The following is a 72089-nucleotide window of genomic DNA, read 5'->3' on the forward strand; positions in this document are numbered from 1 at the left end:
CGAGGTGGCGAAAGTGCAGAGGACCAATCCCGCTACGTATCTCCTCAAGGATTCCAGGGGTACGGAACTGTTGGGTGGATTTTACGAATACGAGCTTTCGAAAACCATCAATCCCGATGTGTATCTGGTGGAGAGAGTATTGCGTAGAAAGGGCGATAAAGTGTTCGTTAAGTGGCTGGGATTCGACAGGACGCGCAATTCCTGGATAAATAAGAGCAATGTTTTATAATAACTTTTATTAAGATGTATCAAAATATAGAATAAATAAATAAATAAATAAATAAATAAACAAATTATTTTAGACTATAATGTCCCCAGGGTAGAGTCGCCGCGGTGCCGGGTGTAACGAAACGCTTGTCGTCGTACGGACTGAGGGCGACCTTTCTCTGACTGATCGAGAAAACCTGGTGCAGCCTCGATCGAATCAAATTTTGACTGCGAGACTGTACGGTGAAATTATCCAAGCAATCCTTGTAGTCGTCAAATGTTATATTTCTATCGATAACGTAACCTTTGACACCTTTGGCTTTTTTGGTAATTCTCGCACAGTCCTGCACCTTGAAAGTATACATTTTTGCCCTCAGTCCTACGAACTCGGTCATGACACGACCATTGTTCTCGTCCTTCATCAGACCGGGTATCTTTTTGTTGACGCGTGGCAAGTCATACCGATTATCGTCAGGATAATCGCTGGTGTCGAATCGCGCGAGATCGCGTTTCATGACCGAGTAAACGTCGTCGCACTCGACACTGTATATCAGACTGTCCGTGTCGGTATACATCGCTCTACATTTACCGCCGAATGTAGGAAGCATATAGTCATAGTGGAATTCATACAAGCAAATTTTTGAAATATCTAAAATACTCATTCCCACGTAAATGGGTTTATCAAATTTCGCGGACAATTTCGACAATTGAATCGCGACCAAATTCTCGTTGAAAATCGCGAGACTGTGAAAATTCGGTTTGGAAATCAGGCTTTCCGCCCCGTATCTTCCCTCCCACTTGGTTGCGAGCCTCACGTCAACTCTATTCCTCACGTTCTCCATTGTTTTACCGAAAACCGCTTTGTTCATCAACTTGAAGAGATTCCTCTCAAATTCGTTGGTGGACGCGGTGCGCAAACGCGTGTTCAGCTCGATGTAATCGCGTAGCCAGGTGGACTGCTGAAACTTTAAACCGCGATGTATACGCTTCAGTACGAGTCCATTACGCATACATTGTTGCAGAGCGCGATAATGTATTACGTAACGGGTCTTATCGTTTAAAGTGGCCAGCAGCTTCTCCTGGCTCGCGCCCGGCGGCTTCTCGCGCACCATGCAGAACGGTAGGTCCGCGTGTTTGTCGTGAAGCTCGCGCGGATACTCCAAATCGACCTCCAAAATATAACCCTCGGGATGATCCGTGGGTATAGCGGAGACATCGAGATTGGCAGCGTCCTCGATCCATTGGAATCCATGGGTGGGCAGCGGCTGACACATTGCCCACCCATACAGATTGTTTACGTCGTAATACATGAGATATTTCGACGGTTCCGCCGGATCGTAGTCCCGCATATACCGATTGTTGGCCCTCTCGTAACGATGGGAGCACTGACTCAAACCACCGCGTATACCGCGCTCCACGAACAGCAACATATCCACGTCCGTGAAAAGCTCCAGCCTGATTCCCGTATGCTTCAACATCGCGTCCCAGGTGAAGCCCGGTAGCGTATAATAATGGGCTGGATCCAACTCATAATTTAGCATGCAACTATCGCGAAAACTTTCGAAAACATCGGTCAACAATAGGACATCGGTCTTCAGGTACAGGTCACTGTACTCCCCAAGTGTGCGCATGTGGAATTTGGTCCATACCTCTACGGCATGATTGTATGCTTCCTCGCTGATATCGCTGTCGGTCAGTCTGTTGCGAAACGACTGTCGCGGTGGTAAAGCCGTCTCTTCCAATCTAGCCGCGCTATCTATATAGTCGTAAGGAAAAATACCTTTCCTCGTAAGCAAATTCAACTGTTCGACGCTCAATTCCGAAAATTGTGACCTCAAATTTGTCAGCTGAGATTCCGCCAAGTACGAGCTCAATTTGTCCAAACTGGAGGCCATGAATTTGAACGAATCGATAAATCTCAGCCGTATATTATAATTTCGCAGATATTTGGTGAATGAAATGTATTTTTCCTTATGCACAGGCAGCAGATATACCGATCCCTCGTACAAATTAGCGATCGTCTCGAAAATGAAATGTGAATCATAGCCGGAAAAATTGTGGAAAATGACTGGAATGACATGCGAATCTTTGAAATTTAAATTACAATTATTGTGAGCCGGTCCTCTGTATCTGCCGGTCAGATGATCGTGATCGCGAATTCGTAGTTGATTCGGAAGAAACGGCTTTTTGCATATATGACAATTGGGATCATTATAGTGACGCGATCGTTCGCTAATACTAAGATTATGCATGGGCACGACAGTCCCCAGTTTCTCGCTCGCGATGCGCGCAATGACCTCGAGCTCGCGTACGAACCATTCGATGCAGTCGGCACCCCGATGAGCATCGTATTTCGAGAGTGACGCATCGCGAGCACTTTTTAAATAATAGCCTACACTCATAGGTTCATGCTTCTGATAAATATCACTACTGTTCGATTGTCCAACTTTTGATAATATGCACTCCAGATCCGCGTATACGACGAATGGCACTCGTTCCCCATTTTTGATGTTCTTGAAGGAAACCCAGCGATCCTCGGACTCTCTCGGTAACATCAATCGGAGATTATCGTTGAGCTGCGAGCAATCCTGCTCATGCGACTCCAGCCTCTCCACTGTGCGAAAGTAGTGGAGACATCTAAAAAAAAAAAATAAATAAATAAATAAAACATATGCAGTTATATTTGTATCATTATTAATACATACCGATCGCATATATAATGCGCATTTTTGCTCTTGGTGAATTGACTTCGCACCAATCTCGACAGATTCCTTATGCACATGAAATGTCCTGCCCCCTGTTCATCGTTGACGAGAAGAAGATTAGCATGTCTCGATCTCTTCTTCTTCGTCACCTGAAGAGGTACGATTTTTGCGTCGATATTTGGCTCTTCATTCTCCAAGGTAAAGATGTTAACCGACACGTCATTATCCGTTTCGATTTTCGGGATCTGTTTCAGCGTAGTCGGAAAGGTTATGCTACCGACGTCTAAAACCGTCCGAAAATGTGGATAAGAGGACGTACGATTTGGATGATCCGTAGGTTATGCCGGATAGAGTGCCGCCGTCACAGACCACGCAAAACATGCATTATCACTAGTTTCTAAATTTATCAGAGCTTTCCTACTTGTGATAGCGGATGGCAGATTAATTCTACAACCCGCGTGCAACGGGTTAAAACGATTAATGTTAACTAGTAAATAATGAATTTTTGGTAAAGCCCATCCACTATCACTCTCTTGAAATTCACTTAATTTTTGTATAATAACATCTAAAATGTTTTTCTTATACCAATCACTAAAATTATCAGTCTTATACAATGTAGGATTAGTCGTACTAATGTTTTTTTCATCACTATTGTCCTTAGAGATGAATTGTCTGTTAAATACACAGTTAACCTTAACACTATTTGCACTAACAAATACCTTATCTATACGCGTACGCACTAATACTTCCGCGTCTACTAAAAAATCCTTCGGCTCTATATAATTACTATTAACTACCATACCGCTGCATATTCGACTTCGAAACGCCGAATCAAGCTCCTCCCACATAAGTCCTTGTACGTCATTGCTACAACCAGCACCTGATTTAATATAATTCAATTCTCTCTGCGCTCGTGGCAATAGACACTTTATACACGCGATTTCGGCGAAATTCTTTTGACGCGTTCCAACGGGCTAAGCTCGATCCGCGTTGCTCAATCGTCGAATATGCTCGCGACATTCCAGTACCCACGCATCGTATTCATTCACACTATTAATTGTAAAAAATTTTCTTCGCAATTCAGTAGACGTTTTGTGTTTCTTAAAGAAATGACCCTGTCATACGATGAACAACAACAACAATAAATTAATAATTGCGAATGCGTCTCTCGCGAAGAGTAACGCTTATATATATCGAATAGAGAATGGAAGTAGGGGTATCTACACATCCCATTGTTTCGTCCGAGATGCATACTGACATTGATATACATTGTTTTTTAAGTCTTTTATTTCTTTATATATTGATCATATACAGATTTCATAAAGTAGACATTTTGCAATGAACATATACCATAATGATTCATACACTTGGGTAACGGTGGTTCGAAATTTTTACTCCATCCAAGACTAAATTTACCCCACTCACACTCCTTCACATTGTATATATTTTCTAAGTTGCAAATTTCTCTCAACCAATCATATTTCTCCCGTCCTTTCACGAAAATCCAATCTTCCTCGTATGACGTTACATACTTTCTTATTACATCTTTATACTTGTAATAACGTGAATGACCGTCGGTCCAATTGAATCCATGTCGATTAAAAAAAAGCCAACTTTAAACAAAAAAATACTTACTCATTCTGTTCTCTCTCGAGATCGCTCAACCAAGCTTCTTGAAATGGTGGTGAAAATACATTGTGATACACTTCATTATCACGCAACACCGCAAATTCTTTAACTATAAAACTTTTGTCGGTCAATACAAAACCTTGAAAATCAACGAATGTCGGTGTCATTGTCGTCAGTCGCTCGATGCAATACTGAACGATCTTTTTTTTTAATCGCATTTAAGAAATTTCTTTTCCCCCTCCATCACGGGGACAGATATGCTAAACGATTAAAAATTCAATGTTTTTTCCCCATTGTGATTGTTATCTATAGTTTAATCACAGTATACTACAATAGGAAAAAAAAATATCTTACGGAGATTATGCAGAGGGTATATCTTTCTTTGATTAGGAAAGAATGGACTCCTTATCAAATGTAACTTTATATTTTAAAGAAACGATTGTAACGTCCAGAGTTGTATGATTGCTAAATTTAATACTAAGCTCAACTACAATTTATATTGTCGCTAAGCTCTTAGGTAGCGTTATTAATTTCTTTTAAATAAGGCGTCGTAGGTAAGGAAAAGAAACTCTGGTGCACAAAATGAGAAGAAAAGATGAAATTCAGGATTAGAAATAAATATAATTCAAATATTACCTGGTGATGAAACAACAATAAAAATAATGAAAGAAGAAGGTAGAACGGAAACTCTCCTGTTAACTGCTGCTTGGTCTACGGTCGTCGTCGCCGTAGGGAACCAGGGTTAATTGTGAGTGTTCGGTGAAAAGAAAATATGTGCACTGAATCGATTATAGAGTGAATCGACTTCTAATCAATTTGCTCGTTTATAAAAAAAACAACTAATGTTCTTGTATTTTGACAATATTATAAACGCGAACTTTGTCTCACTTTCTAGGTTCAAACTTTATGCAAATTCTAAAATTTAATGAATTGACTTAAGCAAGACGTGCGAGATGTGTGAAAGTAATTTAGGAAAAAATACGAATGAGTCTAACTTGAACGAAAGAAATGAACGAACGAAACTAAACTTGAAAAAAAAAGAACGAAAGAATGAATGAGCTGCGGCGTCCATCCGCTCCGCTCTTAAATAATTAGCTGGGGGGGGGGGGGACGTCGCATCGCCTTCAGCCAATCAGAAGGCGCTACTGCCTAAGCTTGGGTACGCTAGAGAACGAGACAAAGGGTGCTGAGCTTGCACCTTTTTGCATACAATCGTTTACTTATGGCTAAAACGCAATTATAAAAGAATATTAACAAAATTTAATTATTAATACGGCATTAGCCGTCGCATGAGCAAAAGGTGTCCTAACCTAGGCACGAGAGAAAAGTAATAATAATAAAAAAAAAATGAAAAACTGCGAGAGGAAAACGATCACCGTTTTAGGGTTAAAGATCCCACAACAATGATTGTTAAACGGTTGACCGCTTCCAAGGGCAAGTTATAAAAAAAAAATAGTATGCACGTGGCTGCTAGTGATTCGATATCCTGTTACTCATGGGACCGGATATCTAATGACCTAATGTTTCTTATTTCTATAGTTGGAATTATATAGACGGTGGCCCGAATGGTTACGGAGAAGAGGAGAGAAAAAAAAACGGTTAAAATAGTTAAGTGTGAAGAAAAAATGCCCGAATGGTTACGGAGGAAAAACGCTTAATATTTGATCGCAATTATATTCCCCATGGTTTATTGGGGTTAGGAAAATCGAAATTCCAATATCTATCTTCGTAGATAATGGAATTTACAAAGGTTCGATTATTTTCCTTTCGCTGAAGGGTTTCACTATGCAAATAAAAAGCATGTTTGCAGCAAAGGCACGTGTTAAGTGGGGCGATAAAAAACAGTGATCTATGACAGATGTTACAAAAGATGTGGTTAAGGGGATGCATTAAACGACTCAAACATTCATTCAAGTTTATCTTCCAAATTATTAGGAATATGAACTGTTTTGTAGAGATTAAATTTACTCTTTTGACTGTACTGAAGCGCGCTACAACCTCGGTTTCTCAAAATTATAAAAAATAATTTTCATAAAAATTATGAATACTTGTAATTTTGTTGGTCATAATAATATTGAAAATTTGGCCTTGTAGTGCGCTAAAGAAAAGTTCTATGACTAATTTGAGACCAAGAAGAAACAAATATACCTAAAAATGTGGAAGATTTTTTTGAAAAACTAAATTAGCTATTGAAAGACAAGTTTTACACTGTTTTACCGACGGAGAAGTTTCACAGTGTGCGTTAGACAAGGACAGTCCTGTTAGCTCTCCTCGCTTTAGAAGGGGTACCCACTCTCTCCCCACCATTCCCCGCTAAACAAACAAACTCTCCTACACACAGCAAGGTGGCTGGCTAACGCTGCCTGTCGGTGTAAATCCGTAGCGGAACGGAAGAACAAATAATGATTTGTAGATTTCAGGGTTAGATTTTCGCATATCCGGCGTTGTACCGCTCTTCCATATCATTTCGGGAGGCTACAGTAAAATTTTCAAAATATTTTGTCATCTACAAGTTTCAAAAAACTGGAATTAGTTGACGAAAGCGTGACTCGTATCAGTCGACGCTGATCGCTAAGTTGTGTAGCGCATCAGCGTCGACTGATACGAGTCACGCTTTCGTCAACTAATTCCAGTTTTTTGAAACTTGTAGATGACAAAATATTTTGAAAATTTTACTGTAGCCTCCCGAAATGATATGGAAGAGCGGTACAACGCCGGATATGCGAAAATCTAACCCTGAAATCTACAAATCATTATTTGTTCTTCCGTTCCGCTACGGATTCACACCGACAGGCAGCGTTAGCCAGCCACCTTGCTGTGTGAAGGAGAGTTGGTTTGTTTAGCGGGGAATGGTGGGGAGAGGGTGGGTACCCCTTCTAAAGCGAGGAGGGCTAATAGGACTGTCCTTGTCTAACGCAACCGTGAAACTTCTCCGTCGGTAAAACAGTGTAAAACTTGGCTTTCAATAGCTAATTTAGTTTTTCAAAAAAATCTTCCACATTTTTAGGTATATTTGTTTCTTCTTGGTCTCAAATTAGTCATAGAACTTTTCTTTAGCGCGCTACAAGGCCTAATTTTCAATATTATTATGACCAACAAAATTACAAGTATTCATAATTTTTATGAAAATTATTTTTTATAATTTTAAGAAACCGAGTTTGTAGCGCGCTTCAGTACAGTCAAAAGAGTAAATTTAATCTCTACAAAAAAGTTCATATTCCTAATAATTTGGAGGATAAACTTGAATGGGTCTTTGAGTCGCTCAATGCATCCCCTTAATGTCCTTTGCAGCTCTAAGACGGTGTTGACGTATTGTCGCTAAGATATTTCGTTTGTTGTCCGGAAGGGCTGCCTCGCAATAGGCACAGATCCTTTGGGCTGGATTGGTCCTAACATATTTGTATAATAACCGCTCGCAAACGAAAAGTTCCTTTGGGGCCATGCTGGTGACAGAATGGATTTGATGGTTAAAATGTGGACACAGGATGTATTAAAGATGGAATAGAATGGCATAGGGCAGTAAGCGTGAGATCCGCTGACTAGCGTCTGAGAGAAACGTTATCGCGAGTAACGTGACTAACGGTGGGTTTCTGAGGAAGCAAACAAAGAGGGAGAGAAAGAGAAAATAAGGAAGATTACAAAATTAGTATTTGTTAAATAAATTAGGGGAAAAAATATGGAGAATTGTAAGATGAGGAGGATTTTGGGCATTGAAGAAAGTTTGGATTTAATGTGCTGCCTGCAATCTTTTATTCCCGACTAAGGGAAAGTGCTAGCATTTTAAATGACCAAAAAGGCAAAATAGATTACCCAACAAGAAAGAGAATGATTAATAAAAGAAAGATTATATTTAACAATCGAGTTAATTAATTCCTTTCTAAGAAAGGGGGAAGAAACAGGAGCTGGGTCCGCGCGGCGCGGAGATAAGGCAGTCGCTGGCGCGTGTATTGGAAATATGAGAACATTTTTAAATATAAATAAGACATTTACTCTTAAACGCAAATCTATTTAAAAGAAATAATAAAAGAAAACTAAAGTTATTAGAACGCCTAATAATTAAGAGTAAACGGCTTGGACGTTACACGATAAAAATTCTTCCTCTCTAAAGGGATTGCTTCGGAGCTTCATTTCAGTTTTTTGTCTTCGTCGAGAATAGCGCGAGCGCAACAATGCATAGAATAACTCACATAATGGATATAGAAGGTTTCTTAGTTTATAAAAAAGAACTTAAATATAAAGATATAGCTATAATTGATTTAAAAAGTAACGAAATTTCTTACGCATCTTTTCGTTTGCGTGACACTATTAACAACTTTAGTGAGAAAGACAAAAAAACTGTGTGGTATTTGCTCAATATGGTGCATGGTATAAAATACAGTGATACGGGATTCGAGAAATACGAGCAGGAGGATGTTGAAGATTTTATTATAGGGACTGCTTAACCTGCGAGAATCCCGTAGTAGCCTACAAGGGAGGGAATATTGAAAAAAAATATATTGAATAGGATGAATGTGGAAAATATCAATTTAGAAGTGTATGGTTGTCCTAAGTTTAAGGATTTAATTAAATTATACGATTTTGAAAAAACACCGTGTAATTTACACGTTCGAGAGACAAACTTGGACAATGAACGTATCCACTGTCCGTACGAGGAGGTGTCAGTTTTTGCCAAGTGGATTAAAGCAAATATGTGATTCTTTCAAACTCATAGGGGGAAAAAACTATTTAGAGAAATAAAGAGGAGAACACAAGTCCTTAAATCTTCATTCAATCTTATACCGTCGTCGGTACTGCACACAGGATAAAAATGAGCTGCGAAAAGTGTAAATTAATCATGATTCAAGAGGATATTGTTCCTCTTTCACCCACTCTTCCAAGAGATTTGACAGAGGAATACGTCAATCGAATTAACGATTTTTTCAATCGTTACTTCGAAGAGTATGAACGGAAACTGCATCATTATTTGCATAAAAACTGTAAGTATTTATTTTTTACATTTTTTCATAATTATTGTTTGTTTGTTTATTTGTTTTTTTTTAAATAAAGTGACGAAAGACGAAGAGAAACAGATTGAGGAAAAAGATATTGAGTCAAAGGAGACGAAAAAGGAAGAAGAAGAGAAAGAGGATCAAAAAATAGAGGAGAAGGAAGAGGAGGAAAAAGATATTGAGTCAAAGCAGACGAAGAAGGAAGAGGAGAAAAAAGTAGAGGAAGAAGAATGTATTTATTTTATCTTTTTTTTTTACCTTTTCATAATTATTACCTGTTTGTATTTTTAAAATAAAGTGAAGAAAGACGAAGAGAAACAGACTGGGGAAGATATTGAGTCAAAGCAGATGAAGAAGGAAGAAGAAGAAGAGGAGAAAAAAATAGAGGAGGAGGAAGATATTGAGTCAAAGCAAACGAAGAAGGAAGAGGAGAAAAAAGTAGTGGAGAAGGAGGAGGAGGAGGAAAAAGATATTGCGTCAAAGCAGACTAAGAGAGAAGAAGAGGAACCACCACATTTCTTTTTCTTTTACTATTAAATTATTTTATCAAACAAATGGAAAAAATATCATTGTAAATTAACCTTTACTATTTCTTTTATCTAATAAATTGAAAAATATTATTGTGAATATACCTTTTACTAATTCATCTGGAGTTAACGGAAAGAAACCTAATACGTATTGAGAAATGGATATAAATTTCTCTCCGCATTGATAATGAGATGTAAACTTCATCTGAAGTGGAGAGAGAGAGAGAGAGAGAGAAAGCTAATATGTATTGATAAATATATGTAAACTTCATCTGGAGTAAAGAGAGGAGAGCATGCTTCACTTTAGTCTTCAGTAAAACACCATGAGCTCCGGACGTAAAATTGTGCTACCACAAAAAAAATTCACTATGTCGGACGTGGAGAAGTCCTCTGTGCCAGTGGCAGTAGTGAGGCCATTTGTGCAGAATGAAGAGCAGCAGCAGCAGCAACAGCAAGCAGTGCGAAGAGGCAGTGCTGTAGTGGGATTCTGTAACTCTTAGCGACAACTTTCGGTATCGTTAAGTCCAGTTACCGACAGAAATCGCTAAGTGCGATTCTGTAACTCAGAGTCAGCGATGATTGTCGCTTGTAATGTCGGTCCTGTCGGTAACCTACCGAATCCTACCGAATAAACGTACCTTTCCTTTTTAAGAAAACTCTCAGTTCAATCTTAGTTAATCGACGGAGTTACGAACAATTGAAGTTAATATAAATTGTACTAAACCGAATCATTTAGCTGAGAATTGATATTTCACTGAGTCTTTTATTGAAAGGAAAACTAATAATATCGTTATAACTTAACAACGACCGAGATAGATGTCGCTAGAGGTTCAACGGTACTAATATAAAATTTATCCGACGAATAATTTTAATAAACCTTTGCTTTTCCTTGCACGCATTCCACCAAAAACTCACAATGCTCGTAATAAATAATATATACCACATCAACTATTATATTGTGAGTGTTTTTGGCCTCATGTGGGTCAAACCCCTTAACGACAACTGTCGGTATCGCTAACTACCGACAGTTATCGCTTGCGCTAACGAATGAGCGATTCTGTAACTTTAGTTTTACGACAATAGTCGGTGCAACTCATATTTGTACGATAACGATAAAATTCGTTAAAGTTCTAGGGAAGTTGGTAATATTGGTGTATTTAATACCAACCGAAATAGGAATTTTTATGTTACTTGACTATATCAATTTTGACTATAGCAATTCTTACTATAGCAAAATTATCATATTTTATTTAAAAGAAGTATTAAAACGTAAGTATATTTTAATTAAAATAAGTATTAAAAATTAATGTTTTAACATTTTTTTGAGTTAGACAATGTACAGTTAGTGCTTGTGTGCTATAGTTAAATAATACAATTATTCTATATTTTAGAGAAAACCTCTGCATATATATATATATATATAGTTATTTTTAAATATAAAAATTGGAAAAATATTAAATTTTATTTCCTACGATTCTTACTGTAAGCCTTAATTTATAAAGAAAATTTATTGTAAGTACTTTTTTGTGATTTCTGAATATTAATTTAAGAAATATTTGTGACATTTATTATATTTACTTTCTCGGTAAACTTCTACCGACGCCTATCACGGTCGTCGTTAAGTTAACGATAGAATTCAGTAGCGACCGCCCTTTTTAACGACAATTATCGAAAACTTTGTGTTACAGAATCGCTCTTAGCGATATCTCTCGGTAACTCGATTCAATTACCGAAAGTTGTCGATAACTAGTTACTGAATCCATATAGACGGAAGTTACAGAATCGCTCTTTTCGTTACTGCAAGCGACAACTATCGGTAGTTAGCGATACCGACAATCATCGCTGGGAAGTTACAGAATCCCAGCACTGGTTACTCGTAGGAAATCCCTCTCCTCACCACGTCAACCAAGCTGGCACGCACACATGCATCCGTCATGCGTGAGAGATCTTTGCACCCCTAGCGGAGAAAACCGAACTATTAGGTGCCCACTTGCACTCCTAGCGGAGAAAAGCGAACTATTAGGTGCCTACTTGCACTCCTAGCGGAGAAAAGCGAACTACTGGCTACCCACACTGCCATTTGGCATATCTGTGTTTCGGCTACCTTCGCTGGACGTCGATTCACTTCGGGTGCAAGCGAGAGCGGTATAGTTTCATCGCTCCTCTCTTTCTAATTCTTATTTCATACTTCTCGGCTACTCGGATTCTCTTTCGACTGACCGTAAGGTTATCGGCTTCTTTCGACAAGTTTCAGTAGGATTCGGGAGCGAAAAGGAGCGCGGCGTTGATTCTAGGATCTCTCAGTCTATATAAAATGCTGCGTTTACCCAACAATTCGAAGAAAATGGAAATCCTTTTCCTAAATAACTTCTTAATTGTTATAAAATGTTTATATGTAGCCATTAAATTATTAGATTTGGTAATAAATACAAAAATGCGTTCTTCTAATAACAATTAATGAGTTGAGGTAAAATAAACTCAATGTTTTTGTATTAATCTGGTAATAAATGCATTTTTATTTATTATTGAGTCTAATAAGTTAATGGTTATTAAAAAAAAATTCGTTGTAAGGAAAAAAAAATGAAAAAATATTAACCTCTGCTAAGAATCGAACCAGCGTTACCAACTTCGCCATTTTGATTATACTACGGTGAACAGTGCTGTCAGTGATTCCAGAATCAAGTTTTTAGCAACAAAAATAAAGTTAACCGCTAGCCAGCAGCAGTATAGAAAATTTGAAGGGAAGGGATATATACCTCTTCCCTTCGAATTTTCTATACTGCTGCTGGCTAGCGGTTAACTTTATTTTTGTTGCTAAAAACTTGATTCTGGCATCACTGACAGCACTGTACACCGTAGTATAATCAAAATGGCGGAGTTGGCAACGCTGAATCGAACCCGAGCCCGCCGCATGACAAACGGCAACCTTACCGTCTGCGCTACAGCAATCATTTGGTGGACCAAAGGCAAATAGGCCTTTTACTGGCTGACTACAATTCTTTCATTAACTCGTCATAAACAATCAAGAATTAGCTGCGTTAATAATACATTTATTTACACACCATTATTGCACTAAATTTATTATATTTTTAATTTGAAGCATACATTTTGCATGAAGATACGATAGTTTAAAGGTATCCAAGCAGTACTTTAAATACAAAACTATTCATATGCCCCATTACCATAAATTAATTAAGTAATATAATATAATATGTTTCGTGTAATCGAATAATATATGACAGTGGAGCATACGAATAGAGGTTTCTATTTAAAGTACTGCATGGATTCCCTTAAGCTATCGTATTTCCATGCAGAATGTATGCTTCAAATTAAAAACATAATAAATTTAGTGCAATAATGGTGTGTAAATATATGCATTTATTATTGCAGCTAATTCTTGATTGTTTATGGCGAGTTAATGAAAGAATTGTAGTCAGTCTTTAAAAGGCCGATTTGCTTTTGTTCCAACAAATGAGCTTTGTAGCGCAGACGGTAAGGTTGCCGTTTGTCACGCGGCGGGCTCGGGTTCGATTCTTGGCAGGGGTAAATATTTTTGCATTTTTTTTCTTTACAACGAATTTTTTTTTTAATAACCATTAACTTATTAGACTCAATAATAAATATAAAAATGCATTTGTTACCAGATTAATACAAAAACATTGAGTTTATTTTACCTCAACTCTTTATTTGTTATTAGAAGAACGTATTTTTGTCTTTATTACCAAATCTAATAATTTAATGGCTACATATAAACATTTTATAACAATTAAGAAGTTATTTAGGAAAAGGATTTCCATTTGCTTCGAATTGTTGGGTATAAACGCAGCATTTTTTTTATAGACTGAGAGGTCCGAGAATCGACGTCGCGCTCCTTTTCGCTCCCGAAGTGAGCCAAATGTCAATGTCTCTCTCGACACTCGTTTAAAATCCATTTCACTCATCTATTCCGCTAGACAAGGATAGGGAGTATTAGTCTCGCTCTCTTTCTCTCTCTCTCTCATATTTCTCCCAAGTCCCAATGCGTTGCGTATCTGTCAGCGGATTAAAATTTGGTCAATATAAACATACGGTTTTAATAACATTGTACTACATTTATTATTATGACAGTATGCAAGACATATGTTCCTCTCGAAAGGAGAAGGAGTGTTTGTCGAGAAATCAATATTGTAATTTACTTGCAGTAAAAAGCAAGTGAATATCTTTCACAAATTTTTATGAAAATTAATGTATGCTTTGCAATAACCTAATTATCGTTTTAGCAATATGTATTATAGTATTTCTCATAAATTATGTATAATTTAAGATTTCATAAGACTTCGAGCAAAATAAACATCTTGCTATCATTTACAACACATTTATATTATTTCAATTTGTAATTAATTTCTCTTTTTAATACTAAACAGCTATACATTGTTGAAATGATCGATTATTACAACAAAATTTCAAGCACTCTGAAACATGTAAGACACTTTGTAATTCCAAATTACCATTTACATGCTTAATTTAAATACATATGTTTTTCAGCATTATCCATGTTTCACGTATCAATAATCCTTGTGTCCTTCTGTCAATATATCCTTCATTTGCGTTCACCTATTTGAAAATAATTTAATCTTATATTACTAACACTGGCATTAGATGATTTATTTGTTTTACCTATTGATTTTAAGGCGAAATGACTTTAAGGCAAAGATAAAGATAGATTATTATTAATTTCTACGGAAATTGCATGGTACACATCTACTCAAATTTAGTGCAATCTTATTGCATTTGAATATACTATATTTAACTATTCTGAATGACTACAAAATGATTACTTATCACAATATCCTGAAATAGGTATAAGGATTTAGAAATGAAATGTACAATTAAAGTGAAGTATTTTATTTGTCCTTTACTTGTAATTTTATAAAAGTATTTATTCCTTCTATGGTTACAAGATAATGCATACCACGTAACTTACAGAAATTATGGTAGTGCTTGAGAAGTATCCTGATCTAATCGTAATATAAGTACGAATAATACGATCTATTTCTATAGTTTCTAACTGTTTACTAAATTAAATAAATATAAATTTACATTGTACAATAATATAATTGGACGAGAATTAAAATATTCTAGTGGAAACGTTAAAAAATATTTGTCAAATTAAGCAGTACAGTAATAATTAATATCTGGTCGATTAATTTGAGTTACAAGGATATCGCTAAATTGTAAATGCTACTTTTCGTATTGGATTAAATAGCATAAAAAATTTGTGATATCGTTATGTATGTCGTTAGATATGAAAATGAGACATACTTTAGACCTGTATATGTCTAATGTTGAACTATAAATAAATTTATAACAATGAATTGATCGTCTAATATCGGCATTTACATATGTGCTGTACAAAATCAATGTAGTACACAAGACACGTATGATCCGCACGAAAACAGAAATGTTAACAGTGCGTAAAATTTCTTATGTACAAATGATTTAGTAATTTTTTTTTTTTTTTTTTTTGAAAAAATGCATCATAGCACACTTAGCGAAAAGAAAAAAAATATATATATATTCTTCCACTTCTTTCTAAGTAGTGTGGGACTCACTATCTCTTTGTTCGACTCAATACATTGACAGCAATTTGTATACAGATAACTATTGCTAGTTTCTGTTTCATAATATTGCCATTAAGGAATTGAGCTGAACATGGATTTATCAGATAGCGCCTACCCTCTAAAAAACCCTCAATTACAAAGTGTCGCAAGAGGCAGACATTGTTTATAATTATTTTTAAATGTGTCGCAAGAGGCTGAGATTAGTATAATTTTTTTTAAGGTGTCGCAGTAGGCAGACATTGGTTTAATTTTTATTAACGGGATCCCTCACGCGTGCTTTACCGACAGTACAAGTCAATAAACAATTAGTTTAATAAAATTCAAATGCGGATTGAATTGAACAATCGGGCGTTTGTAAGAGAGTGTGCCAGTCCTAACGAGTCAAACGAACTTAAAAACACTCAAATTAGTTGAAAAATAACGCTGTACCATTGTGCCGCATTCTTGAAGAGAGGTTACTTTTGGTTATTTCCACTTCAAGAACGCGGGACAATGGTACAGCGTTATTCTTCATCCGATTTGAGTTTTTTTAAGCTCGATTGACCCGTTAGAATTGGCACCTTGTCATAAAGAAGCCCGTTTATGCAATTTGCTTCGCATTTGACTTTTATTAAACGAATTGTTTATTGACTTGTACTGTCGGTAAAGAATGCGTGAGGGATCCCGTTAAGGTGTCGTAGTTGGTAGTGGCCCTTTTCTCCGAAAATTCCCTAGGCCTAAATTACCATTGCGCATGGTCTTCTATAAGTTTATACTATATGAGTGACTTTCGAGTTGGCTATTGCTTAAATTTGAACATAACTGTTGGTTTGACATTTAAGTTGAGCTTGTGTGTGTGTTTGAGAAAGGTTATAAAGTGATAAAAATAAATAAACTTTTTCAGATACGTATATAAATTATTTTATAATATTAAAATTATGAGTACTGATATGATAAAGCTATATATCTTTGTGAAAATTTATCTTTATATTGCAGGAAAAAATAAGTAGGCTGTAAAATGCGGTGGTTGCACTAGATATTATTCAGCAGAATGCACTAGAGGTTAACAGTCTTTCAACGATGGATTATTATTATATTGTTTTAGGATTTGATTTACATTTCTTAGCCAGCTTTAATTCGTGTTGTACGTAGCCTGCCTGCTACTTAATCTTAGCTGAATTACAGGTAACTGTATCCATTTATAAAACTAAATTAAATGTAAACACATTGTACTTATTATCAGCTTTAGATTAAACTGGCTTTGGCTATTTTGTTACATTACATAGATTAATTATTGGATTCCTGCAATAGTTGCTTAGGCTTTTTTTGACTAGCAAAGAGTTTTTGGACAATATGATGTTTAAATCTTAATACTGCATCTGTTATAATCACTTATTATTTGTGAGGCATATACTGAACACATTTTTTTCATCTTATGCGAATTACAAATTGCAGCAACCTTACAGTATGGTAACGACACTTTTATATGTATAGATGTATTTTGTATCATGAGGTGATATTAATAGAATTTTAATCGTTATTAGATAGTATTGTAAAATATATTTTGCAGGTAAACCAAGGAAAAGCTGCTTCCACTAAATTTTAAAAAATTAACAGCAAACTTGGCAATTTCCAACGTGGTGATGATATTCTTACATTAGAGTGAATTAGTTTGGAGCAGAGTTTTATACTTATATATGCCTATATGCAAGATATGTTTCATCAATACATTGTTAGAGAACTTTCTGAGAAGGTAAATATGATGTGATCAGAATTTTGTTGTTGGTTAATAATTTCATTATTAAGTTGTGCTAATGTTTCATCCATTTATGCAATAATAGTTCTGTATTATTACATGTATCATTACATATTTAACTGGATTAGTTGGAATGTTAGATGTAGTGCAGATTTGTTTGTTTGTGACATTTAGAAAATCTAGATAATCGTTATCATTTTGTGGAAGACTGGTCATTTTAATAACATAAGTACATGAATTTATTAAATTTTGCTTGCTAGCGTTAAAAGATAATACAATTGATAGTTGTTGTTATAATAGTTTATGGACCTTAGTAACAGCCATGATGAATTTAAGCTCTTTTTTAAATTTGATTTTCCATCCTAAATATGTTAAATGCATAAGCGTTAGGAAGAATTAATTATGTTAAAATGTAAACTATCTTTTTACATGGACAAATGTTCTCCTTTGGGTCTAAATTATATAGTTACTAGCTGTTATAATAATTTTTCATATATATAACTAGCATTATACAAAAATAACAGCTATATAACTATGCATCATGGTAGAGTAAAGTTGTACGTCTAACTAAAAATCATAATTGAAGATGACATTCTTCTTAGTGAAACATTAAATGTGTCATGCGAGAGATTAAGTGATTATTATTTTTGTTAATATGTTGCTGTTATAGATGAAAAATGAAATTAAGTCAATGCAAGGTAATGGAAGTATCTAGGCATGGAATAGATCATTGCTTAAAACAGCTGTCGAAGGGACTTAACTTAAAAATAAAATGATTCAAATGAATGCAATGCAAAAAAATTGTATCCTTTTTACTATCTAATATTGCATGAAATATTCATTTAAATAATTATGTGATATTTTACAGTGTATAACTGCTTCAGAGTGTAACGAACAACATGGTATCTGGAAATATTAACATTATATAATAAAACTCTATTATAGAGACGAGCTGCTAATACTTTGAAGGAAAAAATTAGAATTTTTATATTAACATAAAGTAGAATGTTAAAAGGTGAATGTATAAAGCCCATTTTGAATATATATATATTAGATAAAATCATATTACGTTTTGCATGTGTTTGTAGATGATATCGAAATGTTTTCAAAATATCTGAACGTATTATTTAATCCAAATATTTACGAGTTTAACGTTTTTTAATTTGTTTGTAGATATATGTAGTATTTGATGATGTGATGTGGGCGATTGCTCTCCATTCATTCGCCATTTCACTCGTATACAAAGGAATTCAAATTCAAACATATCATGAAATTTTAAGTTGAATTGTACATGTATAAAATGCACACTGTTTATTAAAATGTTATAGTGCATAAGTAAGAGAAGACTTGTTTTTCAGTAAAGTTCAAGAGATATTAAATTGTTTCATTTAACTGTGTGACACCTCTTTTGAATATTTGCTTTCAGATACGTATATTGTAAAAACTTTGTATATTTAATAATTACGCGCAGATAAACATAAGCGTTTCTTAAATATCGCATTTTGAATTATGAATCCTCAATAGCATTTTCAAAATTTTTTAATATTAGCTAAAACAGAGTATATAATAAAAATATATCCTATTCGATTTATAAAACCAATTGTGACTTTCATATTTTTTTGAATACTCTGTATAAAGTTGAATCACAGAGAACATTTTATTAATCCTTATAAATATTAACCTTTAGACTACCTGCCGCCACTTAAGTTGCGCAAGACATTTGTTACAAGTTTTAACCATATATATATATATATATATATATATATATATATATAATTACTGCTTCTATATTCTAATATTACTTTTTCCCTCCTATAGTTGCTTACACTATTTCCACAATGATGAGAAACTAAAATCGCATGAACGTGATTGTGCGCAACTCAATAAAGACATCCGAATTGTTCTACCTGACAAGGACCGTTGGGTTTCCTTCAATAACATGAAGAACAGTGAGAGGGTGCCATTTGTTATATACGCTGACATTGAATGCTTGCTTGAAAAAGTTGAGCAAACGGATGACGATATTGGTATTTATCAAAAACACATACCTTTTAGTATAGGTTATTATTTTAAAAGCGTTCGTGATTCATCGCTCTCAACTTACAAATCATATCGTGGACTCGAGTGTATAGAATGGTTTATGCGAGAACTCGATAAAATTGCTAGCATAGCGAGCGAAAAACTAAAGACTGTAGTGCCAATGAGAACGCTAAGTATTAGTGAAAATTCAAGGCATTATACTGAGCCTAACTGTCATATATGTAAAAAGCCGTTTCTTCCAGATCAAATACGTGTTCGCGATCATGATCATTTAACTGGTAAATATAGGGGACCTGCTCATAATAATTGTAATTTAAACTTTAACGATTCACATGTAATACCTGTAATTTTTCATAATTTATCAGGTTATGATGCACATTTTATTTTCGGTACAATCGCTAACTTGTATGAAGGTTCAGTACACTTGTTACCTGTACATAAGGAGAAGTATATTTCATTCACTAAATTCATCCGTAAATATAGTATACAACTAAGGTTTATCGATTCTTTCAAATTTATGGCATCTAGTTTAGACAAATTGAGTTCATATTTAACGAGATCACAGTTAAAAAATTTAGAGTCAGAATTCTCATATTTAAACATAGAACAATTTAACCTTCTGACAAGGAAAGGTATTTTTCCTTACGATTACATAGATAATCTGAACCGTCTGGAAGAAACTGCTTTACCTCCACGCGAGATATCTATAATAGATTATCCGATAGTGATATTAGGGAGGGTGCGTATAATCACGCTAAGAGGTATGGACCAAATTTCAAATACGAACACTTGGTGAGTATAGCGATCTCTATTTGAAAACTGATGTACTATTGTTGGCTGACGTTTTCGAAAATTTTCGTGATAGCTGCATGCAAACTTATAATTTGGATCCTGCTCATTATTATACACTCCCAGGCTTCACTTGGGATGCAATGCTCAAACATACAGGAATAAGATTAGAACTTTTCACTGACGTAGAAATGCTGCTTTTCGTAGAACGGGGCATACGTGGTGTTTTAAGCCGATGCTCGCACCGCTATGAAAAGGCTAACACAATCGGTACATGCAAAACTACAATCCCGAGGAACCTTCTAAGTATTTAATGTACTACGATGTAAATAATTTGTATGGGTGGCCAATGTCTCAACCGCTACCTACTCACGGATTTCGCTGGAATGAAAATGTTAATAATTTGGATATCTCTAATATACCGATAGATTCACCCGAGGGTTATATTTTAGAGGTTGACTTAGAGTATCCAAGCATGCTTCACGATAAACATTCCGACCTTCCATTTTGTCCCGTACGTGATGCACCACCGGGTACACGTCAGAAGAAGCTACTTGCAACTTTAGAAAATAAGGAGCGCTATGTTATACACTATCGTGCTTTACAGCAATGTATGCGTAATGGTGTTGTCTTAAAACACATTCATCGCGTTTTAGGATTTCAGCAGTCCACCTGGTTACGTAAATATATCGATCTGAACACTAGTTTGCGTGCAGCATCTAAAAATGAGTTTGAGAAAAATCTTTTCAAATTAATGAACAATGCGGTGTTCGGTAAGACTATGGAGAATGTTAGAAATAGAGTTGATGTGAGACTCGTGAGTAGGTGGGAGGTAAGATATGGTACTGAAGCAATGATTGCTAAGTCTAATTTTCACAGTCGCACTATATTCAGTGAGAATTTGGTCACGATTGAATTAACAAAATTAGCAGCTAAATTCGATAAGCCTATATACGTATGTATGAGCATTCTTGATATTTCGAAAACATGTTTGTATGATTTTCATTATGATTATATGCTTTCTACGTTCGGTAGCAAATGTAAAGCGTTATATACCGATACGGATAGTCTAATATACAGCATTGAGTGTGATGATATTTACACTATTATGCGGGAGAATCTTGCTAGATTCGATAAAAGCGATTATTCTCCCAACAATCAGTACAATTTACCTCTAGTAAATAAAAAAGTCCCTGGGCTGATGAAAGATGAGAATAATGGGCAGATAATGACAGAGTTTATTGGACTGAGATCAAAAATGTACACATTTAAAGTACAAAATAAAATTATCAAAAAAGCTAAAGGTATTAAGACTTAAGTTGTTGCTAGAAACATAACCTTCGAGGACTATAAGGACTGCTTAACAAATTTTACTGTACAAGTCCGCAATCAAAATTTAATTCGCTCAAAATTGCATAATGTTTATTCGATTACGCAACGGAAAGTAGCTCTCAGCCCATACGATGATAAGCGTTATATCGTGCACGGAATTATATCGACTCTACCATGGGGTCATTATAGAATAAATTAATTATATTTATATTGAATAATTTTATTAATAAATACTGTTTTTACAAAATATTATCTTTATTTATCCATGAATTATGTTTATTATCGAATCCTAACCACTTCACAAAGACCTTATCACCCTTCTTACGTAATACCTTCTCCACTAGATATACATTAGGATTAGCAGTTTTTAAAAGTTCATATTCGTAGAATCCTCCGTATATATCAGTACCACTAGAGTCTCTAAGTAAATATGTAACAGGATTTGTTTTCTGCACTTTTATAATTTCAAATATTTCAGTTGTCCAATTTGGTGTGTATCCCTATGCGAATACATTCTTGTATTTACTGATTCGTACAAAATCACCGGTAGAGGGTAAAGTGCCATAAAATTTTATAGTTACTTTCTAGGGATGGAGCTTTCGATGAGTAGACTATATTATAATGTATTTTGTGCGCATGCGTGCGAGTAGAAGAAACTTACGAACACAAGTAATCCAAAAATGTTTTCATGTAAATGTGTGTGCATTGATACTTACAGCTGAAATTAAAAGATTATAATAAGTAATATAGAAAGTTTGAGGCATAAAAGAATTAAAAGTATAATAACCATCTCTGTAAGAAAACCAAAGAGAAATGGCCTGTCATTCACTATACATATTGATGCCATATGGCATATGCACAAAGAATATAACAAAAATACTTTTAGATAAGTATATCTTTTGTATATAATAAGTGCATATTCAAGAATAAATCTTTTGTATGCTTTGTGGATGTATTTTGTTTATTTTACAGATTTAATCATTTATTTATTGTAAGCCATCTTCAATTTTTTATTGATCTAAAGTTTACATAGAATGGAAATCTCCCACAGAATAATTTCCATACCCTTCGACAAAGAGTGAAAGATCAACTTAGTAATTTTTGACATATTGTCTAACAATAGCATGTTATATATTGTGTTTATATGCTTGATTAACACTAATACTTTACATATCGAAAGTACTCTTGACTATTTAATTAGAAAAATTTCATCATACAGTCTTAGGTCTAGTTGAGATAGTGTCTTTAATAGGTCTGTTGATTTGATATTATTTGTAATATTCTAATGTATTTTTCATATTATTATTATATGTCGAGTTTCGAAGCTGCAATTAAGATCCTCATACCGTGTTTAATGATTACAGGAAGTTCAACTTATATATAAAAGAAGAAAATATTTGGAATTGTCATACAAGAATGTGATAAGGAAATGGAGGAATTTTTACCAGCAGCCATAAAGGAAATTTTACAAGTATTTTCTGAACGGTGTGAAAAGATGAGAACAATTCAACAACTCCTATGGTAGCATGTGTGGTATCTATGCTATTATTGTAATATGTATAGTTTGCTACGACTTTATATCTTCAACAATAACACAGACCTGGAAAATTCAATTTTCTCAGTTTCAAGAATGGACGGGAAGGAGGGGGGGGGGGGGGAGGGGCAATTCTTCCATTTTTTTACTGAATATGAATGTGGCTTTGAAATTTCTCTATCACATCAGGTGTTTTGAAATATCAGTTAAATGGCTGAAAAACGGCTGTTTTCCTCAGTTTATGATTTTTATTTTAGAGAACAAATTTTCTTTTTGTAAATTACCACTATTGCATCGCATCCTGCTAGTATAATAAGTTTTGAAAATGGATTTTAAAGCTAACGAATAATACTATATGGTTTAATTGTGGAATTTAAACAAAATTCGTTCTCTGAAGTAAAATAATGGAAATGGCGAAAAAAGCCATTTTGTACTATTTAAGCTAAAAATTAAAAAAAAATCTGATGTACTGGAGTAATTTCAAAATCAGGTTCGTTTACAACACAATAAGATCTACAAGAATCGTCTCCGACCATTTTTAAAAATGAGGAAAATGAGATTTGGCACGTCTGTGTAAATATTTATTAAAATAAAGTGTATTAATTACTTTTCATATTATAAAAAAGAGGAATATAAAAAGCAACTTTAAAATACAATAAGTAACAGCTATAACACTAGTGAGATTAGACTGTTAAAATCTGGGTGTAGATAAGTGATGCTGAAATTATAAGGTTCTCAAAGGCGAGTGTTTAGAAAGGCTATAACTATTATTCTTCATCAAAAATATCTTCAGCTTTAGTGTAGAAAACATTAAAATTGTGTAATATGAAAAGGGGAATTTGTAAACGATTATATGGTATCATGAAAAATAATAGTAAAGCATTACGTAATTTATGAAAAAAAAATTATTTTATTGAAGACGAAGAAACACTAAAAAAGGAATACAAATATTTGTTTAAACATGCATACAAGTTTTACCTATTTATGAGTTCGCTCCTTAGTAAAGGATAATATTAAACACGTCAATGTATCCACTAAATTGTGTAGACATGCATAATGAAAATGTGTTTGTATGTTTTCTGAATAAGTTTTATTTAATTTCAATAAAAAATAAGAATAGTTTGCATTTCAAAACTATTATACAGTCAACATTTTGTAACTGAAAGAAAAAATATATGATTTCATAATCTCCAAATTAACCTCATACAGTACATAAATGTTTAAGGAAGGATGAACATTACTATATCATATTATTTTATAGTTGATGAGACGGTAGAGGGCATGTGCTGCATAATATAAACTACTCACCCAAAGTTCCTTAAATTTGCTATAGGAAAATATTATGGCACTTTACCCTCTACCCAAAATCACCTACTTTGAACTTGGCACAGCCAACAATCTTTATATTATTGTATACTGTAGTCAGGAGCATATTAGCATGATCTAGCGTCACATCAACTGGTCGCATTCCTATTGTACGATGTTTTCTTGCGTTGTAGTCTTCAACTAGTCGCTGCAGTATGCCTCGCCACTTATAATTTCCATTCAACGTAAATCGTTTCCACATTTCAGTCTTCAGCGTGCGATTCCAGCGCTCAACTATCGTAGCTTTCAATACGCTGTATGTGGAGTAATGATTTATTCTACGTTTTTTTATAAGCGATTTGAAATCACTATTATAAAACTCCTTGCCATCATCTGTCTGCAAATTTTTGGGACATCTCCCACTTTTCAGAATCTTCGTAAATGCGTCTGTCACTTCCTTGCCAGTTTTGGTTCTTAGTGCTACTGCCCATCCAAATTTCGACAATGCATCAATAACTGTGAGCATATAGTGGTAACCTCCGTCAGTATAATTCTTCATATCAACCAGATCTGCTTGCCAGAGGTCATCGAAGCCTCGTATTATAACTCTTCTACGTTGAAAATTCCGTCTTGCAGGTACATGCAGTTCTTCGACCAATTTTTTCTTTTCTTCACTATCCATAACTCTTCAGGTATGTGTTGGGTTTACAAGGGTACAACGAGCACTGATGGTAGTAAAAGTTTCTTTTTCCTAATAAAACTCTTTGTCGAATTATTTAAAGAAGAATTCTCCTTAGCATGATTCTCCCCATGAATAATAGCACTTTTTTTTTTTTTTTTTTTTTAATTCCGTATTATCTTTATTATATGTTTCTTTGATTCAGCATCCTCTTTAGTCTGATTCTCCATAAAAATTGATGCATATTTCTTTAAATCTGCATTATCTGCAGCATGTTTCTGCATGAAATTACTCAATTTCACTTGAAAATCATTCAGCCTTATCTCGGTTTCATCCAGTCTTAACGCAATACTTCGTAAAATATCACTGTTTTCTTGCATTTCATTTTTATGGTTCTCACGTACAGCATTCATATTATCCAGCAGAACACGCATATTCACAGCACATTTCTCATCAGTAGCATGAAATCCTAAATTTGAAATAATATTCCCCTTAGCATTAAATGCATTCATACGTTTATCAAATTTTAATGTTTCATCTTCAGTTTTGCGGAAATATTTTCTCACATTACTGGCAGTGGAAATACCTCCAAATTTATTTATCGACATTGTGAAGTAACACAATCAACTGGGAAATTATGGAAAGTGTAATCTCTTTTATAGGATAATACGTTCTTCATGAAGCTTCTCAATTATTGATTGTATCTCATTATGATGATTCGTATGTCCTGCAGCAGATGATGCTATCAAAAGTCTCAAACGTTCAACTAATTAGTTCGGATCATTCCAATGTACATAGTTCACTGGTTTATCATTAACACACATATAACCGCTACCTTTTACAAGATTCTTTGGAGGAAATAATGGACTAATTATTTTCTTCCATTTATGACCCTTATTCCCACGAAGCTTTCCCTCGCTACTGTAATCTGCTCGGTGTACATTAGTTTGAGAAAGAATATTCTTATATGTTTTTAAATCATCTTCAGTATAATCATGTGGCTCTTTCATGAAGATCAATTCAAAAAAACCAATAGTACCCTGATAATACTCATCATCAATAATAATAAAATCTTTTCGATTTACTTTAAAAGAACATTTTCCAAGTCTCATTTTGTTAAGTCTAGCATCTCGTTCAATTCCAAAATTATCATCAATTAAATCCTTATTTTTACGCAGAAACATCTCTATATATTTACGTCGAATTGGTGCATATTCTGACAAAGAACTATTTAAATCTAAGGATCTTTGCAATGGTGATGATGGAGTTTCTGCTTGCATTGATGATGGTATTGCTAAATCATTAACATCCTTTTCCACTTTCACTCCCTCCTCCTCCTCCTCCTCCTCATCCCCATCCTCTTCCAGAGAAAGGTATAATGTTTCATTAGGTCGTGAATTTCCTTGCTCATCATCATCATCATCAGATGAAGGGGTTGGAATTTTAATTCTAGAGTTGTTTGCGAAATATTTACGTTGTGGAGTCGATGAGAAATAAGTTCTTTTACGTTCCGATGGAATTATCAAAGAATTATCGCTTACAGTAGTCTTCTGTAGCGGTTCCTGTTTATACTCATATTTCGGGGACACGAAGGTCATCTCATTATGTTCAGTGAGCTTCTTCAATGGTTCAACAATTGGTTTAAAAGTTTCATTTAAATTGGTTTCCATCATTTCTCTTCCTGATTTGAGTGCACGATATTTTTCACGAATTACTTTACTTTTCGCGGCAATCTTCATTAGCAGCATCTTTTCTTCCATTTTCCTGCTTTCCATGTTTTCCACGTTCAATCCACATTTAATCCACGTTCAATCCAGATTCAGTCAACGTTTTTATTTCCACGTTTATACTAGGTTTATTCCATGCTCATTTGATGTGTGTGTGATTTGATGGACACTTAGCTCTAAACTGAACAATCTTAAGCAAACGGTATACTATTTAATCTTAGCATACTCATCGAAACCTTTCCAATATCTACCATTTTGAATTGTACTATCCTTGTCGATCACTAGAAATCCATAATCATGGTGCCAGCACTTTGAACACAATTCATTGAATTTTTCAAATGACATATCCGTGTTTACATGATCGTTATAAATATGTTTTAAATTAGTACCATCTTGCTTAAAGATTATGAGAATATTTGCATTATCACGAATCATGTGTTTAGGAATTTTAGCATAAGTCTGGCAGAGGTAGAAGCAGTCAATATTTGAATGTCTACCCATGGAGAAGTAGTCTCTGATATTATCCTGCTTATCGTTAGCAACATCATCAAATATGAAAATAGAATTGGGTAACGCCTCAGTTACCTTTACAACGTCGCTATTGTTTGAAAATTTAAAATATCCAATACCTTTTAGTCCTTTTAATAACCGTTCAAGGTATTGATACTTGGGTTGTCGAAGCGACTTTGAGTATACATAAATATTTTCAAATTTCACACCGTTAGGACTTTCTATGAGACTAAGCAGTACGTTTGTTTTACCGCAATTCGAGGGTCCGCAAATTATACTACGAATTGTAGATGGAAGTAGGGATCCATGACGTTTACTCCTTCCTCCACAACCCCCACCGACAATAAAACGATCGGCGTTGGAGACACGAATGTGCAGTGGTTGCTTTACGAAATTCATAACTTTAAAACTCTATGATCATGCAAGCTATTTATAGTCTCGAAGCAGATTATCTCATCAGTTCTCATTATGTCATGTTAATGTTAGATGTGCTACGTTTGGAGGATTTAACTATTGAGCGGCTTGAATACATTCCAACAATTTTACTATCGAAGCGCTTTCCAAACAGTATTCGACTTGTTTGGTGTAAATTACCTGAGCACATTCGTGCAGATCCTGAAGTGCAACAATATCGTGCCTGTACGGAACATTATAATTTACCTAATCAAGATCATTTTGATGGAATACCGCCTTCAATAAAAAATTGCTGGATGTGCCAACGAACCCGTTAGGAAAGCATGACATGATGAGATATGATTGTGGATCTTTTTTCAATAAGCTGCTAAATAAACTACCCTTCGAGCTGCATGTACCTGGCTACAATTATTGCGGACCAGGTACTCGCCTTCATGAACGGTTAGCACGTGGTGATCGAGGAATAAACCCTCTGGATGATGCTTGCCGTGAGCATGATATCGCATATTCAGTATATAAGGACCTGCCCTCGCGTCATCATGCTGATAAAGTACTTGCACGCCGTGCACGACAACGTATCATAGCTAGTGACTCATCCGTAGGTGAACGAGCGACAGCGACTGCTGTCTGGGCATCAATGAATGCAAAACGGAAACTCGGCTTAGGACTGCAAGTGTCTAGAAAAAGTACGAAGAAAAGAAAAATTCGTGTACCGAAAAAACGAGGTGGTTTATTGAGGAAAAAGTTACTTGCTAAAACAAAATGGGGGGGTTTATTACCATTGCTTCCGCTGCTGAGTGCGGTGGGCGCATTAACTGGCGGTGCAGCAGGTATAGCAAAGGCTGTAAGCCACACCAAAGCAGCCAAAAAACAATTGGAAGAAATGCATCGACACAATCGCTTAATGAAAGCGAGACGGGGACAAGGTTTATACCTCGCACCATACAGTCGAATAGGAGAGGGAGTGAAAAGGAAAAGGAAAAGAAAATAAATGGACTTCCTAAATCTGGACCTACTAGTAATATGCAATTATCAAACGTCTGCCGTAAAATACCGCATTTTCGGGGGGTCTTTATGCGTACATCTCTACCTCAAAATGCGCAACGCAATGAGTGCGCAATTTTGAATCTTGATGACGAACAAGGTCCTGGAACACATTGGGTCGCTTACGTTAAACGTAATAAGCACGTTAAGTATTTCGATTCCTTCGGAAATTTAAAACCACCAATTGAACTTGTGGAATATTTTGGACCTTCTGCTATAATCTACTACACCACGACCAATATCAATCGTATGATTCAAGCATATGCGGTCAGTTGTGGGTCAAGTTTCTACGTGAACAATGTCTTTAACAGTTACACTCTCTGGCCGTGACTCGGTATTGGGGTCAGATTTTTTCCCCCGATCGATCTTCGAGATGGACATTATGAACTCGGTCTCGTAGACTTTCAGAGCTTCAATTCAATCTCTAATGTTGATGAGACAAACAATATATTTTACGTTGATGATCAGGAGCTAACTATACCTACAGGTTGTTATGAGCTCAATGCTATAAATGACTTTTTACGTGCTCAGATGTTCGAAGGTGATGAAGAAGAAGTAATTGTTCTACGTGCTAATAATAATACATTAAAAACTGAAATAAAGTGTAAATATCAGATTGATTTTACACAACCTAACAATATAGGCTCTTTGTTGGGTTTTTCATCAGATCGTGTTATTCCACCGAACACACTAGCTGAATCAGACGAGCCCGTAAACATTATAAGAGTAAATATTCTACGAATTGAATGCAACATTACAGCTGGTGCGTATACAAACGTTAGACCTCGACATGTTATACATGAATTTTTTCCGAGTGTTCCGCCAGGTTATAAAATCGCAGAAACACCGAAGAACGTCATTTACTTGCCAGTTATTGCGAAAGTAATTGACCGTCTCACCTTGCGTATTCTCGATCAGGAAGATCGTATAGTAAATTTCGGAGGTGAAGAAATCACAATTCGTTTACATATTAGAAAATGTTGATGTACAAGAATACTTATAAATCACCGATACTCGATGAGCCCATCAGTCCAACTGCTGCAGCAGGACAGAATACATTGAGTGAAGGTAACGCTGGAGGACAAAATACATTGAGCGAAGGTAACGATGGAGCATCATTAACAAGAAGAAATATCACCTTTCTACAATCACTGGGTTTCAACGTTAGAAATAAAAATGGATCCATTAGATGTAACCGCTCAACCGGTGTTCGACAATCGCATCACTAAAATGGAAATGCATGCATACAATCCTTATGCAAATGCCTCATTGGGAAATAGTGATGAAATTCGAATTCCTCTACAACAGCAAGATTTAATTCTTCTACCCTGTGAAAGTTATCTCTACATTGAGGGAAAGATAATCGTTGGAACCCGTGCTCCAGATGCAGCAGCCCAAGATGTCGTAGGACTTGACTGTAATTCCATGGCATTCTTGTTTGATGAAATTCGTTATGAATTGAATGGTATTGAGATTGATCGCTGTAAGAATGTGGGTATTACTAGCTCCATGAAGAATCTCATCTCCTTAACTGCTGAGGAAAGTGCAAGTCTATGTCATTCAGGATGGTTTCTAACAGATCACAGGTCTACGAATCATTTCAACTTTTGTGTACCATTGCAAATGCTGTTGGGTTTTTTGTGAAGACTACAGAAGAGTTATAATAAATGCACGTCATGAACTCTTTCTTATTCGAGCACGCGATGATATAAATTCACTACATTCTTCGAGAAAAATCATCAACTCCAAAATTGATTTGCAAAAAATGCAGTGGAGGATTCCTCATGTATCACTGAATGATTATACAAAACTTAAATTTCTACGTTTGATTGAGCAAAACAAAAGTCTAACCATGGCTTTTCGTTCCTGGGAACTCTACGAATATCTACTTCTACCTGAAACACAGAGGCATACATGGGCCGTAAAAGCTGCAACACAATTGGAGAAACCTCGATATGTTATACTAGCATTTAGACAAAATAAGAAGAGTACGTAGCATATGGAGGTGCTTAGATTCAATGACAGTTCTGTTCGTGCTGTTAAAGTCTATCTGAATTCAGAATTTTATCCATATGACAGAATTGATAGTGATAGCGAAAAAAACCGTTATTCTGTACTATATGATATGTATGTTAAATTTATCCATTCATATTATGCAGGAGAAAAACAGTCGAAACCAATGCTTAATTACAAAAACTTTGTGTAATACGGTCCTCTCTTCGTCATCGATTGTTCGCATCAAAATGAATCTATAAAGTCAGGCACTGTTGATGTTAAAATTGAGATTGATTGTACTAGAAATATTCCAAGTAATACTACTGCGTTTTGTTTAATTATACATGATAAAATCGTTGAATATAACCCGCTTACTAGTATTGTTAGAAATGTAAGTTAATAGACTAGATTTATATGTATCTTACTAATGTAGTGAGGAATAAAGAAAAAATAAATAAATAAGATATAATAAACATTTATTGATGTCATTCCTTAAAAACATTCCTTACAAACATTTCCAAAATTTATCTTATGATTATCATTGGGTAACTTTAAATTCTAAATTTTTGTATCGTCCTCCAACATATAAGATTTTTAATGTATTCGCTGATTCAGCATTTTGAAGTTCTTTGATTAGTTCAGGCGACTCCAGTAATTTCATCATCCTTGAGGGTAGGAAGAACCATTCGTCGGTAGCCAGCTTCGCTATTAATTTCTCTCCATATTTGGTCTTAATTTTCACTAATTCAGTGATTTGATACTCCTTATTCTCCTCAAAAGTATTCAGCTTTACGAAAGTCTTAGGTTCGTAAGTTACACTTGCAAGTGCATTAATCTTGGTTAAATCCATTTTTCTGTGAAAAAACATAGAAATTGAGAAAAGAAAAATATTGAAATAGAATAGCAAGAAAAGAGAATAATAATAAAAGAATAATTCTTACCACCCAAAAGAGTTTCTGTGGTACAGCAAGGAAAATATTTGGAATATAGCTTTGCACTGGATCTTTCACCTCCTTGAAGCTACTAATGAAAACTGACTGACTGAAATTTCCCGATTGCTAACAACAAGGGTTTTAAAAATGGTGGAAGGGATGAGATGCATTCATGGAAGGGAATGAGATGCATTCTTATTGGAAGTTAATATTTGGGTGGTTGAGTATTCTTGCCCGCCTACGAAATTTGCGTCAAACAAGTCGTAACACGTTACAAGCGGTTTCTCCTGAATTCTTTTAATTGCATAATCATGTTGTAGACTTTTCTAAAGTGAACTTGGGAAAATTTGCGTCAAACAGGTCATGACACGTTACCAGTGGTTTCTCCAGAATTCTTTTAATTGCATAAACGTGTTGCAGACTTTTCTTAATTGAAACGGTAAAATTTACGAGCACATTCCTCTCGATAGCTAGGGATATAAAAAATTGAGAGAATATGAAAAAATCGAGGATTTAAAAGGTCATAAATCAAGTAACAAGTCATGACATGACATGATCTCAGGCGTCAGGTACTCGAGCATATCCGTTCTAGAAGATATCAGCACACTCAGCAATCAGTTCTCCAATCGCTAGAATGGTGCCAATACAGCTTCTTAATGTCTAGGTAAAAGTTATGTTTTGCTTTACCCTTCAAAAAAAAAATGAAGTGCACTGACAACTCTTTCCCTTTCTAATACCTAGCCTGCTTGTTAGATGGATCGTATGATATGCTTACCTGAAAAGCTAAAAATGGCTAAAAGATAAGTCAGGGAAGGCTATAAAAATTCTTAAAACTGTTTTTTTATTCAATAACTAAAGTTTTACTATCAGTTACTCATCCAGTCTCCATGTCTCATCCTCCTCCTCCTCCTTTTTCATCCACATCTTCCTCTTGAAGGCTAGCTTCTTTATAGCCGTATCCCGTGGTACCGCGAATGTATCATTTTAGTCAAACATCTTTTTATCACTTTAACTAATTCGCTCGTAGAAAGTTAAATGATTTCTTGAATGAAAGTCTAGAGAGAGGGTCCATAGAAGGAGAGAATAGTGGGAGGGTCTAGGATTGGTTCTGAATTGTCAAATAGTACCCTCTAAGGACATACTATAAGTGAGGAGCTGTAAGGCCTAATAAATTGGTGAACCTGACCTGGGTATAGTAACAGCTAGGACTTAATAAGTTGCCCTATCAAAATATTAATATTCCTGAAATTGATGTTAAATTGTTATTCTCCCCAATAGGGGAGACTATTAAAACTATATCCTTTCATTTAAAGGATATTTTAGTGATTCGTTGCATAGGTTTAGTTAAAACCATGCAAAGTTATAATTCCATGCTCGATGGAAAGTTAATTCCTTGCACGATATCAGCAACTTATCACAATAGCTATCTACAATTTAACTAACGAGAAAAGGGGGGATTGCGGTAGCCACCTAGCGGCAATTACTGGTACTATCAATTAAATTGAACTAGTTCACCCGTGTGTGTAATTACGTAATATTAAAATACCATTGGCGCGAAAGAAGATTAAGGAAGGCAGTCACCTAGCGGTCACTACTGGAACTAGCAATTAACTCAACCTAGTTTATCTGTGTAGCAGAGTCGGAAATAGTTAGGCTACGTAAGGTAACTAACCATCGACTTCGAAGGGTGAAAAAACCTTCCCTCAACTAGGGCCCCGTAGGATAACTTAGGTCCCCGTAGGATAACTAACCAACGGTACCATAGGGTGAAAAATACCCCCTCCCTAACCAAACCCGGTCCCACTATAAGACCTTCCAACTGTGACATAGGGTGAAAAATACCCCCCCCCCCCCTCCCTAACCAAACTCGATCCCACTATAAGACCCTTTCCTTCCTCATCCCCACCACTACCATACTAAGAGAGTCTTATCCCCACCCATCCCCCTTCCACACCACAAAACAGCTTCCCCCACTCCCTGTCATCGGAACCGCATAGCTCCTCTACTCTTGTACGTTATTTTATCATTTCTAACATTCCATGACACCCCCAACAACTTGTGGGTTGATTCTTTATCAAATATGTACTCGGAATCATTTGACCCGTGAGGTGTGTCACCGAATGCATCGATAGAATTGGATGACCATTTTCTAATATGAAAACCGTCACTGTTTAGAAGCATTGTTAATTCGTCTTTAATTGATTTGATTTCATTGTAATCATTCGTCCCTGTCAATAGATCATCAACATATAAATCTTGCTGTACAATCTTAGAAGCTCTAGGAAACCTTAAAGCTTCATCTTGTGCCAACTTATGAAGTGTTCTAATAGTTAAAAACGGTGCGGACGATACACCAAAGGTAACTGTATTTAGCTGATATGTTTTGATTATGTTATCGTCTCGCCATAAAAGGACCCCGCAGAAATCTTATGGAAAATAGCTTTCGGCTAATTTTCTTTAAAATTTCAGATTTTATAGTTTTCAACGTATAGAACAAAAGTGTCCATAGGCCCAAAGTCCGGTCATGGCTAGTTCACGAGATACAACACTTCAAAGCTAGACGTTACATACAATTTCCAGCGAGCGCGGTGGCAGCCAAAAAGTCAATTTGCCTTACGAGTGAAGTGTGTGTGTGCGTCGAGTGTATGTGTGGCTTTTTTATTCATCAACAATTTGAATATCGAGATTATCTGGAAGTCCTCGATCTGCGGCATCTGATGTGGTATTAAGTAATGATATATCAGGGTATTTAATATTTTCTTGATGTCGTGCAAAGCCGAGATACCACAAAACGCTAGCAACGTGTGCACAAGTACCGAGAGTACGTGCTCCAGATTGGCACGTACAATAATATCCATTTATTGGTTTTACATTTTCAGCAGCATTCCCGTCATCTCTATTACTCAACTCATATGAAATGAAGATTTGATGTTTTATTGCATTACGAAATCTGGAGTATAACCGAACTCTCAAAAAGCCTGATTCATTGAAATGTTCATCAATTTCAAATATCTCTTCATTATCCCTTAGTACTTTATCTTGGATATATGAAGGTGCCAGATTTATTTGATAAATGCCCATAGTCAAATGTTTTAGATAATCTAAATCAAGTATAGGGAAATCTAAAACATCATGATAATTAAGACGTCTCCATTGGCCATTTCTTAGTCGCAAGTTATCTACCTGTACTTTCTGTTGTACGACATTGGGAGTTGTTGAGATGTTAAGCATTTCTCTAGCAAGTTGAACATCTGCATCTTGCATTTTGACTGTAGGATGATACCTGTTAAGTATGGCGCCAGCAATTCTATAATATCCGTTAAGATTCTTTGCGTGCTGTAGATTTATTGTTTGTGCTAAGAACTTGAAGATTGACCTTAGGTGGCCATTCCGTGCTTCAACTACCCAGCGATTTTTTGTAATGATACGTGAATCATTTGCATCTTGCGTTGAAAGCTGTCTTTGTCCATGTTTCAATAGTGCAGGCATCTTATGATCAATTCCTAAACGTTGGAGTAAGGGTACTGCGTCACGATAACCTCTATCTACTAAAACAATATCACCAGTTTGAAACCAGCATTTTAATGATTCAGCATCTTTTTCGAACTCTTGACGGAGGATTTCGGCATCATTATTCCGAGCATCAGAGAAATAGGGACCAAAAATAGTTAAGATGTAACCATCTGGAGCTACTATTAATGTTGGTTTTAGAAGATGTCGGTTTTTGTGAGAAGAATAGGATTGACGTAATACCCGAAAATTGCTACTTTTATGTATATAGGCGTAAGTACTGTCAATCACAGCAACTACTTTAGGCTCTCTAGGTTGAGGATTATATATTTCATTTGCAAACTCCGACACGTGTTGCGTAATAAATTCTTGTCTTGTTATTGATTCAGGTCCTATATTAGCTGGAACGAATCTCTGTAATAAAGATGTCCTAACATTAGACACAATATAGCTGACAGTTTGTCTACTAGGGTAATCAAAAATTATTTTGAGAAAATCATCACTCAATCCTTGTCTTATTTTGCACAAGAAGACCAACAAATCCTTTCTACTGATATAATTAAGTTTTCCCTTTTCAAGTACAGGCTCGCAATAAGTAAAAAGCTCTTCAAATTGCTGTTTATTGATAGGTGCTATACACTGAAATTCTTCTTCAGTTAAGAATTTTTCATCTATACCTCTAGATCTGTTTGCACCTACATTTCTCAGCTTATGTAAGAACATCTGCAATTGTGAACTCTTCATAACATAAGGCCTGTTGATGAAACGTAATGCAGGTAATAATATTTTCAACAAAAATCCATTTTCATTTAAATGATGTTCACAACTCCTCACGTTATCCGGTATATAGATATCTGTTTCTATAAATATCTGAACTCTGCATTGTATTGATAATCTTCGTACATTATTTGAAATATTACAAATGATGCAGGTCTGAGATGCCGTTTGAGTCAATACATTTAATCGTAGACAAGAAGGATCCGCTTCAATCATAGCCATTTCGTTTATAATTGACCGATTACAGTTTAAACATAATCTTGAATTACCATCAAGTTGTTTAGGAGGATAATCTAACTCATTACGTCTTACAATAGACATTTGCCGTTTAACTGCGTTGTCATCGCCATTCATACGTGCCAATTGACGAATGTTGAACATTCTATTACATGAATATCATAGTCGTCTAGCTATAGCAGCCATTTTTCACTGGAGAGTGGTGAAGGTGAATTAAAAGTGGACTTTAACTGAACTATTAATAACAGATTTTACTCCAGGAAAAATTATTAAATCTATATATTCGCCAGCTAACGATATTTATCGAAAAAAAAATTATTCTTTTATTCGCAAGAAAAATATTTTCGCTCTGAGCAGCAATTGTTGATAATCTAATAATATATTAATAGAGAAGAGATTTCTACCTAATAATAACCGGAAGTATAATTATTCAAATGAATATTAAAGAGATGTTTTAGTGATTTTTAGAGGAGCTTGAGCTCCAAGGTAAAAATTTTAATTAATGGGATTTTCATACAATTATTTAATAACACATTATATGCCACAGACCGAGGACTTCCAAATAATCTCAATATTCAGATTGTTGATGAATAAGACAGTCACACACACACACACACACACTTTACTCGTAAGGTAAATCGACTTTTGGCTGCACCGCGCTCGCTGGAAATTGTATGTAACGTCTAGCTTTGAAGTGTTGTATCTCGTGAACTAGCCATGACCGGACTTTGGGCCTATGGACACTTTTGTTCTATATGTTGAGAACTATAAAATCTGAAATTTTAAAGAAAATTAACCGAAAGCCATTTTCCATAAGGTTTCTGCGGGGTCCTTTGTTGAAAACACCGATCATCTTCGTGTACCAAAATTTGCCTGTACATTTTCTCAATGTCGGCCGTTATAACAAATTTGTAACATCTGAATCTCAAAAGATGTTCTACTATTAGATCTTGTATGGTAGGTCCTACCATTAGAACTTCATTTAACGATTTTCCCGATTTTGATTTGGCGGACGCATCAAAAACTACGCCTAATTTACTTGTTGTTTTAGTGGGATTAATTACCGCATGGTGGGGCATATAATATCCACCCGTTTGATTATCAAGTACCCGTGACATATGTCCTAGATTAATGTATTCGTTAATTACTTTGCTATATTCGATTCTTAAATCATTATCCCTTTCGAACCGACGTTCTAACGCAAACAATCGTCTAAGCGCGATACTATATGAATCGCCTAAATCTCGGTCATCCGTTTTGAATGGTAAACGTACAATGTATCTACCATCGTTATTTCTTTGTACATTTTTTACGTAATGGTTTTCGCAGGCGATTTCTTCTTCCGTGAGAGTAACCTGCGGTTGTAATTCCTCTACTTCCCAAAATTTAACCATTAGCGGTGCCAAATCTGTCAAATTACATGTACCGGTTTTAAGTGGTTTACTAGAGCTGGGAGGAATACCGGCATTTATCCATCCTAACGATGTTTTCTGCAAAATGAGATCATTTTCGCCGTTTGATAATTTTATTTGCCCTATTGAAAAAGTTGCTAATGTTGCACCCGCACTAACCAATAGATCGACTGGCCTTGGCATATGAAAATTGGGATCAGCTAAATTTACATGTGCAGGAATGTTTATCCTCTCACGTGGGAATGGCTCTGAAGGAATTAATTCTGCTATTTGAGGAACAGTTAAGAATACTAATGTTTTTTTATATTTTGAATAGATTGAGTGCAGGTCTATTTGAACCGAATACTTAGTCGACACCGGCGTAGAACTTATATTATCGATAGCGAAAGAACAACGATGTAATGAATGTCCTAATTTTCTCGCAAAATCTTCGGTAACTAGATTCGCGGTAGCACACGTATCTAGAAGTGCTCGGCCCATTATAAAATTACCTTTATTGTCGCGAACGCGAACCACCGCGCTAGTCATTAATTGTCGTAGGTCTGGACATAGCAATACAGATGACAATACGGTGTGATTTGATTGTAGTCATAAGGCGTTATTGCTTGAAGGTTTATTGTCAGATGGATCCTTCGTCGTTTAAGTTTTTTCGAAATATAGAAGTGAATTATGTCGTTTATTACATTTTGGGCAAAATGATTTTCTACACGGACCCGCATGTTTACGCAAACAATTAAAGCATAAGTGTGACCGTTTTACAATTTCGAAACGCTGTGGTATCGTTTTTCCAAGAAATTCTTGGCATTGAAATAATTGATGCGGGGATTTTTTACACACTACACAATTATTAACAGTGTTTGTCATAAAGGCATGACCGTTCTTGCCTTTTATTTTTTGCCGCTTAGTTGGTGGCTGTTGCCTTTCTTCTTCTTCTACTTCGATTTCCGGGACTTCCCGCTTTGACGCTCGAATCACTGTTTGCGATATAAAACTGCATAATTTTTTGAATGAGGGAAGCTCATCGTTTGAAAGTTCCAATTCCCATTTTTTAGCCGTTTCGTCCGGCAGTCTCTGTTCTACTAAAAATACAAGCATTTCCGGCCCGATTGACGCACCTAGTGATTCAAGAGCATTCACGTTCTGTTGCACCGTGTCCTTTAAAGCGATTAAACCGTCATGAGTTTCTTGCTTGAGTTTCTTTATTTCGCAAATCGCACGCAGATGACGAGTAACTATTAACCGTTTATATTCGTAGGATTCTTGTAAAAAATCCCATGCCTTTTTGTAGTTTTCGGGGCTATCGTCATATATACCGATTTTATTTGCTGCCTTACCTACTAAACATGAACGCAAATAAATTAACTTTTCAGTGTCGTTCAAGTCGCTTCGTTGATCGATCATTGATTTGAAAATATTTTTGAACGAAAACCATTTTTCGTAATTCCCGTCAAACTTTTGTAAATCGGTCTTTGGCATTTTTACATTTCTGCTCGTTGTATTATCAGATGTTTCTGACTGATTACTTTGTCCCGAATGCGGTCCTGATATCAATTCTTTTACTTTTGAAACAATTTCATAAAATGCGTTTTGAATCTCCGTAAACTCATTCATATATGTTTCGTCATCTTGTACCATCGCCAGTTCATCGTGATAAGATTCGAATTTGTAGAATTTTTCAGTGATTCTATCAATTCTCAACTGTAAATTTGTTTTATTGAAACGGCCATGATCCACATAATTATTTAACTGCGTTAACTGTATTTTAATAAGCTTTTTGCTTTTTGATACGACGCGACTATTTGATCGGCCATGACTACTACCTTAAACTTGTCTGACTTATCTGTTTTAGAAGATTCAACTGGTTGTTGTGACCACCTTTCGTATGCTGTTCTTGCCGAACCTTCTGGATCCTTTCTGCTGTCTTTCCTTGTCGATGGTTGGATTGGTTGTTGCGATCACTTTTTGTAAACTGACCTTGTTGGTGTTTGATCACTTTGATTTTATTAATTGTTGTTTCACTGCACTTCGCCTTTCAGTTTGTTAAACTTTGTTTTTTGTTTAGATTTGTGAGTCAACCTCACAGGAGGCACCATAAAAATGTATGCTCGCTTGAGCATATGATGATAATTGAAAGTTTATCTATTATCACCTATTATTTTTTTTATGTATAGGAAAATTATAACACTGATTTTTGAGCTAAGCTCAGGTGGAAAGCCAGAGGCATAAAACCACCCTTTACATTTATTTTATTAAACAACCTTGTACACTTGTCCTTTTATTACAAATTCGGATTATTCGTCACTGACTTTGACAATGATTTTTAATAAGACAAACTAGCCACAGGCCCAGTTAGGCTTCTAGTCTTATGGCTTGAGAACGGACCATGGAGAGAGCGCCCTGGCTGAGTGTTCCTGGAACGGCCCAACCGCTCCTGGAGGCGGTCTGCTTGATGTAGAGATACTCAATGACATCTAATACGCCGCACTCCTTTGGTTACATACAATTCGGCCTCTGTGATTCTATTGCTCCTGACCGAATTGAATAACTTCAAAAATTTCGTTGAACGTTCCCGACGGAACAGGAAGGAGGAAAAAAATTTTAAGGGGAAATGAGGAGCAACAAATTAATCGGACAACATGAAGTCTGAATTATGACAATTTAATTATAAATTTCAATCAAAGTATGACATAATTGGGAAAAAGTGAAATGAATTAGTTAAATATGAATTTAAACTGGGTAAAATAATCAGCAAGAGGAAAAGGAAAGGAAGGAATGCACATCCCAAAGTTTTAATTCTTAGATTGAATTATGAATCAGATAACACACGGTATGACTATGCCGCGTGAATCTGAGGGAATAGAGCAAATGTAGTTAATCAGATTTCTTAAAGGTTGACTTCCATTTCACATTTATATAAAAAATGTAATCTGAAGGTCACCAGTCTATGAGGAAGGCAAGAATATGCTAAAAATTCTTTTAGGGAAGATATTGGGAAAATGAGATGGAAAAACCAATAATTGAACACACATTTAACATATACACAGTAAATAATTAGTATGATTAATAAAGAACAGGAAAATGAGAGTATCCCACCGCTGCCACCAATTCTGTAACGTCCAGAGTTGTACGATTACTAAATTTAAACTCGATGCTCAACTACAATTTTATATTGTCGCTGAGTCCTTAGGTAGCGTTATTAATTTTTTTAAATAAGGCGTCGTAGGTAAGAAAAAAAAAACTGGGCATACAAAATGAGAAGAAAAGATGAAATTCAGGGTTCGAACTAAATATAATCCAAATATTACCCGGTGATGAACAACAATAAAAAATATGAAAGAAGAAGGTAGAAGGGAGACTCTCCTGTTAACCGCTGCTTGGACTACGGTCGTCGTCGCCGTAGGGAACCAGGGATGATTGTGGGAGCTTTCCATCTACATGTCTCAAATCGACACAAATGTCAAAATTTGTGTTTCATGAGTGCTACGTAGATGGAACGCCGATTGTCGCAGCAGCTTGTATCGTATTGATTAGTGACTGAATCAGTCGTATTTATTAGGTACTTACTTTTACTTTACCGTAGCAATTGACAGTAGTGCTGTTGCTTCTATAAGATTTCATAACACTTAAAGCAGTTTATTTTTATGAATTCTAAATAACATATTATTTTTGAAGACGTAAATAGGAAAATGACTTTTTTAGACAAACGTAAGTCTATGATATCACACCTAACATACTCGTTATTCTGAATAATGTTATGTAATTATTAAGCTATTTATAAGTTGAAATTGTTATCAATTATAATAATTCGTGCCCTTTTATATGAATGTTTTATTTATATTATAGCCTACATAATTTATTGGAAGACACTATTAGTGATAGTAGTAGCAGTACCAGCAGCAATAACAATGAAAGCAGTACTACTGATACTGACAGCAGTCTGTGCTCTTTAGAAACAAATGATTATGATGAAATTTTATTTCCTTTAATGAGGATTTTATTTACTGGGAGACGACGTCATCGTATTGAAGAATTTGTTTTTGTTGTAAACAAATGGACCAGCAGCGAATTTAAAGAGCATCTAAGATTAAGTCGTCATACAGCTTATACTCTAATACGTATGTATAAAATTTGTTCATCTGTTTAATTATAATTAACTTACCTATAAATTTTTATGACTATAAACATAACAGTTTATATATTATAAATTATAGATGAATTAGAAGAATGCAGAATACTGCCACAACATATATATGGACGAAAAGTAATATCTGCAGAATGGAGTGTTTTAATCTTTTTATGGTACATGTCGAATACTGAGCCACTACGTACAATGTCCGATAGGTTTGACGTATCAATTTCATCTGTATTCCGTGTAATAAGGCGTATTGCTTCATGGTTATTGTCAAAATCAAATGATGTTGTTAAGTGGCCAGATGAAGTAACAAGAAATAATGTAATTAGTGGTTTTTACAATAAAAAGCATTTAAATAAATGTATTGGAGCCATAGATGGCTGCCACATTCGCATACAAAAGCCATCAATTAATGGAAAAGATTATTGTAACAGGAAAAAGTTTTACTCCCTCATTTTACAAGGAGTTGTGGATTCCGATATGAAATTTACTAACGTATATTGTGGAGAGCCAGGGTCATTACATGACGCACGCGTTTTACGAAAATCTTTATTATACCAACTTGCTCAAGAAAGTAAAGAAGAACTATTTCCAAACTCTACATTCATAATAGGTGATTCTGCATATCCTTCATTACCCTGGCTAGTTCCACCATTTAAGGATAATGGGCACCTGAGTGCGGCACAATGAGAATTTAATTATATACATTCGTCGACTCGTATGGCAGTTGAAAAGGCTTTTGGTATCTTAAAAGGTAGATTTCGACGCATACAATTTTTTTGCGAATTAAGAAATATTCCCTTTATTGTACAAATTATAACTTGCGCTACTATATTGCACAATATTTGTATTAATGAGGGAGAAAATTACGACTTAGAGAACTATGAAATTGAAGAAGAAATGGAAACCGAACCAGAAAATACGAATGACGAACAATTTAATATATCTGACAGACGTATGACTTTATTTCGTGAACTTTTCCTTTAATGTATTAATTTTATAATCATTTAGAAAATAAATTGACGAATAAATAAACTTTATCTTGTAACGAAATTCCCCGTTAAGTATGCAAGATACCGAATAAAAAGTATGAAAGCTACCGAACAGTGGATATTATTAACCCCTACGTTACCGACTCGTGAGATAGGCTCATGAGTGGATTATAGCTAACGTCAAGGATAGACCCCGTTGACAGGCAGAGGCCCGGATGAAAAGACCGGCGCTCCAGTAAACGATGTCCAGGTTGTCCTGAGAAGTAAGGCAGGGCCATGCCAAACAACCCAGGCAACCTGAGATAAGGAGAAGCGGCCTCGGGGAGTCCTAAAGGAATGACAGTGTCTATAAGTCCCCACGAGGAGGGGAAATAGAACATCGAGTCTGGCTTGAACGCTGGTTACGCGCGTCAAGCAGGCTGCGCGAATGTCGTGCGCAGACTGCCATAGCAGTCAGTCGGAACGCGACCATGGGACTGTGCTGATGTGTCCGTGCGTGCTGGTGAGCGCGTGACGCGGCACTCAGACAGCCATGGGTCGGTTCGCGTACGTGAGGCGTGTGCTATAGGCCAGCCTGCACGTACGTCACGACTGGATACCGGCCAATGCATAATGGGTTGTGCAGGGGCGTAGTTAGCCCGTTGGAATGTGTCCCGGTGCCCTCCGTAATCCCATAGGCTTGCGCTATGGCTGGACGGCCCGCGAACATTGCCTCCGTGGTGGTCCGCTCCTGGCAGGCTCTATGCTTGGCAAATGATACCGCATGTTCCCGCACTCCTCACCACCACCTGTGTGTGTGGGTGGTGAGGGATGAATGTATGCCCCTCAGCAGGTAGGTCTGCGAGGCTCGGACTTCCGTAAGGAACCCTCCCCTCTCTCCACGACCTAGCATACTGAGCGACCCTGGCTAACGCTACCGTCCATGTACAATGACCGCCACTAATGGCCTGCAAGATTTTTTTGATGCGTTTAGGAACCTTATCGCCCCATGGATTTTTCCCCGCCTATAGCAGCTTCTACATTGAGTGACTGGAAAGAGTATAGGTGTGTATGATAGGCTATCCTTTTTTAAATGCCTTAAAGAGAAAGAGAGAGCCTTATACCGCGTTCAACGTGGTTTCTCCAGGCATTCGTTTTTTATTTTCCTATCTCGGACGTTGCCATTGCTCTTCTCTCTCTAACTCACGGATTTCTATCTGCGTCTTTGTCTAAAATAATTATACGCCACTGGGTGATTTTTTGGTGAGTCTATACCACTGGACCTATCTGTGAGACTTGTAAGAGTAGTGAAAAGTGCAGAAATGTCAGTCTGACAGCGCGGATTTCTAATCAAACACGAGTGTTAGTATAAATTGTTAAAGAGTTTTAATTTGTTGGAAAATATTAATCAGTTATAGTGAAGTTATAAAATTTTTAATGACTTTTCTGGATTATCGAAGAAAACAGGTATAATAAATTTTGTATATTTCTAAAAACTTACATTACGTATTAAAGAAAAATGTAATATAATTCTTGTCAAAATTAACTTAATATATAAAAATGTATCAAACAAATAGATTCATGAATTTATATAAGAAATACATAATAAAAAATATTATTATAATATTTTAAATAAAACGCAACTCCTTGCATATCTATTATCATATATAATTAAATGATAAAATTAGTGCTAATTATAATGTCTCTTTTTCTTAGATGTAAAGGTTCTACGGAAGGTCCTACCAAAAGTAAAGTGTATACGTTATGCTGATTTCAACCAGAGGAATTAAACAACGCTAAGGAATGGAACACCGAAGCAGATAGTGTACGCAGCATGCTCTCTACATCTATAATAAGCCAACCTGTTTTCTTAGATAAGTAATATTATTGATAATCATATATAAAATGTATTTAAACATGATCCTTTGTGGTTTCTCTTATATTTCGAAGGTCAAATTTTCTAACAAAGCTGATGAGCTACATCCAATTGATGAATAAAAATGAGGCCAGGCTATGTGTCAATTCTGCTGCTTCGAATTTGGAATCTCCATGCAGAAACGAAATAGGAAATATTAAAAACAGATTTTTTATTTAGGTATTATTTAAATATGATTTAAATGTATCAATATAGCAATTAATGGTAGTAATTTTTCAAACTTGTTTTATCTAAACTTATTTTCTTTGCTGTTTTAGGTCCAGTAAATATTAATAGATTTGAATGTCAGTATTTGGTTTGAATAACTGTCCTGCATTTTAAATGAAGATGGAAGAAAATCTTATATATAGAATATAGAGTACAGGATAATGAATTAATCTTTCAAAATACTTTTCTTTATTTAGATTACGTTTATATATTATACTGTGAATTATATAAGATAAATCATAATGGGTGTATACACTTTATACGCGAAGGCACATAATATATTCCTTTTATTTGTACAAGTAACAGTATTTATAAAATAATTAAGGCTCGCGAATGGAGTCATTTTAAAAAGCTAATATATATTTAAACATACTCAGGAATAATTTTTTACTGTTCTTGATATCCTTCCAGGTTTAATGCTTGCGTTAAATTTCTAGCTGCCACTAATCTGAAAATATCTGCCTTCTCCTCGAATTTTATTTAAATGATTACCATTTAGCAATATGCAGCGTAAAGTTAAAAAATATCGTTAGACGAAAGAAGAACGTCTTCTGCCTTCAATAATAGTATTTCATCAATCAAAAGAATCGGCCAAAAACTATGAAAACCAAACGTAAAGCTTAGTATTCGTATTACATATACAAATTGGTCAACAACATCAGTTATATATAAATATACGTCATATGCCCCCCTCCACTCTTTCCAGTCACTCAATGTAGAAACTGGTCCAGGCGGGGAAAAATCCATGGGAAGGTATGGTTCCTAAACGCATCAAAAAAATCTTGCAGGCCATTAATGGCGGTCATTGTACATGGCCGCAGGGCTGTATAAGATGCATAGAGAATGGGGTCGAAGGACCCAATTGATAACGTAGGGTTGTTGGCCACCCAACTGACCAACTGGCGCCCTGATACCGATAGAAAAGGACGGGCGAAGGTAATAGGAAAACCCGTAGTGTGAGTGGCCCCTCACACTGACGGGAATAACCTTACAATCTTTATAAAAAAAATTAGATGTTTCATTTTCTATAGAATCTTTCACTTTGATTTATAAAATATATGTAGCTATTTATAATTACTACTTTATGTTTCAATTTCAAACAATAGTATTCAAATAAAGTGTAAATTAATAATAAAACTAAACACAACATGGCATATGATAATAACAGTCATTCTATCTTAAAAAGACTAAATTAATCCAATAATAAACTGGACCAAATGAATCATGCTTTTTAGTGTAGATTTATATTGAAGTTTTATTATATTGAGAGCTCATCAAAACATCCCGTAACAAGTTACATTTTTCTTTTTCTACGGCCAATCTTTCTTTGTGTCTTTCCATCTTTGCCTCAAATTTTCTTCGTTCTAACCTTTCTTTCCAGTCTAACTTTCTTTCATTTAATACTATAACCTGCTTTTTTAAAGTAATTATTTCTTTCTTTTGCTCTACAAATAATTTTTCTGTTTCTTGTTTCTCCTTATCTCTTTCTTCTTTGGTCTCAAGATATTTTCTCCATTGCTCTTCTAGTATAATTTTTTTTTTGCAACTGAAGATCCAGTACCATGAGCTGGTCGAGTTCTTTTTTGGGAGATTGCCAGATCCCTATTGGATATACTTTCATTTACGAAATGATTTTCTGTTTCCTTATAGTCATTTGGATGATTTTGTACAATTGTACTCATATTCTCATGGCTTGTGCCTGGACTATCAAGATTAAATTGTAACTCTCTTAATGTACGAGTATCATTATTATTACTACTTGCAATTGTTGAAGGCATTTTATTTGTTTGGATGGATGGAAATGTATTTATCGTATGACTACAATTAATATTTTCCCTGTGACCAAATAAGCTATCCAGTTGATCAAACCATTTAAAATCTTTTCGTCCCCTTCCAGTTTTGTTATTATTGTCTACAACTTTCTTATAAGATTATAATAAACAACTTATTTTCCAACGTACTTGATCCTCTGAAAACTAAAATACCTAATATTTGATATTATATTATTTTTTAATACTAGCCTATTATTATTTTATTCACATTATAACCTAGTTCTTTCAATTCGTTTGCTATATTTTTCCATACAGCTTTACGTTTCCTTGTACCTAACTCAGTTTTAGCCTCATAAACTGCTAGTAAAGCTAACATAGCTTTGTCAGTCCAATTAGCACCTGTTTTTACAAAACAAATACATTAAATATAATATATCTAAATAATATTTGCAGTTTTTATTAATCTATAAAATTATATATAATAAAAATTTATAGTTAACGTACTTTCTTTTTCTTTGGATCTAGATTGCAACATTTTTACCTCATCCAATATAGTTTCATGTAAACCTATGAATAAAGAATATTAATAACTTGATGACAGAAATATACTTATGAACATCTGAAAAATTTATATTTATTATAAATAGTTATGACCCATGCATCTGCAATTATAGAAATTATAATTCTGATTTGAAGTAATTACAAAATTTATATATTACAAATCTCCTTCAACATATCTATCCTCCAGCAATTCTATGTCACTGAAGTCTAAATTAGGAAAATTATTAGTTAATTATATATTGCTTTTAAAAGAATAGAATAAAAAATTTACCGTCCATAATATATCTTAATTTTTAAAAAATGGTTTGCCGCTTTTCGTGGTTTCCTTCACTCCCGAAGTCCGGAAATATTATATATGAACTAAAATCGACAATATTTCTTCACTACCAATATTCATGCCTAAAATACCCATATTTTTTCTTTTAGCACAGAAAATTATCTGTCAACTCAGCTTTCCGGCTGTGTCTATTTGTGTTGATTTTAGCCTGGAACACCTTTTAATGGAAAGCACTTTTAATTACTTTGTGTCTATTTGTGCCTAGTAACTTTGTTGATGGAAAGCTCCCTGTGAGTGTACGGTGAAAAGAATATCTGCACTGAATTGATTACAAAGAGAAATGAATTTTAATTTAAATAAATGTTTCACTCGCCTATATAAAAAAACAACTAATGTTCTCGAATTTTTGACAATATTATGAACGCGAACTTTGTCTCACTTTCTAGGTTCAAACTTTACACAATTTCTAGAATTTATTTAACGAATTGGAATTGACTTAATCAAGACGTGCGAGAAGAGAGAAAGTGTTTTTGAAAAAGGCGAATGAGTCTAACTTGAAAAAAAGAGAGTGAGTGCGGCGTCCATTCGCTCCGCTCTTAAATAATAAGCTGGGGGGGGGGGGGGTGGGAAACGTCGCGTCGCCTTCAACCAATCAGAAAGCGCTACTGCCTATGCTTGGGTACGCTAAAGAACGAGACAAAGGGTGCTGAGCTTGCACCTTTTTGCATACAATCGTTTACTTATGACTAAAACACAATTATATAAAAAAAATATTAAAAAAATTTAATGATTAATACGGCATTAGCCGTCGCATGAGCAAAATGTGTCCTAATCTAGGCGCGAGAGAAAAATAATAATAAAAAAAAAGGAAAAGGAGGAAAAATTGCGAGAGGAAAACGATCACCGTTTTAGGGTTAAAGATCCCACAACAATTAAATTGTTAAACGGTTGACCGCTTCCAAGGGCAAGTTTATATAAAAAATATTATGCACGTGGCTACTTGTCATTCGATATCCCGTTGCTCATGGGACCGGATATCTAATAACCTAATGTTTCTTATTCCTATGGTTGGACTTATATAGACGGTGGTCCGAATGGTTACGGAGAAGAGAAGCAATTAAAATAGTTAAGCGTGAAGAAAAATGCCCGAATGGTTACGGAGGAAAAACGCTTAATATTTTGTCGCAATTATGTACCCCATGGTTTATTGGGGTTAGGAAAATCGAAATGCCAATATCTATCTTCGTAGATAATGGAATTTACAAAGTTTCGATTATTTTCCTTACGCTGAAGGGTTTCCCTATGCAAATGAAAAGCATGTTTGCAGCAAAGGCACGTGTTAAGTGGGGCGATAAATAATAGCGATCTGTGACAGATGTCACAAAAGATGTGGTTAATATCTTTTGCAGCTCTAAGACGGTGCTGGCGTATTGTCGCTAGGATGCTTCGTTTGTTGTCTGGAAGGGCGGCCTCGCAATAGGCACAGTTCCTTTGGGCTGAATAGGTCCTAACATATTTGTATAATAACCGCTAGCAAACGAAAAGTTCCCTTGGGCCATGCTGGTGACAGAACGGATTTGATGGTTAAAACTCTGACACAGGATGTATTTAAGATGGAATAGAATGGCATAAGGTAGTAAGCGTGAGATCCGCTGACTAGCGTCTGAGAAGAAACCTTATCGCGAGTAATGTGACTAACGGTGGGTTTCCGAGAAAGCAAACAAAGAGAGAGAAAGAGAGAGAGAAAGAGGAATAGAAAGAAAATTAGTATTTGTTAAATAAATTAATTCAAAGAGGGGGAAAAATATGGAGAATTCTAAGATGAGGAAGATTTTGGACATTGAGGAACCTTTGGATTTAATGTGCTGCCTGCAATCTTTTATTCCCGACTAACGGGAATAAAGAGAAAAGCGCCAGCATTTTAAATGACTAAAAAGGCAAAATTGACTTTCCAAAAAGAATGATAGCAAAAGAAAGATCGACTACCAATCGAGTTAATTAATTGCTTTCAAAGAAGGGGGGAGAAACAGGAGCTGGGTCCGCGCGTGTATTGGAAATATGAGAGCATTTTTAAATATAAATAAGACATTTACTCTTAAACGCAAGGAAAAATAATGAATGTATCGAAATGTTCAAGAAACAACTTCAAGGGATGCTAACGATCGGTCTGAGCGTTATGATGTAAGAGATTCGAATTAATATTACATTTACTCTAGAGTAACAAATCTATTTAAAAGACATAATAAAAGAAAATTAAAGTTATCAGAAAGCCTGAGAAGTCAGAATAATCGGCTTGGACGTTACATCGTACACTCTGGGAAATCGAATCATTCCAAAATGCAAACACAATTTAAAGGTGCATTAGTTAGCTGGTGGACAAGACTTTTCCACATTGTGCACCCTACCAGGCCTAGCACCGAGTCCCAAGCAATAAACAGAGGGCAATAAACCGACCGAAAATGACTAACCTTTATATACCTGTACTCGAATGATCAATCAAACATTCTAATTTTAATATTATTAATTAAACATTTTTAAAACTGTTATCAATACATTGCTTTTATTTTTAAGATGAGAATGAGCCCTAACACGAGGCTAATCGGACGATTATTTCTGTATTAAATTTATCTTGCAGTTCTCAAATTATTTAATTTTAATAAAACTTTTCTTTTGAATAATTTAGATAGGAATTTAAAGTATTTACACATATCTTTAATTACATATATATTTAAATGAAATAAATATTTATTCATCTTTTAATAATATTTTTAAACATAATTTATTTTTCGCCATTTCTTAAAGGTTGCAAAAATTCCTATTTTCTTGGACATCGTATTAACTCTGATAACTGTTAATCGATCCTTTCTGCTATATTGTTTTATGTATATATTTAAATTTATCAAATTACAGATATACAAAATAAAATATAGTTTCATTAGAATTTAATAAAATATGAACTACAGGATACACATAATACAGAAATAATCGTCCGATTAGCCTCGTGTTTCGGCTCACTCTCATCTTAAAGATAAAAGCAATGTATTGATAATAGCTTTAACAATGTTTAATTAATAATATTAAAATTAGAATGTTTGATTGATCATTCGAGTACAGGTATATAAGGATTAGTCATTTTCGGTCGGTTTATTGCCATCTGTTTATTGCTTGGGACTCGGTCTAGGCCTGGTAGGCTGCACAATGTAGAAAAGTCTTGTCCACCAGCTAACTAATGCTCCTTTAAATTGTGTTTACATTTTGGAACGATTCGATTTCCCAGAGTGTACAATGACCGGCAGAAATGGCGTCCCTTGATGCGTTTAGGAACCGCATTTTAGGATCCTTCACTGTATACTCTATTCTGCTAGGCGGAGATAGAGGGGCCATTCCACGTCAAAACAGACAGATTTCGGAGTACAACACCGATTTTTTTTTTTAAATATGTGTTAATATATAAGAAAATACAAGACTTTTGGCGCTAGTTTGAGTCAAAAATCTTTTTTCGTTTCGGAGATACGAGCTGTCAAAGTTTGCAGTTTTACTGTTTTTGGTAAAAACACGTAATCTTTGAAAATTTATATCTCCTAAACGAATAAAGATAGAAGACTCTGGCTGGAACGAGTGTACTCAGAAAGAATCATACTTTATTAGAAAAATATAAAAAAAGACAGTTTGTTTTAATTGGTTAAAACTATTAACAATTAAAGTAAACATTTGAATTAACAAATGTGTTGTCATGCTCTGACAATTATAAAAAAATATCAGGAATGTTCCTTGGAATGTCCTCTATAAAGAAAAAAATTAAAACGCGTATACTCTCTTGGTGTTCATAGTGAAAAAAAAATTTTATCACGACGCGCTCGGCCAGAAGCGTCGTTCGAGCGGCGTAAAACGGTGAAGCGCATGCGTAACTGAGCGCGACTAGTCTCTACATGTCGGAATCCATCAATCTATGAATAATGCGAGCTAATAACATGTTTTAATTGTTTGTTTATGTTTTTATAAATATTATAAATTAACAATATATTTATTATTATTCTGCTTTATAAGCAGTCGTTATTTATTTACAAAATAATTAGCAATAAGACATTTGAACATGGCATTGAATATACAAATTATATACTAATTTATATTTACATATTTTATTAAATTATGGCAGAAGAAAATATTATGAATATGAAATTTCTGTACTGAAAATATTTAACAAACTTTAACAATTGTATAATTATCTGATTGAGGAAAAGCTTTAGTTTGTAATTGTGTCTTTGAATCTATCGTTAAAAATGCACGATAATTTCTAGTTCCTTTAACTATTTTTACTTTTCAAAAAAATCTCGTTTAAATTATTTTAATGCTTATTAAAACACTTCGTACGAGATTTTTTGAAAAGTGAAAATAGTTAAAGGAACTTGAAATTATCGTGCATTTTTAACGATAGATTCAAAGACACAATTACAAACTAAAGCTTTTCCTCAATCAGATAATTATACAGATGTTAAAGTTTGTTAAATATTTTCAGTACAGAAATTTAATATTCCTAATATTTTCTTCTGCCATAATTTAATAAAATATGTAAATATAAATTAGTATATAATTTGTATATTCAATGCCATGTTCAAATGTCTTATTGCTAATTATTTTGTAAATAAATAACGACTGCTTATAAAGCAGAATAATAATAAATATATTGTTAATTTATAATATTTATAAAAACATAAACAAACAATTAAAACATGTTATTAGCTCGCATTATTCATAGATTGATGGATTCCGAGATGTAGAGACTAGTCGCGCTCAGTTACGCATGCGCTTCACCGGTTTACGCCGCTCGAACGACGCTTCTGGCCGAGCGCGTCGTGATAAAATATTTTTTTTCACTATGAACACCAAGAGAGTATACGCGTTTTAATTTTTTTCTTTGTAGAGGACATTCCAAGGAACACTCCTGACATTTTTTTATAATTGTCAGAGTATGACAACACATTTGTTAATTCAAATGTTTATTTTAATTGTTAATAGTTTTAACCAATTAAAACAAACTGTCTTTTTTTATATTTTTCTAATAAAGTACGATTCTTTCTGAGTACACTCGTTCCAGCCAGAGTCTTCTATCTTTATTCGTTTAGGAGATATAAATTTTCAAAGATTACGTGTTTTTACCAAAAACAGTAAAACTGCAAACTTTGACAGCTCGTATCTCCGAAACGAAAAAAGATTTTTGACTCAAACTAGCGCCAAAAGTCTTGTATTTTCTTATATATTAACACATATTTTTAAAAAAAAAATCGGTGTTGTACTCCGAAATCTGTCTGTTTTGACGTGGAATGGCCCTTATGTAACATTTATTTGCCTTGTTAGTTCTTTCTTTTAGTTTTCAAAATATACGATTAATTTTTTGCTATTTTTATATACACTCAAATATAGCTATTCTATTGACTAATTAATCTTATAAATGTCAAGATGATTGGTAAACCATTGTTCTATTAAAGTTGAAGAATGGACACTTGAATTATTTTACTTATAATGTTTGGCATCTCTTCCATAGGATATCTTCTCTTTAAATTTGAGAGGATGTTGTTCTCCAATACATTTAAGGATACTGCTGAATTTATCTTGCTTTTAGCTTCAAATAATTCACATTTGGATATTCTTCCTCAATATATAATACATATTTTGTTAGTCCTATTTGTTTGTGAAATTTATCTGTTCTAAAACCATAATTAATCCAGTTACTAGATATATAATATATCATTTTCAAAGAATTGATATCTTTCTATCAATCTTAACAATATCATAATAAATGTAATGAAATATGTATTCTATATTCAAAATAGATATCCATGCGTGTAGTTGGAAAACTATTTAAAGCTGAAAACAAGATGAACTCAGCAGTATACATATACCTTTTAAAGAACTTTATCTTCACAAATATTATCAGAACATATCTCGCAGAAAAGTTGCCAATTTTAATAGCATCATTCAAATGTCCATTTTACAAATTAAACAAGATAATGGTTTAACAATCATTTCAACAATTACAAAAATAATTGCAGATCAGCAGTATTATTAGATCTGTGTGTATGTATAAATGATTAGAAAATTAATGTTATATGATATAGACTGGAAGAAAATAGTGCAACGGAGCCAAATAAATGTCGCATAAGATATGGAAGGATGTGGCGGATAAATAAGACATTTGCCTAAACAAAATGCGATTTTTCTCACATTGAATAATAAAAATCATTGCAACAAACAGCTATGCTTTACAAATATAAAACAGTTGTAATTTTGTATGTAATTTAACGAATATATGACTACTACAAGAATAGGTAATTACCATGTGTGTTTAGAATTTTGAGAAAGGGATGAAATAAAAATATGTTAATTAAACTAGCTTTAATTTAAAATAATAGCAATTAAAACATTGTCATACAAGATTATTAAATTTACAATAAGAGTTTGTTGTATATGCACTAATCGCTTACACATTCACTATTATAACATTAAGTCACAATTATTTAAATGACTGGGCCGTACAGAAATGCTTAATGTATTAATACTTTTTCATTTATTGGTCTGTAATTACTTTTTTCCTTAATTGAAAGTCATCATAACCGGATTTAAACTGTAACAAAAAAAAAATAACCACAAAGTATATTTTCTTAAAAATTCACAATAATTTTCATTTTTTTTATTAATTTATACTCATCTGATATATTTTGTCTTCTCTGTTATTTATTAAAATCCTTCCTTCTTTTCCACAATCGTTTTCCGAAAATATTATTTTTGTTGATGATATAAAATTGAGGGTTAATCGCGCCATTTGACAGCTACGGACAAACTCCCTAGAAATCCCCTCGCCCCTCTGATTCTAACTTCCCCTCGCCAAAACTCAAGATTAATGGCCAAAACGTAGTATCCCGCAAGGACAGAAACTGTAGCGTAGGATCCCGCAGTGAACAGAAACTATAGCGTAGGATCCCGCAGGGAACAGAAACTGTAGCGTAGTATCCTAAGGATACTACGCTATAGGAAAATTATACTACGGTAGTATAATTATACTACACTTGGCAACGCTGCCTTCCATCTATATGGATTCAGTAACTAGTTATCGACAACTTTCGGTAATTGAATCGAGTTACCGAGAGATATCGCTAAGAGCGATTCTGTAACACAAAGTTTTCGATAATTGTCGTTAAAAATGGCGGTCGCTACCGAATTCTATCGTTAACTTAACGACGACCGTGATAGGCGTCGGTAGAAGTTTACCGAGGAAGTAAATATAATAAATGTCACAAATATTTCTTAAATTAATATTTAGAAATCACAAAAAAGTACTTACAATAAATTTTCTTTATAAATTAAGGCTTACAGTAAAAATCGTAGGAAATAAAATTTAATATTTTTCCAATTTTTATATTTAAAAATAACTATATATATATATGCAGAGGTTTTCTCTAAAATATTTAACTATAGCACACAGGCACTAACTGTACATTGTCTAACTCAAAAAAATGTTAAAACATTAATTTTTAATACTTATTTTAATTAAAATATACTTACGTTTTAATACTTCTTTTAAATAAAATATGATAATTTTGCTATAGTAAGAATTGCTATAGTCAAAATTGATATAGTCAAGTAACACAAAAATTCCTATTTCGGTTGGTATTAAATACACCAATATTACCAACTTCCCTAGAACCTTTACGAATTTTATCGTTATCGTACAAATTTGAGTTGCACCGACTATTGTCGTAAAGCTAAAGTTCCAGAATCGCTCATTCGTTAGCGCAAGCGATAACTGTCGGTAGTTAGCGATACCGACAGCTGTCGTTAAGGGATTTGACCCACTTGAGGCCAAAAACACTCACAATATAATAGTTGATGTGGTATATATTATTTATTACGAGCATTGTGAGTTTTTGGTGGAATGCGTACAAGGAAAAGCAAAGGTTTATTAAAGTTATTCGTCGGATAAATTTTATATTAGTACCGTTGAACCTCTAGCGACATCTATCTCGGTCGTTGTTAAGTTATAACGATATTATTAGTTTTCCTTTCAATAAAAAACTCAGTGAAATATCAATTCTCAGCTAAATGATTCGGTTTAGTACAATTTATATTAACTTCAATTGTTCGTAACTCCGTCGCTTAACAAAGATTGAACTGAGAGTTTTCTTAAAAGGGAAAGGTACGTTTATTCGGTAGGATTCGGTAGGTTACCGACAGTACCGACGTTACAAGCGACAATCATCGCTGACTCTGAGTTACAGAATCGCACTTAGCGATTTCTGTCGGTAACTGGACTTAACGATACTGAAAGTTGTCGCTAAGAGTTACAGAATCCCACTACAGGTTCGAGGCCTCTTCGACTCTTTTTTTTTCAATTTTTATAATTTTAGAATATTTATAGTAATCATTAATAACTTATTTGAATTGATAACAAATAAAAATTAAATTTTTATAAGAATATTTTGAGCGTAACTATGGAATATTAAAACCCCATTTTTACATATTTTTTAATCTAATATGTTCATGGCAATAAAAAAACATTCCGCAATAAAAAAAAAAAAAATTTATTGGATGGAATCGAACTCGAATCTGAGGTTTGAAAGATGGAGGAGGATTGAAGTAGGACGAAAAGGAATATTACTCGGCTCTTCGGCTAAACGAAAGTTAGATCGAGAGGGAGAGAGAGATCCGATAAAACTACACTGCCGGTCAAAAGTTTAAGACCACTTGAGAAATTTGGCTGCAAAACAGTTGCTTCTTTAAACGCGCATAGCTTGATAATGAAGAAAGATAAAAGAAAATTCGAAACACCATTGGAAAGGTGATGAAATTCTGCATACGATGGAATTAGATTCATTTCCTAGAAGCTGATAATTACAGAATTGCAATTAAATAAAAATGCTGCTAAATTAAAAAATTTTAATTTTTCGTTATGTCAATTCAACCTGCTGCAGCACTTGTAATAATTATGGTAACTATGTGAAACTTTGGTGAGATAAAGCTCAAAGTTTTAGCTTTAATTGGAGCCATCAAACGTAACGATATTCATCGTATTTCCTTATTTTCATAACGTTTTTCTGAGTAATGTCGAGAAAAATATTAGACCGAAAAACAACTGCCCAAGCATTTAAGACAATTTCAGATCGAAGAATCCGTCGGTATATTAACGACTTATTCTACTTATTCCATATTGCACTTTTATTCAATTAAAAGAAATATGATAATTGTAAAGCTTCGAATTAATAAAATAGATTTGGTTAATTATTACTCTACATTTTTTGATTTAATTTAAAATTGAATAGTGCTTTGTGTTATTTGAATAAAAGTGCAATATGGAATAAGCAGAATAAGTCGTTAATATATACCGACGAATTATTCGATCTGAAATTGTCTTAAATGCTTGGGCAGTTGTTTTTCGGTCTAAAATTTTTTTCGACATTACTCAGAAAAACGTTATGAAAATAAGGAAATACGATGAATATCGTTACGTTTGATGGCTCAAATTAAAGCTAAAACTTTGAGCTTTATCTCACCAAAGTTTCGCATAGTTACCATAATTATTACAAGTGCTGCAGCAGGTTGAATTGACATAACGAAAAATTAAAATTTTTTAATTTAGCAGCATTTTTATTTAATTGCAATTCTGTAATTATCAGCTTGTAGGAAATGAATCTAATTCCATCGTATGCAGAATTTCATCACCTTTCCAATGGTGTTTCGAATTTTCTTTTATCTTTCTTCATTATCAAGCTATGCGCGTTTAAAGAAGCAACTGTTTTGCAGCCAAATTTCTCAAGTGGTCTTAAACTTTTGACCGGCAGTGTATGTCGTTCTCTCTCGAACTCGATGTATAGCGAAGATGTCCGAAGCTGAGCGATGGTAACCGAAGGAGGTTGCACACGCATTCGCACCACAGTAATGTTGTGTGTGCCTAACAAAGTGCTTCCCATTCGCGTCCGACAGATGGCGTTAGTGGTTTTATGGAAATTTCGACTTCTAACAAACATCAGCGCCGCCTACCGGCAAGGATTATTTTAGGACCCTGCGGGTCGGCGACAGTTTACCTAACGGGTTTGGAATTTTTATGTTGCGCAGTTGGCAACAGTGCGATATGATATAGTGTGGTTGAAACTATACTAAAAAGTTTTGATGGTATGCGTGTAAATATGTGTGTAATACAGGTGGCAAAATAAAATCGGCTACCCGGCCCTATGTCCTATACAATTTTTAAAAATAAATATATTTTCTGCCTCTTCTATAAATATGAGTAATGTGGGACGCAATTTGCGCAAGCATACAATAAAATTGAAAGATCTCCATGGGAAAGAGGCAATTCATGTGTGCTGTTAATGATTTGAATAATATTTCTGTTTACCAAGTGTCAAAATGTATTGTGGAAAGGGTTATGTCAAATGTCAAATTATAAATCAGATAAGTATTTCATTTTAAATATTAAGGTAACACTTATTTAATCTAAAGAAGTTGATTATTTGTTCTATGTGTGTTACAGATTGTTTTTATAAAACCTGATATGCAGAGGAATGCAAAAGTGTTAATCTCTACCAAGATAGAGTAACCGATGGATGGCTTTTGGAGTGGTCCATTTATATAAAATTAATAAATGAATCAGTTGTGAGGAAATTGTACGCAAAACTCACCATTTCGTTGGAAGGAAGACTGGTTTCTCTCATCAAAAACTCTACAATCTATCCATATCAGATGAGGTCTCTTGTCTTATTAAACAGTAATGGTTTCGCTTTGTGCATGTTTAATATTTATTTAACTTAAAGAATTTGATTGTTTGCCCTACGTGTGTTGCAGATTGCATTTATGAAACCTGTTATGCAAAAGGAATACAAGATACATGCAATTCACGCAATGGTGCAGGTTTTTATCAAGAGCTATATTTATAGATGCATGATTTAAAAATTGTAATCTTAATATAACTTCATCTGTGTATATGAAATTTGCAATTTGATACGATTGGTTCTTTAGTATAATTACCCCGGTAGCAAAATTGGCCCAAATGACGTAAATATGACTGGCTTTCCGGTCATAATGACGTCATTTGGACCAATTTTGCTACCGGGGTAGTATAAAATTAACGCTAAGGCTTGAATATATTTGACCAACATTTATGTTTCTAGAATACTAATAACGCAATGTTGAGTTTTCTTTTTACAGGATATAACTTATAAATATCTTTTATATTCTATCTTTCTTTGTACTTTGATTTAATTCTAAATAAAGAAGGTAATTGAAAAACATTTATATTGATCATGTACTGTATACCTTCCTTTTCTTTATAAATTCTTTATTAGTTTATATAAATTGTGACTAAAAATATACAGCTATATTTTGATAAAGCGCAGATAACTCTTCCATATAATATTCAGTACAATAAGTTTTTCAAAAATTGAAACCTGATATTTCAAGTTTTATAAATTAAACATTCGTGAATTATCTATTGGGTTATTCAAACTAAAGTAGAGGATTATTGCAAGAATGATAACATAGTTTTCGTTCTTTTTCATCTAAAAAAACAGATATCTCTCTCTCTCTCTGCTTTAGAAAAAGAATGGTAAAATTTTTTAAATTTACGGATAATTTTTAATTCAAAAAGAGTCCCATCTCTTTATTAAAACGGTGAAACAATGCGAAGAAAATCTTATGGGACTCTTTTTGAATTAAAAATTATCCGTAAATTTAAAAAATTTTACCATTCTTTTTCTAAAGCAGAGAGAGAGAGAGAGATATCTGTTTTTTTAGATGAAAAAGAACGAAAACTATGTTATCATTCTTGCAAGAATCCTCTACTTTAGTTAAATAACCCAATAGATAATTCACGAATGTTTAATTTATAAAACTTGAAATATCAGGTTTCAATTTTTGAAAAACTTATTGTATTGAATATTATATGGAAGAGTTATCCGCGTTTTATCAAAATATAGCTGTATATTTTTAATCACAATTTATATAAACTAATAAAGAATTTATAAAGAAAAGGAAGGTATACAGTACATGATCACTATAAATGTTTTTCAATTACCTTCATTATTTAGAATTAAATCAAAGTACAAAGAAAGATAGAATATAAAAGATATTTATAAGTTATATCCTGTAAAAAGAAAACTCAACGTTGCGTTATTAATATTCTAGAAACATAAATGTTGGTCAAATATATTCAAGCCTTAGCGTTAATTTTATACTAATTATACTAAAGAACCAATCGTATCAAATTGCAAATTTCATATACACAGAAGAAGTTATATTAAGATTACAATTTTTAAATCATGCATCTATAAATATAGCTCTTGATAAAAACCTGCACCATTGCGTGAATTGCATGTATCTTGTATTCCTTTTGCATAACAGGTTTCATAAATGCAATCTGCAACACACGTAGGGCAAACAATCAAATTCTTTAAGTTAAATAAATATTAAACATGCACAAAGCGAAACCATTACTGTTTAATAAGACAAGAGACCTCATCTGATATGGATAGATTGTAGAGTTTTTGATGAGAGAAACCAGTCTTCCTTCCAACGAAATGGTGAGTTTTGCGTACAATTTCCTCACAACTGATTCATTTATTAATTTTATATAAATGGACCACTCCAAAAGCCATCCATCGGTTACTCTATCTTGGTAGAGATTAACACTTTTGCATTCCTCTGCATATCAGGTTTTATAAAAACAATCTGTAACACACATAGAACAAATAATCAACTTCTTTAGATTAAATAAGTGTTACCTTAATATTTAAAATGAAATACTTATCTGATTTATAATTTGACATTTGACATAACCCTTTCCACAATACATTTTGACACTTGGTAAACAGAAATATTATTCAAATCATTAACAGCACACATGAATTGCCTCTTTCCCATGGAGATCTTTCAATTTTATTGTATGCTTGCGCAAATTGCGTCCCACATTACTCATATTTATAGAAGAGGCAGAAAATATATTTATTTTTAAAAATTGTATAGGACATAGGGCCGGGTAGCCGATTTTATTTTGCCACCTGTATTACACACATATTTACACGCATACTGTAACGTCTGTAACGTCTCTCTCTCTTCCTCTGGGAGCATATACTATGGCAACCAGCCGATCTCAACGAAATAGTGGGAGGAACTAAGTCATGCGCCTTAGTTCAGCGCGCACCCCCCACTCCAAGGGTCAGAGAGTCCAGCCCTAGGTTAAGAAACGTAGCAATTAAGTTTGAAGATTCATTCTAATTATTCGCTCAAACCAATTCACACTGTTTCTTAAGTCGATTTGTATTAATTCCTTTGCACTACTTGTATCTTGTATTCTAATTAGCATTTACTTCTTAACTTTACTTTTTGTAATCATTATCTCTATTATAATTATACCATTTGATCGTTTCCAAAGTGAAATTAGTGTCCGCATTCTTTCTCATTTTCCATCCCCACCATCGTCGAGGAAGCCCTTTCTCAACAAAAAAGGTATATATCTCTGCATTTTTCATTCATCCAACATATCGAATCGCGACCGGTCCCGGGCAAACTAGTCAAACGTATAGTGCCCGAAACGGTAAGTCTGCGAACAGTACGGGTTTTGTATAGTAAATTCAGCCCCGTGAACTTAGACGTTACAAATTGGTGTCAGAAGTGGGATACCGCGATTCGATAATCAATTAAACATTAAGCGAAAAGAATGTCCAGCGGTAAAGGTTTGACTACGGTCCATTTCGACCAGTTACAAGCGGAGTTAGCAACCAGCAACCATAGGATTAGGGAATTAGAACTAGAGTTGGAAAAAAAGAAAAGTGGGTTATCACAGGACGAAGTCGAGTTGTTGCGGACCGAAAGACAGAACAGGGATAAAAAAATACGGGAACTGGAGAACAGGGTTGAGGTGTTATCCGCGGAGCGAGGAAACCCTGAAGAAATGGAAGAACTCCGGGCGAAAATCGACAGACTAGAGAGAGAAATCGGAGAAAGGGATAGGCGTGAGGAAACTCAGGAAACCACCATAAAGAGGCTCAGGGGTCTCATCGTTCAGAATGACCGTGAACGCGCGGCGGAATACAACGGAGATAGGCCAGATAGGGAAAGAACCCTGTTCAGTATAAACTCCCAAGATCCGTATTTGAGCCCTTACAAGGCAATCAAGCTCGTGACTCCATTCGACGGGAAAAACAGCGCACTCCGAAAACACCTGATGAGTTGCCGACGGATCAAGTCACAGGTCGCCCCCGAAATGCACGGAGCTTTCGTGGAATTACTGGCAAACGACCTACAGGGAGTAGCGGGAAGGGTTACTTTGGGAACCCGATTCGATTCATACGAGGAGTATGAATATCACCTGAAAAGGTTATTCGGCGTAAATAAATCGGTGAATCGGTGCTTAGGAGAATTAAGCATTATGAAGCAACAACCTCGCGAGAATTTACTTGATTATGTAGGCCGCTTTAAGTTAATTTCCACCGCATTAATAGAAGGGGTGGAGGACGAGTGGCAAGGCTCACCACCGGCGGGCATTAGGCGGAAACACGAGGATGACATCTTAAAATCATTTGTTGACGGCTTGCGGGACGATCTGCATTTAAGAGTGCGAATGTCTAGATACAGGGATTTAAAGGAAGCGATTTCTAACGCCGTCGAGATAGATCGTGATTTACAGCCCGAAAAGAGATCAGGGAGCGCTGGACAACGACAAACGGCAACATCACCTCAAACCGGGAGGAATAATCAGAACCCTTCACCACCTGAAGTCCGGGAAATATGTCGTTATTGCAAAAATCAGGGACACGATATATCGGTTTGTAGGAAACTCGCTTACAGGAAAACCATGCAAGGTCCTAACCCCCATGCCGTTCCTTTCCCACCCAATCCGTTGAATACTCCGACTAATCATAACAACCGACCGAATCTCGCGAACCAGAGTAACCAAACGTGGAATGACGCTAACGGCCCGCGATACAATTCCTCACATCCTTCCCCGGGAAACAACCGACAGTACCCCGTGAGGTTTATGCAATCGGACCAACCAACCCTCGAAGCAAACCAAAACCCGGCGAATGAGTATCAACACCCCCCACAACCGTTAGAACGATACCCGAGCGAAAACGTCCATAATTACGCGAGCAATTACAATAGTAATAATGAGCCTCAACCCGGACATTTTTTAGACCAGGACCTGCCGGGACCTTCGCCGAGCCAGAATTAAAAATCGCCACTATCAGCTTAAACTGCAACAAACACCGGAGTGTTGAGTGCATAACCGATTCATTGTTAACCCCTGCGGAATTCTTATTAGACACGGGAGCCCAAGTAAATGTTATAAAACTCCGCAAATTACCACACCATGGGTTCAATAGCTCCGAAATCTTATCATTAACAGGGATCACGGAAGGGAAGTTAGTTACTTTGGGCTCAGTTAGACTAAACCTATTTGGAACATCTGCCAAGTTCCATGTGGTTTCAGATTCTTTCCCTATTAAATACGATGGAATCCTCGGGGATGAATTCTTTGCGCACAACGAGGGCAAATTAATTATGAGGGAAAATGCTTGAAAATGAACGGCATCACCATATCGTTTAAAATTCCAGAGGTAATCTCGCTGCCTGCTAGGACGTGTAGCCCTTTTAAATTCCGAATAGGTAACCCGGAAATAAAGAAAGGATGGGTCCCCAGGATTAATCTTCTCCAGGGGCTATACGTAGGAGAAGCTCTGGTTACTAATTCCGAAGGGTACGCCCATGTCGCTGCCCTTAATGTTAACGAAGACGATGTGTTGGCTGAAGTTCCTACTGTAGAGCTTCTTGAATATAACGGGGTGATTAGCAAAGCACCACCGTCCGCTGAATTTTCTAAATCCACTGAATTTCCTAAATCAACTGAGATTCCTAAATCCACTGAGTTTTCTAAATCCACTGAATCCACCGAATTTCCAGGATTTCGGGATATTAATCAAATTAGTAGTAATAAAGAATTAGGATTAGAACTAGATTTAAAGGGGTTGAATACCGAGGAGAAAGAGTATGTAGTAAACTTAATCGCGAAACATATAGAGAATTTCAAGGTGCCGGGGAGACAATTGGGACCCGCCAACACGGCTAAATGCTCTTTCGACACCATTGATGAGATTCCTGTCCATACTAAACAGTATAGATTTCCTCCTATTCATAAGACCAAGATTAACCGGCAGGTACAGGAACTATTAGATCATGATGTAATTGAACCTTCGTTCTCTCCTTACAACTCCCCGGTATGGATTGTACCAAAGAAAGAGGATGGGGACGGCAATAAACGCTGGCGGATGGTTATAGATTTTCGCCATTTAAACGAAAAAACAGATGCTGATAAATATCCTTTGCCTAATATAGTAGAAATCTTAGACCAGTTAGGAGATGCCAAATACTTTACAATATTAGATTTAGCGTCAGGGTTTCATCAAATCGAAATGTCTGAGAGGGACGCCCATAAAACCGCATTCTCTACCCCCTAGGGGCATTACCAATTCAAGCGAATGCCTTTTGGGTTGAAGAATGCGCCTGCCATTTTTCAACGCGTTATCGATTCAGTATTAGCGGGATTACAGGGGACGGAACTATTCGTTTATAAGGATGATATAGTAATTTACGCCAAAACCATCCAGGAACATACGGTAAAGTTCGAAAGGTTGATGAAAAGACTAAAAGACGTTAACCTTAAATTACAGCCGGAAAAGTGTAATTTTCTGAGGAAAGAGGTGGAATATCTGGGACACATCATTAGTAAAGACGGAGTCAGAGCAGACCCCAAAAAGGTCGAAGCCCTTCAAAATTTCCCTTTACTCAGGAATCCTAAAAACATAAAACAATTCCTGGGACTTGTGGGTTACTATCGACGGTTTATTCCAGGGTTCTCGAAAACTGCTAAACCTCTGACTGACCTATTACAAAAGGCAAAACCTTTCGTTTGGACACACTTACAACAAAAAGCCTTCGAAACCTTGCGAGACGCCCTGTGCACAGCTCCTATACTCCAATACCCAAATTTCGATAAGCCGTTTATAGTGACAACGGACGCGTCCGGTTACGCGATAGGGGCCGTGTTGAGCCAAGGGGAGGTGGGCAAAGATCTGCCGATTGCATACGCGTCGCGGGTATTAAGCAAAACCGAAGTCAAGTATTCTACAATAGAAAAAGAATGTCTAGCCATCCATTACGCTATCTCTACTTTCCGTCATTATGTTTATGGCCATAAATTTATGGTTATTACCGATCATAAACCGCTGGTTTGGTTAAAGAACGCTAAAGACAAATCTTCGAGGCTTTGGAATTGGTGGTTAAAGATATCCGATTTCGACTTTGAAATAAAGCATAAGCCTGAAAAGGTAAACGACAACGCTGACGCGCTCTCGAGAAATCCATCGTCGTGCGTTCTCTCCAGTCGTGTTATTTATTACCTTATCCCCGATAAACCCGAGCCTTACAAACCTAATCCTCTGGGAAGTCATGAGACTGAGAACCCAACGTACTGTTTAGACTATGACGACGAGACTCGTGAAAACTTGACTTGTAGCGAAGATGAAACCGACGGGTACTTGACACCACTTTCGGCGGACAAAAGAGAGGTTTGCATTCTTGACGGGGACCTTAGTGGTGACGAATTAACCGGCGCCGAAACGACAGACGACATAGACGATCCTGGCCAAGACGAAATATCCGAAAACAATGAATCACCTAAGGTTGTCGAAACTCGCGACTGCTTAGCCAATAAACGCGATAACATCGTTGTTTTCACTGACTGTCGAGGGGAACCCATTGATAATGGGGCGCAGGAATTACACAAGGAAAACCTTTTGCCCTCCTATCAGGATTTGACTCTAAGTGACGCTCATATAGTTTACCAAAATAACAAGGTTCTTGTAACTCTCCCAATAAAGAAAGAACGCAAAGAATTACTAATAGATGAAGATTTAAATTTAGCTCTGCAATCCCTACTACAGGTGCAAGACACCTTCAAATTTAAAACACTGTGCATAGCCAAAACTGACTCGATAGATGACGTCCCTTGGAAAAGGGTCATGAATCTATTACAACGAATCTTTATTGGAAGAGAAATAACCTTCATAGTATGTAAACAATTAGTCATAACACCCGATAGTGGAGTGCGCAAATCCTTAATCAAGGAGTATCACGAATCTAAGGTAGGGGGTCAAAAGGGCATTTCAAAAACATATAATAGGTCTATGAAAAGAGATATACAAGAATTCATTCAGAACTACAGAGGGTGCCAACTCCGAAAGTTAATAAGAATAAAAACAAAACAACCAATGATACTAACGGACACGCCTGGTAATTCTTTCGATAAAATAGCCTTAGACATCGTAGGACCGTTACCTGAGACCCTTAAGGGAAACAAATACATCTTAACAATGCAGGACCTTTTAACGAAATTCCTAATTGCGGTACCATTACCTGCTGCCAATAGTGTAGAAACGGCACAGGGACTATTGAAAAGGTGCATCTGTATATTTGGAGCACCAAAAGCTTTACTAACAGATCAAGGGTCAAACTTCCTATCTAGTATTATGAAAAGCGTAGAAAAAAAGTTCAACATCAAACAATTCCGGACTACCGCCTATCATCCACAGTCAAACGGGTCTTTGGAAAGGTCTCACCATGTACTAGTGGAATATTTAAAAGCTTATGTTAACACTAATTACACCGACTGGGATGAGTGGCTGGAGACCGCCACGTTCTCGTATAACACTATCGTACACGAGAGTACCCAGTTCACACCCTATGAATTGATATTCGGTAGAATAGCTAGGATTCCGGCATCGGACCTTCCGTTAGAAGAGTCTACCGAGCATACGTACGTTGAGTACGTTACGGAACTATTTCATCGTGTTAATAATGCTCAAGCTCTGGCTAGAGAAAATTTACAGAGGTCGAAAGAAAGAAATAAAAGGTATTATGACTCGCGTGTCAAACCTGTCACATTCAAGGAAGGGGACTGGGTATATGTGATAAAGGAACCTCGAGTTGGAAAATTCGCGAACCAATACGAGGGACCTTTCGAAGTCTTAGAAACTCTCTCTAACAACAATCTTAAAATTAGGTATAAGAATAAATTGCGCATAATACATAATGATAAGGCTAGACTAAGTAAGGATGTTCCTGGATTGCAGGACACATCATGTACGTCTCATCTCCCCGCATCCCCCTCATCTTAGCACTCGTACATCTCTGCACGGGACTGATCGGTTATGACTGCCGAGGGCCCCACTTAAATGTCACCACCATCAGCCTACTAGATGTAGACGACTGCAATATAAAGAATATCCAAACCGAAACCACTCCTACCTATATCCAAGTCCTCCAAATCGCCGACTATCAGCCCATCGAGATCATACAATGTTTGGTCCATTATTCACGGACTGTAAAATACTGTGGAATGCACTCGCATACCTCCGAGGTACACAATGGATTCGTCTCATACATCAAGGAGATCAACGAACAGCAGTGCCGTACTATGCATACTACCGGCGTCTTTTACTTTAACGACCATATAGTCTTATCAGACCTGAAACCTAATTCCACCACGTCAAGGCCAGTCACAGCAGCGGGAAGGATAGGCAACGATGGGAAGTGCATCGGAACATACTACGCAGATACCTATGGGTCATGGGACAATGTGATAGTTCAAGGATCATTGGAAATCACGCTGAAATCCGGAATAAGTATATTACGAACCCCTACAGGCAAGATCAACCTACCTTCAGGCACTGTATGCGATGCAGGGGAACTAGAGTGTATGGATGTACAGGACGGATACACTTACTGGCAACTAGCTCCCTCAAACGCCTGTGACTTCTCTGGGTACGACGTTTTGTACGAGGGTAAGGCCCAGAAACTTCAGGAAGTAGGGTCAATAAACGCGCCTGAGATCTTCTCCGTCATCTCCAATGACGTCACCTTCGCTTTGACCCGTACCACCAGCCTGAAAGTATGCGGATACGAGCTATATCGCACCGAACATCCTAAGTTATTCGTATTAGAAACCCAAGCGGGCAACACCTTCCCGAAATCCCGGGACATGTCCGTCGAAAATATGGACTTATTCACTTATATAAACTCAAAGTTTATCTACGTAGAGAGGCACATTCGTAACCAAGTGAACTCATTATATGCAGACATCATTAGACAAAAGTGCGATATGGAACGTCAATTATTGGAAATCACGCTGTCGACCGCTGCCTCCAACTCCACTGATTTTGCATACACCCTTATGAAAGGCCCAGGATACACCGCAGACCCGGCCGGAGAGGTCATTTACGTGATAAAGTGCATACCCGTGCGAGTGGAAATTCGAGAAACAACGGATTGCTTTTTAGAACTCCCGGTGACCTACCTCAATGAGTCATACTTCGTAGCCCCCAGGTCAAGGGTTTTAAAAAGATACGGCACGAAAAGAGACCGCTCCAGTGTCCTACCAACGCGACATTTGACCGAACACGGATGGGTGCGCCTACTGCCGAAAGCCTTGGACGTAAGTGCCCCAGAAAAATTGAAGCCAAAAACCCGCCTCACCTGGAGATACCTCTCACCTGGAAACTTGGCTACTTCCGGTATATACAGCCAGAGTGACATCGACCGGCTGCGAGACCATATCATGCTCTCGGCCGAAAGACCGGCCTTAACTAATAACGTCATCAGGAGTTTCTCGGGACGTCCATCTATGGAGGAGGGTATATCTATACACCATCTATTAGACGAAACGGCACTAGAAAAAATTACCCAAACCACCATGGGAAAAATCTGGATGGGGATGACCACTTTCGGGACCACTAGTGCCGGGCTATTGGGAATATACATGGTATACGTCGTAATAAAGATGACCCTTGACACCCTGTTGCATGGTTACGCCTTACACGCAGCCTATGGATGGGGAATTCACCTAGTGGGGGCATGTTGGAACTCGCTAACCAACTTGCTTTTGCACCGAGCTGTTGCGAGGAGGCGGAATCCTGAACCAGAGGCCAGAAGAGGAGACAACGAAGCGGAGAGAACTGAAGAAGCAGCTCCCGAAGGATCACGCTCCAGCACCGAATCGACATTGTATCCTACTCTACATAGATCACGAAGGTCCTTGGACCTTCGTAGAAACGATCTCGAGGGGCGAGATAGTAGACCAAACCCCTACCCTCCCAGTGCACCGCACAATCATAGCTCGACTTTCTTAGATTTAACTAGAACCTAATCAGATAATAAAAAACTGCAACTATACTAACCACCCTTTATTTCAGATTTTCCCTTCCAGCTTCCTTACTTCCGAAGTGCAGTATCCCCAATCATGGAGTCGGAACCATTCTACATCAAGGGACCAGCCAAAGTATACTGCACAAGGGGTGCCCGCATCGTACTAAATGGAGATGTTACCAGCCCGGGGCTCATTTGTCATCGATGCTTCAATATTAAAGATCCGGAGCTGAAGCAACTATACCATGTGCGGGAACACATCCAGATCTCGAGGTCCACTCCTTCGGAGAAGATAAGGTGCTTCGAGTGCAAAGAGGAGATATATTCCATTTATCCCCGATGTCCGAGTTGCCTCATGTGCTTCATAATAGACAATTGGTGTAACAATTGCATGGCACAGGACCCCATATACAGTTTCCATAAAGTGTGTAACATATGCGAAACATATATAGACAATCCTAGGGACGAATGTCCCCGCTGTGTTAAGTACATTCTGGAAAAGCGAACTAGGCATATAGAAGCGGAAGAGAAGGCCGGGATAGTAAACCCGGAAACTAGCTGTAATTCCGTAGTTAATGATAAGTAAAGCCTTCGGGGCGAGCAATGGGCTCCCTGACAAGGTTGCCAAGTGTAGTACTTTCGGTACTACCGTAGTACCCAAAAGCGACATATCCTATAGCGTAGTACTATTTTGGGTACTACGCTATAGTCGCTGCTGATACTACTGGTCGGCGGAAATACGTCAGAGGGTAGAGACTGTAGAGGGACCGTAATATAGATATTTCTAATTACTAATTTCAAAATACATAATGCATGGTCCGTGAGCCAAGACAAATGTTAGTATTATTGTATCGTACATACATACCGCAAGTTATAAAGTAATATAAAGAAATAAAGTGACAGTTTTAATCTTACTGACAGCTGATATACTGATGGTATAAGTGAATAAATAAAGTGACGAAATTTGTAAAATGTACATAAAAATAATTTTTAAAAGTATATAAAGGACTGAACATTTTAGATAAGTATAACAATAAATTTTATAATATAAAATGTAAGATATAAATATTTTGTGGTACTTTGTGGGATTTTATTTCAGATTAAATTATAATAATGTGTTTACTATGTCACTGTGCTGAGGATGGAGCTATGCGGATTTTCAAAATTAAAATAAAGGAATAGACTAAACATAATGTGGTTATTGTGTCATCGTTGAGATTCAAACTATGTTAATTGAGACGGATAATAAAATAAATGAGTGAAAAAACTGGGTAAATACAATAATAAATAAAGAAGCTGACAAATTAGATATATAATATAAAATGTAAGATATTTTATAGTACTTTCTGGGATTTTATTTCAGATTAAATTATAGTAATGTGTTTACTATGTCACTACTGAGGATGGAGCTATGTGGATTGAACATTAAAATGAAAGGAATAGATTCACCATATTATGGTTACTGTGTCATCGCTGAGGATCAAACTGTGTTAATTGAGATGAATATTAAAATAAACAAGTCAACACATTGGGTAAATACGATACAAATAAAGAAGCTGACAGATTACATTTGTAATTTCAAATGTAAGATTTTATATAGTACTTTTTGGGATTTTGTTTCAGATTAAATTATTGTAAAGTGTTTACTATGTCAATGCTGAGAATGGAGCTATGTGGATTGAACATTAAAACAAAAAGAATAGATTCACCATAATGTTATTTCTGTGTCATCGCTGATGAGGATCAAACTGTGTTAATTGAGACAGATATTAAAATAAATGAGTCAGCAATTTAGGTAAATGCAATAATAAATAAAGAAAATGACAGATTAGATATATAATATAAAATGTAAGATGTTTTATAGTACTTTGTGGGATTTTGTTTCAGATTAAATTATAGTAATATACGTGTGTTTACTGTATCACTGCTGAGGATGAAGTTATGTGGATCGAACATTAAAAAAAAAGAATAGATTCACCATAATGTGGTTACTGTGTCATCGCTGAGGATCAAATTGTGATAATTGAGATGAATATTAAAATAAAGAAGCTGACAGATTAGATATATAATATAACATGTTAGATATTTTACAGTACTTTGTGGGATTTTATTTAAAGTTAATATATGTAAAATAAAATTTTTGTTTTCTTTTTACAATTGTATCTATATTAATTACTATATGTTGCAATCTCTTAAAATTAAGCCTCTGCTTTTATTAGCAAACTAATAGTTCCACACGGCAGTGATGCCAGAATCAAGCTTTTAGCAACAAAAATGAAGATAAGCGCTAGCCAGCAGGAGTATAGAAAATTTAAAGGGAAGCGGTACAAACACAACTATGCCTGGAGAGCATAGGTGTGATTTGGACTTCAGGCAACATTGGCTTTAGAAGAAGAGCGACTACCGCTAACCGTGATATTTTTACGTGTTATCCGTGTGAAGTGGTGCTGCGTTTACCTAAAAACTCAAAGCAAATAAAAATGCTTTTCCTAAATTGATTTGTAATATTGATAAAATGGTCAAATGTAGCCATTAATTAATTAGATTTGGTAATAAATACAGAAAATGCGTTTTATTATATAACAAATGAGTTGAGGTAAAATAAACTCAATGTTTTTATATTAATCTGTTAACAAATGCATTTTTTTATTTATTATTGAGTCCAATAAATTAATGGTTATTAAAAAAAAAATTCCTTGTAATGAAAAAAAAAATGAAAAAATTTTAAACTTCACCAAGACTCGAACACGAGCCCACCGCATGACAAACGGCAACCTTACCGCCTGCGCTACAGCGCTCACTTGATGTAATAAGAGCAAAACAGCCTTTTAAAGACTGACTACAATTCTTTCAATAACTCGTCATAAACGATCAAGAATTAGCTGCGATAATAAATACATTTATCTCCACAGCATTATTGCACTAAATTTATTATGTTTTTAATTTGAAGCATACATTTTACATGAAGATACGATACTTTAAGGGTGTTCATGCAATACTCTAAATACAAAACTATTCATATGCTCGTTTATCATAGTTATTCGACTACATATAACAAATATTATAATATTACTTAATTAATTTATGATAGTTGAGCATATGAATAGTTTTGTATATAGAGTACTGAATGGTTACCCTTAAATTATCATATCTTCATGCAAAATGTATGCTTCAAATTAAAAACAATAAATTTAGTACAATAATGCTATGTAGATAAATGTATTTCTTATTACAGCTAATTCTTGATCATTTATGACGAATTAATAAAAGAATTGTAGTCAGTCTTTAAAAAGCCTGTTTTGCTCTTGGTACATCAAGTGAGCGCTGTAGCGCAGGCGGTAAGGTTGCCGTTTATCATGCGG

General features: G+C 35.4%; 4 protein-coding genes and 1 pseudogene across 6 annotated transcripts; 2 read left to right on the forward strand and 3 right to left on the reverse strand.

The window, feature by feature from the left end:
* Nucleotides 1-16526: 16526 nt before the first annotated feature.
* On the forward strand, nt 16527-22106 carry LOC136783737 (uncharacterized). 3 transcript variants are annotated; one of them, XM_066743998.1, is made up of 5 exons: nt 16527-16820; nt 16922-17105; nt 17206-17388; nt 18062-18194; nt 18260-22106. In XM_066743998.1, the coding sequence occupies exon 5, from the start codon at nt 20495-20497 to the stop codon at nt 21536-21538; it is 1044 nt and encodes a 347-aa protein (XP_066600095.1). In that variant the 5' UTR covers nt 16527-16820; nt 16922-17105; nt 17206-17388; nt 18062-18194; nt 18260-20494; the 3' UTR covers nt 21539-22106. The 3 variants fall into 3 exon arrangements, with proteins under 3 accessions (XP_066600095.1, XP_066600092.1, XP_066600093.1); XM_066743995.1 differs by having other exon boundaries at nt 17206-18406; nt 18565-22106; XM_066743996.1 differs by lacking the exon at nt 16922-17105 and having other exon boundaries at nt 17206-22106.
* A 12244-nt stretch (nt 22107-34350) lies between these two features.
* Nucleotides 34351-36333, reverse strand: LOC136783721 (uncharacterized). Its single transcript, XM_066743979.1, has one exon. The coding sequence runs from the start codon at nt 36331-36333 to the stop codon at nt 34351-34353; it is 1983 nt and encodes a 660-aa protein (XP_066600076.1).
* A 505-nt stretch (nt 36334-36838) lies between these two features.
* LOC136783722 (uncharacterized) lies at nt 36839-38108 on the reverse strand. The gene is made up of 2 exons (XM_066743980.1): nt 37014-38108; nt 36839-36967 (listed from the first exon to the last, which is right to left on the reverse strand). Exons 1-2 carry the CDS (start codon nt 38106-38108, stop codon nt 36839-36841), a joined length of 1224 nt encoding a protein of 407 aa, XP_066600077.1.
* A 47-nt stretch (nt 38109-38155) lies between these two features.
* LOC136783723 (uncharacterized) lies at nt 38156-39745 on the reverse strand. The gene is made up of 4 exons (XM_066743981.1): nt 39710-39745; nt 39449-39657; nt 38399-39405; nt 38156-38331 (listed from the first exon to the last, which is right to left on the reverse strand). The coding sequence occupies exons 1-4, from the start codon at nt 39743-39745 to the stop codon at nt 38156-38158; spliced, it is 1428 nt and encodes a 475-aa protein (XP_066600078.1).
* Nucleotides 39746-41314: 1569 nt separating this feature from the next.
* Nucleotides 41315-42902, forward strand: LOC136783724 (uncharacterized; annotated as a pseudogene).
* The last annotated feature ends 29187 nt before the right edge of the window (nt 42903-72089 follow it).

This window comes from Prorops nasuta, unplaced genomic scaffold, assembly GCF_024137725.1.
Source record: "Prorops nasuta isolate Cenicafe-Biocafe unplaced genomic scaffold, Cenicafe_Pnas_1.2 PNAS00035, whole genome shotgun sequence".
Classification (NCBI taxonomy): domain Eukaryota; kingdom Metazoa; phylum Arthropoda; class Insecta; order Hymenoptera; family Bethylidae; genus Prorops; species Prorops nasuta.

What these genes read in the sequence shown, in the direction of transcription:
- LOC136783723 (XM_066743981.1), bottom strand. Translation starts at nt 39,745, where the DNA reads ATGCTCAAGCGAGCATACATTTTTATGGTGCCTCCT. An exon ending in ATAAGTCAGACAAGTTTAAG is followed by an intron (nt 39,406 to 39,448) that starts GTAGTAGTCATG and finishes CGTATCAAAAAG; the next exon opens with CAAAAAGCTTATTAAAATAC. An exon ending in TGGAAAAACGATACCACAGC is followed by an intron (nt 38,332 to 38,398) that starts GTTTCGAAATTG and finishes GGGTCCGTGTAG; the next exon opens with AAAATCATTTTGCCCAAAAT.
- LOC136783737 (XM_066743995.1), top strand. Translation starts at nt 20,495, where the DNA reads ATGCAAAACTACAATCCCGAGGAACCTTCTAAGTATTTAATGTACTAC.
- LOC136783721 (XM_066743979.1), bottom strand. Translation starts at nt 36,333, where the DNA reads ATGAATGGCGATGACAACGCAGTTAAACGGCAAATGTCTATTGTAAGA.
- LOC136783722 (XM_066743980.1), bottom strand. Translation starts at nt 38,108, where the DNA reads ATGGGCCGAGCACTTCTAGATACGTGTGCTACCGCGAATCTAGTTACC. An exon ending in CTTATGGAAAATGGCTTTCG is followed by an intron (nt 36,968 to 37,013) that starts GTTAATTTTCTT and finishes CTCAACATATAG; the next exon opens with AACAAAAGTGTCCATAGGCC.